Raw genomic sequence first — 72,089 nt, 5'->3', positions numbered from 1 at the left:
ACACCACAGAGAGCTCTTGAACATTATGGCGTGGAACATTGCAGGCATTAAAAATAAGATGTATGAGATCCATTGGCTACAAATGCTGGATGATTTTGGAGTGGTACTATTACAAGAAACCTGGTGCAATGAACCTTTTGTTTATAAATGACTACCAGACAATCTGCACCAATGCCACTCCTTCTAGGATGGGAAGAGCAAAGTGTGGCCTAGCTATATTAATTTATAAACCACAAGGGAAAGGAGGGACCAAGGGGATGTTTAAAGACCCAACACTGCTACAGACCCTTAATTTAACAGTAGACAAACACAGAGTAGCAGAGGGTCATAAACTAACCATCTTGAAAATATATGTGTCTGGAAAACGTAGCACTCACCTAGGGAGACCTAACCTCAGGACTACGTACAAATACGCTATCTGAGTGTGGAGTATCTTTCTTGTGTGGAAAAATACCCATCAGTTGCCGATCCTTGACACCCTGTTCATCATCTGGGTTCTTCCATACCAGGAAGATAGGATTGTTATGACCACTGGGGACAAAACTGTTGTCATTACAGTGGAACCCTGTGAATATCAAATAGTATCAGGGTGTGAATGGACAACTGTAGAGCAGTGCAAGTGAGAAGTGAAAAGAAAGTGAACTGTGAAATGAACAAATAAAATTGGGTAGTAGAAAGGATAAGAACTTTATTAACACCTAAATACTCCCAAATCATTAAAAAGCATGCGATGGTAGTGGTTTTAACAAATAACCACTAGTACTAGTATGTGGTCGACATGTTTCTGCAGACTTAATTGGAGCCTAAAGGTATCCTGCTGCTTTTTTCAGGACCATAATTGCGACTGCTCAAAAAGAGTGTAGAAAAAGGAAAACTATCACCTGGGTATTTTAGTAGATCTTCATTCTCCTCTTAATTTTGATTTTCAGATAGTCATAGCAGGGGGAGGACGTTCGGACAGAGACATAAAAGGGAGACAGACAACCATAACAACAATCAGTCAGTTAGGTTACACTATCCATTAGTGATGTGTATCAGTAATTGGATTTTAAAATCCTAATCTAGTGCCTCTCAATGACACCCCACTTTCATCCCCATAAAGTGGCCACTCCCACTTACCTCATTCAGAAGAGAGTAATGCTCCACCCCACCTGGCCACAGCGCAGGTACATGGAGCCCCGCACTAGTGAGCAAGAAACAAATTAAAAACAGGGGTTACTTCAACATGTCAGTCAAACTGACTTCATACCACCACCTCAATATATAATATTAATATATTAATTGCAGTCACTTCGTCTTTGATTTTAAAGAAAACCTTTATTACATCACAATATTACCAGTTTATATACCTTTATATAAATAGAAATCAGGCAATTGTTGTAATAAACTTCTATAATAATCTATTTGATAATACAAAGAGTAATGTAATTAGCCTATTAGAAAAGGATTTGGCCCTCTTCTTAAAGGGAGTGGTAGGGGATTATGTTTTAGTTTGGGCGAGGGATTTTAACTGTGTTAAATGTGACTATGAGGAAGGTGAACCCTGTGGATACATTGATCATCATGGTGATAAGATTCCACATTTTTCGCATGACTTGTATGGGGAAGCTATTAACAAGGCAAATTAGCACTTCAACAAAAACCTAGAGATCCTCACAGGATAAGCACCGCAAGGAAAGAGTATAAAAAACCTTGGAAAAACAAAAAAGGGAAATCCGTGAGGAGGCTTGGGAGAAATTAAACAACCGTATTTTAAAGATTATAATGAAGTAAAGATCGATACCGTAGTCCCACCGGAACATTGGGTGTTATATTTCGAGAATATGTAACCCCGAATGTATAAAAATAATATACCGTAATAGGGAAAAGTTTAAAAAAGTAGAATCAGTAAACGCACTACCAATAACAATAGGAGAAATCAAATTAGCTCTAGAAAAAAGTGCAAATGGAAAAGCCGCAGGACCTGAAGGGGTGCCTATACATGTTTTTAAGTGTAATATGGATTTCTGGATACCTATTTTATGGAATGTTTTTAATGCTGCTCTGGGAGGCGCGCTTCCGTCCACTTAGGTTGAAAGTATTATCGTACCCATTTTTAAAAAGGGGGACAGAGGAAAGGCAAATTGTTACCGCCCAATATCCCTTCTTGATTCCTCATCGAAGTTGATGGGTCGAATCATGCTAGAAAGACTAGAAGACTGGGCTAGCAAGAACAAAATATTGACAGAAGCCCAGTATGGTTTCAGAAGAGGCATTGAGATAGTAGAGCAATGTTTAAATTTAGAATTATTAATAGGGAAGTATACATTAGCCAAGGAGGGGGCACTTCACCTATGTTTTGTAGACCTCATTAGCGCCTTCGATTTAGTTAACCATCAAAAACTTTGGCAAATACTGAAGGAGCTTGGGGCTCCTACTGATGTAATTTCATTCCTTTCACAAATGTATGCCTTTTTTAACTACTAGGGTGCGATATGGCAAGATAGGGGAATGTGCACCTGATTTTATGGTAAAGCGTGGTATTAGACAGGGATGCGTTTTATCTCCACTTTTATTTTCATTATATATAAATAATGTGGATTTGTTTTTACAAACATTTGTTGCAGATGCCCCAAAAGTAGGAAAACGCCCCACACCTGTTTTATTATATGCAGATGATGCTGTATTAATGTCTTAATGTCAAGGACTGCAAATGGCCTACAATGTTGTCTTATGCATGTCGGATATTGATTTACAGTTAAATTTAAAGAAAACTTTTGTAACGACCTGTGGGGCAAAAGGCCAAAGTCCAGACAACATCATGTGGATGGGGTTATTGTTAATAGAGAATCTACTTTTTCATATTTAGGGAAGCTATTTAGTAGAAATGGTACCTGGAATAAGCACATTGACTCTTGTAGGATGACATTTTTAAGAACTACTGAGGGCATTTTTAGATTCGCAGCAAAATTCGGAAATAAACCCATACGAGAAATGTTATCATTATATAGGATCAAGTGTGTCTCCGGGGTTTGTTATGGTGCAGCAATATGGGGGAGAGCAAATACGGGTGCACTACAAATCAAGGAAAATAAGTTTTTAAAAAGACTGTTGGCTGTCCCTAGCGCTACTCCAAATATCATTGTACACAAGGAATTATCTGTATTATATTTAGGCGATATAATAAACATAGCAGGTCTTACACTGTGGCAAGGGCTATGGGCAAAGTAAGAAACCAAATTTACAAAAGATCTAATAAAGGATTGCCTAGCCCTTGACCACAGTTTTAAAATACCATGACTGGAGTACATTTTTAAACCTTTAATGAAATGTGAAGTAAATATTGATAAAAACAATCCTATTTCCATACAGGATTATAGTAAAATTGATTTGAAATTAAGATACTTAACCGCAATGGAGCAGGAACGGAAAGGGTTTCCAGTCAAAAACAGAGTATAGCTAGTTATTGTGAGCGCCCGCTAATGAGGGGCACTTAGTTATACTTGACATTGGTAAGGAATATACAACATAGATTTTATCTGACAAGGCTTAGGATTGGCACCTTACATTATTTAATAGCCTTTCCAAAAACTGAAAAATGGTGCCACACATTAAATCCTTGCCCATGTGACGGTAAAACCTTACAATCAGCTTTGCACTTCATACTTTTTTGTCCTTTTTATATGGGTATCCGGAAATCAGTTTTAGAACCCCTTTTTTTAAGAAACAGACTTTTTAATTATAAAAATGCTTTAAATTTTGTATGCGGTTTGGATAATGTGAAAATTATGAGCTCTGTCATTCATTTTGTACAACTCTCTATTAGGAAGAGAAAAGAATACGCACATTTTGATGTACTGTTTTACGAAAGACAAGACTAACAACTGTAATTTCTTCACAAATGTTTCCATATAATTTTATGCATTTATTAGCACTAGCACCTTATTGTCTATACAGCGGCAACTGTATTTCTGTTCCATGATATATTCATGTATTAATACCCTATTGATTTTATACTGAGTTAATTCCCATGAAAAGCTAAATGTGTAAATCTGATTTTACCTTTGATTATGGATTATGATGTAATATGTGAATGTTTTCTTTTTAATGTATTAGCATGCTTTTATGGTGTTTGTTTTATTTACACCGAATAAAGCTATTTTGATTTGACATCCACTCTCCCAAAAGTCAACTATGCACATTTACAAAAATACATCCCCATCAGAGAATGCGGACCTCTTACACCAACCCTCCACCTAAAACTCTTAAACCAAGTCTTCCCACCCATACCAACCACAACAGCATACCCGTTCATCTAACAGCCACTGATGCAACAAATAAACTGAGTCGGCTTTTCATGCCTGCACTATGGAAACTCTCAACTTGGGGAGTCCAATATGTCACCAATCGACTACAGGAGACACAGAATGCAGTGACCTTGATTCTTTATAAAATTCCTAGCCAAAAATCAGCAGCACCAGCTTTGTCAGCTTTGCACTGGCTGCTGATACAAAGAAGAATCTAGTTCAAAACCCTTTGTCTCGTTCATCGTGCCATTAACAAAAAAGATCCACAACTCATATAGGGCCTATTGGCCTCATATAGGCCAAAACAATCATTATGGTCAGAGGGTCACAATCTACTGCTTATTCCTAGCATTAAAAGAATGAGAAGTGGGGGGAGCACTTTTGCATACTTGGCACCTAGGTTGTGGAACGCCCTTCCAACACATCTGAGACTGGATAAAACAGAATAAAAAAAAATAAAAAAAACTTGAAAACCCACTTATTCTAAAGTCATGTACGGTGGCAGAGCTGAGTTTGTTACCAGCACTGGGAGGCACTTTGTGTAGCCATGTGCTATATAAATCTCGGTGGATAGAATAAAATAAATAAAAACACACAAGCCCTTAAGTTACAAAGGTTTTTAAACTGTCTTTTGAGTTGCTCCCTATATCAAAAGGTGATAAGTAAGCTGTTATCCTTTTTTCTTTGTTCATGGTCTTGAGGAGTGACTCTACAGTGACTATAACGAGGAGGTGGCTCCAGCCCTATCTGCAGTAGTGAGGGCTGTTGTCACTTGCCGGCTGGTGGTGTTTGGTCAGGAAGCTGGTTGGAAGTGCTGCAGCAGCTGGTTTCATCTTTTTCTACAGCTAGTTAATTTCTACTAGCTGACATAAGGATGCTGCAATGGCTTTCCTCCTTTATCCAAGAGCAGCCGTGTGATTATCTCCCATGGTGCAATGTATTACTGTTTCGGCCACTTGACCCTCCAAAGCAGCAGTCTGTGATATTCAATAATGAAGCAAAAAGACAGTTGTTAATAGTTCCAACTGCAATTAATGTATTTTCCAACCAATAGCCCAACAAATATTTTTCTTGTGTTGGTGGTTGGTTTCACCATAGGGCTTATATACGGGTTTAAGTAAAGGATGGTGTAAGGGAACATGTGGTAAATATGGTTATAGTAAGGGTTTGTGCAGGTTAGGCTTGGTTAGGGATTTGTTAGGGTAATGAAGGTGGAAGTGATAGAGTAAGGAATGGTGTATGAACCTTAGGAAAAATGTGTGAGAGAAGGCTGGTAATACTGTGTAAAGGCAATAAGGATCATGGACCGGACATAGGTCAAGGAGGGAATAACTAGGGTTATGGTTAACAAATATCAGCTTTCATCATCAATGTACAAGCCTGTAATGTTGTGACTACAAACTATGTAACATTGTTTACCCATACATGACTATATTTTCCTTATTAACACTAAAAGGTATCCTATTTCTACAGCGTTTTAATCTTTATCCTCACAAATCCACAATCTTTGTTGTTTATTATGTAGCCCCTTATAACGGGAGGATGTATCCTATATTTTTCCTCTCTTCCCTTAGGTAGCATTTAACTAACCCGGTCTCTCTGCTATTTGTGGTAGAATATGTTTTCCATAGACACACATATCAAAACTTCATACAAATACTTTATGGAAATCATTTTTATTCTAAAGGTATTCTTAGAATCATCCACCCTATCATCTCTGGATTATGCATGTAATGGAAGGGGAACCAGAAGCCTGTCTGGTCCTTTCATGTCCTACTCCTCAATCTACCAATATTAGACCCTCAATATACTGTTCTCTCTATAATCATGTTTGGAAACTGTTTACTTCTATTGTGCATGATGTGCAAACAAAATAGATGGAACATTAACATAACTATTGCCTGAAGTCCTACAGCTGTTGCGGAACATACATTGTTGTCGACCTAATTGATAACTGCAGTATTTTTGCTGCTTATTTTCAAATATATCTTAACTTCATGAGCTCCACACCTATGTGTGTCTAATGATAGCTTCACAATCAACTTCAAAAGCAGAGATGTGCTGTAAAAAAGAATAAAAACAAGATACAGGTGACTAATATTAGTAAATCAAGAAACACTAAGTATGACTTACTGTTACGGTCTCAGGAAAGTCCTGCAAAGTTTAATTAGCCCTTGTTTAGTAATTTCATTTAAGACTTGCACATCTGCCAGATGTTGCTATGTTTAAAGTGGCAATGATTAGTAGTAACAACTGTATAAAACTCATCTAAGAAAAACAGAAGCAGTTAATTCTGCTGGTTCAGTCACCCGCACACATCATGTGTGTGAGTACTTCTGACAAATAGGTCTGGAAGGTAGAATCATGAGTACAGAAATTTCGAGACCACTCACAGGTTCCAATTAAAATAGCAGTTTGCGTGCATCACTTGACATGACAAGGACCTCATGGGAATGTTGTACATGAATCAACACCGCCATACTTTTGTCTCATCACTGACATGGAATTGGAAAGGTATGCACATTAAAATATACAAAAAAGCAGAAAGAAAAATCTGGATGCATGGTGAAAACCATCACAATACTCCAAAGTTCATTTGAGGCCAAGTTACACAATTTAATTTGAATTATGCATATTTTCCATGGGAAAAAAAAGAATTTGTTTGCACTGTTGCCAACTGTGTAATATGAACAACTGGATCTCCTGCAACATATTTGCTCCCCAATTGCTTCATTTCCCTAAAGCTTGAAATGCTTGAGTAGGGCTGGAGCTCAAAGTAAACCAGTGTTAAGATAAGATGTATGTTTTAACAATTATTTTTCTGTACTTTCTCTTTGCAACATTGTGCCTTTTCAGAAAGCAGGCTAGTCGGTTTCTCTCCTATCTCTGCTCCTGGTTCTTAATGACTTAGTCAGAACCAGTAGTGGATGGACTTGCTGGTGACTCTAAAGAAAGGGGGTCGCCTTAAACTTCGATTGACTAGCCTACTTTTTAGCTACCCTAGTATAGGGTACAAGAGGCCCCTGCTGGATGAACAAGCACCCTACAAGTGACTAAAGGCTTAGTCCTTGGTAGTGGGTATGGCTTCTGAATATTGTAGGCAAAACAGTGTGACAACAAAAATGATGAGGGTAAACATATCGAGGGTAAGTATATTTTTTAATAACGATAACAATTGAATAATATCAAATTTTAAAACATTGTATACTACAATATTATGAAATACAATATTGGTTTAATGTATTATGTTATGTTTACATGTTTATTTTAATTGTATGTAGAAATATAAATTACTGTATTGTTTTAAAATATGTTGTTAGATATGTTATTTTCCTCAGATTGTGGTGTTTATTGGAAGAGTGGGTATAGAGTGTTCTTTTAAATATTTTAATTCAATTATTTGTTTACATATGAATTGTTTTATTTCTTATTCTCTTCATATGTTCATTTATGGTTTCATTTTGAAGTCAATGTATTGTATTTTCTTTTGGATTGTGGGGTTTATTGTGGATTCCGATTTGTAAGTGTAGTATTTTATTTATTATATATATTAATATTTAAATAATATTTTAAAAACGTTATTATGTTACATTTGATTTATTTAGTGAATTCAAATAAGTTCCAAAAAGTATCTTTGTCCACTTAATTAGGAAGGTTAATCTGCTTATTCATTGGAAGGTTCTAGTAAATTGTTTTAAAAATATAAAATTAAATCTAAAAAATGGAAATAACTTTTAGTAAATATGTAGATTTTGAAAAATGAAAGTAAAATATATTGGCTACACTTTTTAATTGTTCACATTATATATAAATATATGTCATGTGGCGGCTTTCCGCCGTTCCGGGCGCCACAGGACACATGCAGGCGTCGGGAATAATCACTTCCGCCCGGAAGTGGTGTCCCGGTCTAGTCCTCCGCCTCACTAGCACTTCCTGGGGACTACGCTTAAATGCGTGAAGCACCGCCGGATCGGTGCTTCTGATTCCGAAGTATTGTTCGGAGCCCAGCAGACGTCGGAGGACTGTTCTTCTATTCCTTAAGCCTCCTGGAGGTTCCGCTGCACTACGAGTCACGGTAACGCCTTCCCTGTGCCAGTACGCGTTACGTGACTTTTCCTTGCCGTTTTGTTTCGTCCTCAACATCGTGTGGTGCGCTGGCCATTTCTCTCCTGAGCCTCTACTGCTCAGACAGCCATGCGGGAGCACTACTACTTGCACCAATTTGCCGAGCGCTGAGAGTGATGTGATACTTTCGTTTGAGACCAGGATTAACCCTTCCTTGGCAGCCGCGCAGGAACGCTGCTGCATTTCTTCCTTGTGTTGCCTTTGTTTGGCAGTGGCGCAGGCGCGCTGCTGCATTTTCTGTCAGTAAGCGCAGGAGCGCTGTGACATTCTGTAGTGTAGTTCCTATTATCCAAATAGGTTCTGCGCATTGGAATAATACCTTCAATAGTAAAGGCCTAGACCAGACGTTAACTAGGTCTACTACTGACGATATTAGACTTAAAGTTTTGGGTTTGCCAGCTAGCTCAGAGTTCACTAGAAACTTTCTCGAATGTTTAGGAAGGAATTAACTTCCCTGATTAGACAAGAAGGGATTTAGTTTCTGACAACCATAGAACATGACAACTTTGCTCTCCCCTAATCAAGAGTGTATCTCGAGAGTCGTGTGAACAAAAGGCAATTTATTTTACTCAGTCAGTACGTGCATTCTTAGTCTCATCAGAATGTAGAGAAAAGGAAGAGACGGGCGTGTTCAATAAAAAGGTGTTATTTATTGATCAGTCTCTTTTCTCATACAAGAGAAATGGATCGATATTATTGCAATACTTATAGCTAAGTAAAGTGCATACATTAAAAGCAATAGTATGAAATAATACTGTAAAAACATTGATATGGTTTCTAAGCCATAAGATGTTTTAAAATGAATAAAATATATTACATACACATATACATTTGACTAAACGTACTCAACTGGTGTTTCTAAATACGCCTACCCCGTGTACCTGACCTAAGCCTAATACGTGGGCGGGAATAGAAAGTTACAGTTTAAGTCAAGTTTGTTTTTGCCAAGTGAATAACTAAAGAATTCTCTGCGAGGGGTTATTCAGTTCTGTACCTGGAATCTAGGTTGAATGAGGGATGGTATCTCTCTCTCTGGTCTCGATATTCCAGGCTGCCTGCGAGGGCTACCCGGAAGCGCCGGTGCTGGATTTCTCGGCAGGAGAAAGCAGCGCGTCTCATTCTCAGCGCGTCAGGAAGGCGGGGCTGTGCCAGCGGGGTCTGCTCTGCTCTTCGCTTCGGCAAGTATGGCTGCTCCGTCTCGTCACCACCGCGTGTGTTTGCATAGGGCAATATCGGTAATATTTATACCTTTAAGGTGCCGAGATTGACGTAAGGATGGACATAGATACGTCAATAAGGATGTCATACGACTTGCTCGTTAGCACATTCTTTTGCTGAAGTTCTCGGTGAAATCAAAACAATGGCCGCAGGGTTTTGCCCAGGTTGTCATAGGTTTGATTTGTTATGAGAACTCCGTATGCCTTATCAGGGGCTGGAGGAATATCGCTTGTCTAATTAGATCGCAAGCGTTATGACCTTATCAGATAACACGTTCCTGTGCCGTAGTGTGACTGCGTCAGATAACGGTATCTGCATCATGGGGGTTTTCTGCCTCATGGGCTGACTGCTAGTTAACTTGTTGGTTTGTTTAACCAGAATAGGGTCAGGAATAGGGGGATCGATTCAGAACCTATAGGAATACATCACAATTCTTTGCTTGTGTTGCTTTTGTTTTGGCAGTTGCGCAGGAGCGCTACTGCTAGTTACCTGGCGCGTGTAGTGTAGGAGCACTGTGGAACTCTTGCATGTGGCGCAGGAGCGTTGAACAAACATGCACTGGGCCGCGCTATAGCGCTTACCCTGGAGTCCTGGTATCGTACCCTTACGCACAGGAGCGCCTTCTTATTGTTTGTTTTGTACTTTGGTGGTTCTTACACGCAGGAACGCTTTATTTCATTTCCTCACCAAGGCACCTGGACGCTAAGTGCTGACCTCTTCCTTGGTTCTGCACGAACTGTGTGTCTTGGTAAGTACCGGAGCCAGGGGCTCCCTCCTACATGTGTTTTGTGGGGTGTTATGCTGTAGGAGTAGTACCACGTCCTAATCGAGTCTTTTCTTGTTCTCTCAGCTGTGCCAAGACCCTACCCTACGTCCCTTCCACCAAGGCCACTCCTCTTGCTTATTTGGCCCCCATCCCTGGATCCATCTAATCCGTATCGAGTGTTACTTCCCGCGGGGGTTGGTTGGAAACAAGGGCGGTGGCTCCTGTCGTCTCTGCAGAATCGCTTCACAAGCCCAGGTGAGTCTTGTGGGGCACCTGACAATATATTTCTGTGGCTTTGGTGGAAGGATATATATATGAAAAAGGTCTCTTGTGGCCCGAAACGCGCTGTGCGTTGGTTGTTCTGAAAAAATAAAACATCCTTCCTGAAGTCCTGTGGGGTCCAAGTCTCCTTCTTCGCCGCCGCAGTGTGGGGTTGGAAGTAGCGGGAGCTGAACGTTGTAGATATATATACAGATGTAACTCGTCTGAATATAAATAAACTGAGTGTCTTTTAAACCCTACCTTGGAGTGCCGGATGATTGTCTACTCTGCTTTTGGATAATCCCATAATCGATATATATATATATATATATATATATATAGATATATATATATATATATATATATATATATATATATATATATATATATACACAAATCTACAGCATGCCACTCCAACAAAGAAGAGGTGAAGGCCACTCGGGGGAAGCGTCGGGGAGATCTTTAATAAAACAGCTCACGCATAATGCATTTTGGCCTTTGAGGCCTTCCTCAGATGCAGCTGTGTGCAAGGTATGACTCCACCCCCACCTTTCACTGACCACAGTCTCTCCCATTGGTGGAAGTCCACTGACCTGTGGTCACATGTTCGCAACTCCGCTGCAGTTCGACTACAGCTCCCAGAATGCTGTATTGCTGGTTGAATGTTGCCTGGGAGGGACTGAAAATTAAACCTCTGTGGGTGAAGGTGATTGTTTGAAAGGTGCGAGTGTCAAAAAAAATGTAAAGAGTCCTTGTGAAAGTTGTTCGCACATCTCCCTCGGGTCCCCTTTAAACGTTCCAGCCTAGTTGTGCGTGTGCCAGCCGGGTCGTGAGTCAGGATTGCAGTGAACCTGACTCGCTGTTAATAACAGCCTGTATTCCGCAGCAGCCCATGGCATGGTTGGCACTTCCTGGCGGGCCGGGGTCATGTCAATCCCTTGACGGAGAAGAAAACTGCAGCAGCAGCAGGTGCCAGCGTTACTCCGGCCTCTTGGGGGAACGGGGCCTCCAAAGCGCCCCTGGCAGGTGCGAAAATATCCAGAGCATGCCACTCCAACAAAGAAGAGGTGGAGACCACTCGGGGGAAGCGTCGGGGAGATCTTTAATGAAACAGCTCACAAATATATATACATATATATATATATTCACTGAAAAAACCATAGGTTATAGACCATATATAGTTAGGAATTAGCATTTAAAAAACCTTATTTTACTCACACAAAACCATTGAAATTCCATATATAGTTAGTTGTACTAACTATATATCGCGCACCCGCAATCCACTGCTGATGATGTCACATATTACATCATTCATGACATGGTCAGTGACATCACTGATGACATCACTGATGACATCTCAAATGACATCACTGATGACATCACTGATGACATCTCAAATGACATCACTGATGACATCACTGATGACGTCATCCAGTGACTGTATAATTCTGTAAAGTTAAAATATGTCTTACATATTTAAGAATGAGTGGATGTATAAATGTCTGGATGAAGGATTTAGTAGGTGCATGACGGACTGTATGAGTGAGTGGTTAAATGTGTCTCACTGAGTGCATGGGTTAGTGACTAAACTGTCTCAATTTGTGCATCATTATGTCTGTTGTTCTATAAACTGCTGCATGTGTTGATCATTAGCTATATGATTAACTATATGCGTTATTGATTGGTTGCCTACGTATTTGTATGGGAGACTGAGAGTGTGTATGGGTGGCTGGGAGGTGTATGACTCTGTGCATAGATGTGTGAGCAGTTGATTCACTAGATGTATGGGTTCAAAAGTGCATGTGGAAACAGCTGTATGGGCGGTTGACTGTGTGCATGAGTGTATTGCTGAGTGAATGGATATCTCAGTGCTACATGTAAAAGTAAGTACATATGTAAAACACAGTACATGTGAGAGTTGACATATATAAATAACTGTGCATAAGAGCCAGTGAATGTGTGAGTGGCTGTATGGATCATTGTGAACTTGTATCAGGGATTGTATAAGAGAGTAAATATGTGTTAGTATATCTTTGAATAAGTAAGGTGTGTATAACTGTATAGTTGAGAAAATGGATGTGTGATTGATTCTTTGCATGACTGACTAGGTGTGTGTGTAACTCTATGGATGAGTGACAGTCTGTGAGTGTCTGTTTACACTTACTGTATCTAAGGTTATATTAGAGTCTGAAGAGCTTCATCGTATTATCACATGAATGATGTCATCAGTGATGTCATCAGTAATGTCAAATGAGATGTCATCAGTGATGTCATCAGTGATGTCATCAGTGATGTCATCAGTGATGTCATCAGTGATGTCATTTGAGATGTCATCAGTGATGTCATCAGTGATGTCACTGACCATGTCATGAATGATGTAATATGTGACATCATCAGCAGTGGATTGCGGGTGCGCGATATATAGTTAGTACAACTAACTATATATGGAATTTCAATGGTTTTGTGTGAGTAAAATAAGGTTTTTTAAATGCTAATTCCTAACTATATATGGTCTATAACCTATGGTTTTTTCAGTGAATTTTCAAGGTTTTGTAAATGCTAATTCCTAACTATATATGGTCTATAACCTATGGTTTTTTCAGTGAATTTCATTGGTTTTTTAAAAGCTAATATCTACAGCTGTAAAATGTATTCTTCTTTAAATCCAAAAATATATTTTATATGTTTATTAATAAATTTTTTAAAATATTTTTTTTGTTTCGCTCCCGGTCCGCTAACCGGGAAGCTTCCCGTTAGCTCAATTCGATTCCGCGATCCGGTCCGCGAACCGGTAACAAATCAACATAGTGACGGTATCGCGTTGCCGCGTAATGCGTCTTATGACGTACTGCGTTAGCGCACCCGGAAGTGCCCCGGGGCGCGGACCGAGGCGCAAAACGCAACTCCCCGGAAGCGATCCACGGCGCGAAAGCGCGACGTATCGCGTTGCCGCGAAATGCGTCTTGTGACGTATCGCGTTAGCGCACCCGGAAGTGTCCCGGGGCGCGGACCGAGGCGCGAAGCGCAGCGAACCGGAAGCTAACCGGGGAGCGTTCCGCAGCGCGTAACATGAGCGTTAGAGGTCATGTGACTTGTTAATAAAGCTTTTCATTGGTTCATTTCACTTTTAGTTTCATAATTATGGAAGGCTAGGTCAGGTGACCTAAAAATAACACTTTTCATTGGTTGAGAAGTATTGTTTTTTCCAAATGATGAAAACCACTCCTTCTTTCCTCACTCTGACTTTCATTATTGTGAGAGGAAGACCTATTTTGCTTCTTGGAAGACCTATTTTGATTGTATGAAAATGGCTTCACTGATTGCTTCAGCTGGTGCACCCCCACCACCACCTCCACCTCCTCATGGGAAGAGAGGACCACCTCCCCAGGTGGTTACCAACACTGAGGAGGAAGATGAAGAGATGGATGAGGAGGGAGAACAACCACAATTCCTGGAAGAGTTGCCCCGGGTTTCAAGAAAGAAACCCAGTTTCATCTGGCAGTTTTTTTCCATCCCTCGTGGCCAAAAAAAGGTCAATGCCAGGTACGCAACATGCCTCATATGCAAGGAACAATTGTCCAGAGGGACGGACAAAAAATACAGCTATGGTAATCATACCATGCATAGGCACATGACGAGGAAACATCCCCTAAATTACAGCCGGGCGGAATTAAGGGATATGATGGACAATCCTCGACCAACTCCTGTGGCGAGACCAACAACATCGGTTTCTTTATCACCAGAGGAGGCACGGGAAACTGTGCCAAATATCCAACCAAATTTTGGGCACATGATTCACTTATGTATGTACTGTCGTGCATTATTAGCTTGTGGCAACATGAGCATCAATGCACTGAACCTGGCGTATGAACACCATGATTGCCCTAACCGCCCCCAGTAATTTTTTTTTGCTCCTGTTGAGCCCTTTTCAACGCCTATTTTTTGTTGTTTCCCCCCCCCAAAAAAACCCAAAAAAATATAAAATCGTTCAAAAAATACAAAAAAAACAAAAAATGTTCAAAAAATACAAAAAAAATATAAAACAACAAAAATATTAAAAAAAAAGTTCTTTTCAGAACTACCTTCCCTTTCCAAAAAAATTGCTACAATGTTTAGCACTCTGGCAAGCTCTCTTTCTTTTGGTTCGCTCCCGGGTTAGCTTCCCGGTACGCGGACCGGGAGCTAACCAAAAAAAAACTTTTTTTTAAAAAAAAGTGTAAGTATAAGGAAAGTAAACAGAGAGTGATGTTTCAAGAAAGACAGCTATAGGGAGTAAAGAAGAGATACTGTTTAATAGATCTATTTACCAAAGAACAGACAGAAGAGGGTATAATTGTGAAAAACAAAATAGATAACGAAGTGAAAGAAAAACAAGCATTGGCATAGCCAATAGGTATCGACTTTGGGACCTTCTAAGTATTTAGTTATGCAGCATAATATCCTTGGTGCAGCAACATCAACTGTTGCATGGCTAAACACGTATAAGGTCCCAAAGGCGAGACCTATTGTCTATGCCAATGCTTGTTTCTTAAGTAGAATTGCAATACGTCTGGCTCTTCCATGTGAAAAGATCTTATCTTGTGCTCTAAAGATTGCTAAAGTCTCGACAGAGAACAGGCTAGATTGTAAGTAGGGTAAATTGCGCTTGGTGATCTGTTTGAGGGAGCGTCTGCTTTGCCTGGTGTCTTTGGAGAGCAATTTTGATTGTTATACTGGACAATATAGCCCTAATGTAAATAACATAGGGGCATATTATCAACATAGGCAATAAAAGTTTTGCAGCTTTTATCGGCAGAAATGTGTCGCTAAAGCTGCTTTTGCGGCAGAAAACTGCCGCTAAAGCCGCTTTTGCACCAGTTTTCTGCCAATAAAAAGAGCAATAATTTTATTGGCTGCATTCATGATATGCCCCTTAGTGTGCTTCAACTACACAGAGAAAGCATTATGAACAAATAGTGATACAGTGATCAGTCAAAGACACTAAGAGTAATAGAGACGGAGTGAGTGAACAAGAGTGAGGAACTATGAGAAGAGAGGGACTGAGAAAAAGAGTGGAAGGAGTTGAGTAAGTAGGTAATAGAGAAAGGAATGAGGGAAGTAGCAAAGGCAGGAAACTGAGGATTAAAGAAATGAAGCAGTGGAACTAATAGTAGTTCAATGTGATAGAAATGTAACGAAAAGAGTACAAAATATTTACCTTATAATTGTCGTTAAATTCCTCATTTTTTATTTTTATACTTTCAATCTGTGAAAGAGAGAACAAACATTTGAAAAATATAAAAACATGTATTAAAAAATTACAAAAGACAAGGGCAAAGATTGAAGGACAAACAGTTTTTCAATAACTTTGACACTTACAGAAGCTACACAGTCCTAAAGATATACATTTTAAACTAACACTATCTTGATGCAGATGAAGTGAGGCCTATCTTAAAACATGGTGCATCTTTTGCATTGCTGTTGTCTCAGAAAAGTGTCGCAAGACACTAAAATTTAAAATAATTGCTTCAGGATGCCAATAAGATGTCTACTATCCAGAGTTTTGTTTCAGGTGAGGCCTACTCAGGGTTGCAGATGAAATTTCGAGTTGTTGAAGAGAATAGAGGACATAATACATGTGAAGGTCTACCAATGAAGTGAGTCATGTCCACTGCAATCTTCAACAAAGTCCAAACCTCCTATGTTTCCCTGGACAGACCTAAACTTGATCTGCACAATGTGATTCGTAATGATAGGAAACACAGGTGATGTAATTGAAATACATGCAATTTATTTTGCTCATTTCACAATCACATCACTTGTGTTTCCTTTGCTTAGGTATCTCATTGTGCAGATGTAGTCTAGCATATGAAAGAATACGCAGAAGTGCAGCACTGCATGCAACAACTTTGACACTTACAGAAGCCTCACCTTCTCCATGCCTCCTACACAGTTCTACATATACATCATAAATGCAAACAGTACAGAATTAATTATACATGTTAAATGGTTTATTTTTGCTGTTCTCAGAATGTATCAAAATTCACTAAAAACAGTGACTTGAAGGTATTCATCATGTAACAGCGGGGAAAAAAAAACACAATCAAAATGATTGTGTTTAAAAAACCCATACAACATCAGAAATCAAAAATCAGAACTCCTTAAAGTTAACTTACTTTCCATGACGTCCAAGGATGTCCTATGAATAGCTTACACTCTTTTGTGCTGTTATTACTTTCAGCCCGCCACTTTCTGAAAGAAAATCTCCATTGTTTTTAAAAACATGTTACATACAATAAATTACTTCTTGCTCTCTACCACAAGATTCCACAAGGCCAAATCTTGTCAGAGCCATGTATAACTCTTGGATTTCTTGTTAGCCAATCCCATCATTTGGCATTTCCGCAACTTTCAGAATTAAAATGTTGAAGATCATTTTCACAATCCTGGAATAGTAATATCTTCCCCTTCTTGCTCAGTCATGTTCTACATTTCCTATGACACTGATACTGCTTAATATGAAGCAGACTTACACTACCTCTATGACTACAACAATTATTTAATTCTCTACATCACTTTTAATCACAAAGCAATGTAAAACAGTAGACAGCATTGCAGACTTACATTCCCTCTACTCCATGTTTTGATTGGCTGCTTCAATTAGCTTATAAAAAGAAACAGTTTTTCTGAACTCATTCAAAGTGCACATATATCTCCATGATGTCCAGTCCTATGATTAGAAGTTATGTCTCTGGACTACACTTATCCTCAAGGCCAAATTGTGTAGGAGCCATTAGAACTTCTTGAAATTCCACAGAGCACATCCCGAGATTATTTCCCTAAAATTTTGGTTTTAAAAACACCAGGTAAGAGTTTTTAAGGTCATACGGCAATTTTTTTTTGAAAATTAAAACAGAATCATTGCAGAATGACCAGCCATTTCTAGACTTTAAATAAGCTGTGTAATGTCCTGATGATATTGAAGGGCCGTCATGATATATAATTGCTGTAGTTACAAAAGTCCTTCCTGATATTGACAACTGCGAAGCTACAAAATTTTTTATTAAAGTTGTCAATTTTGTTCCATCAGGCCTACATCGTTGGAACATTAAAATGACGTACTGGCCATATGTTCGTATAAATAATGTGGACATCATTTCAGATTTACATTGGCTACACTCCATGTTGTGATTAGCAGCTTTTACTAGCTTATTAAAGGAGACTGATTTACTGTCTGGCAAAGTTAAATATATAAATCTTTCTGAGTCTACACTAGTAGTACTTGATATCATACAGTTCTCGCAGTCATGCTGCCATTGATAAGAAAGCCCAAACAGCTGATCTACATCTACACCTTCAGCATGTAATACATCAAGCATATACATTAAAAACTCCTGACAATCTTGCTGAATATTTTGAGAGAATTGTGTTTGGCCTGAACATCTGTCTAACAGATTTCGAATTTCAGACACACTTTCTATGTTTCTTCTATCAGTGGTACATTTCTCTAACACAGAATTTACCAAACCGCAAAATCTTTGATCAGAATTGACCACAATCTCTTCTTTTACATTTTTTAGAGAAAACAAAACATTAATTACTACATTAGCATAGCAGTTGACACCAGAACTGTTTTCAAACTGAAAACCAACAACATCTTCAACAGAATCCTTTTTGTTTCTGCTTGTAATTTTAGGTTCATTCACTTTTTGTCTTTTTGCTATAACCTCCCCAGGATTGTTCTCATTTCTTCGTTTCCGGCCTACCAGACGTTTCTCAAACAAAGGAAACTGAGGCAAATGTGGCGCATACTCTCTTCTTAACCTATTGTATTCCTTAACACAATCTAGATCTGCACAAATGTTTGTGACATCACACTCAATCAAGTACAATCCCGATAAAGTTCTAACTCGCGACAATGCCACATATGCCATACCCTCCTTGAACACAGAACTGCCAATATTCACCAATGCACTGTCTACACTTAAACCTTGCGATTTATGGATTGTCACCGCATATGCCAAGCAAACAGGAAACTGCTTACGGCGAACATATAAGTCTTTTACAAGCAAAAATCTAGCAGAACAACGAGCAATTAGCTGTACTTCCTCAATGCCTTCAAATTTAATTTTTAAAAATTCAATTCCATCTCTATTTCTGTATTTCACAAAATCAACAACATTACCCATTGATCCATTTACCAGACCTCTTTCAACATGTAAATTCCTTCTTAAAATTATACGGCAGTTCAAGCACACATTCAGAGTCTTTTCAAAACCTGCAGTTTTAGATATACTCTTCTCTAATGAATCCAATTTTGTTTTCAGATTCTCAGACAAAATAATTGTTGATCCCATATGCTCTACTCTATCAATAGCTTCCAGTTTCACAATCTCTTGCTTTTCTAAATGCAACATTTTGTTGTTAAATTTGGCACATTCTGCAAGAGTTGGCATCAAACATATTCCAGATTTCTTTTCAGTAATTTTCTGAAAAATATTCTCAGGCACAACATCTTGTTCTGGATATAAATTTGACAGTAATCGTGCATGTAAAGCTTCTTTCCCATGCTCGGTCACTTTTCCAATTCTAACATCTTGTAGAATAGTCTTGTAAACTTCATCCTTCGCCTGACGCATATTTTCATGCAGTTCAGCATAATTGAAGTTTAACCATATATTGACGTTGCCAATGCTGCCTAGGCACTTCCTGGTATCTTCATGCGTGAGCATTTTGAACACAGGTTGCCCTTTCACTGGTGTCAGCTGCAAAAGATCTCCGAAAACAATGATGTGTTTGCCACCAAATAACACATCATACTCTGTTTTGAGAACTTCTTGCATCCTCAAATGCACAAAGGCAAGCATGACATTGGAAACCATGCTTACTTCGTCAATGATAAGAAGTTTCATTTTCCTCAAGATTCTTGAAACTTCAAAACAAGCATCTCCAGATAGCTTGTGATATTCTAATTTGTTGTCATGCTCCACTGGCAGCATCAGTAAACGATGTAAAGTAATCCCTTTAATATTATGTGCTGCCAGTCCAGTTGGAGCAGTGACAACACAAGACAGCGATGACTCTGTCTTTTCCTGCAAATAGCATGAAATTGCTTTAATGAGGAAACTTTTTCCAGTTCCCGCTTCTCCACTCACGTACAGTCGGACAGGCTTCAACGACGTACATGAGCACTCTTTCTTATCATGACTTAATCCATGATCAATTTGCATGGTAACTTCGTCATATATTTTCCTCTGCTCAACGTTGAGTTGCCTTTCCAACTCTTCTAAGTTAACCGCATCCTCTTGAGCATGTGCCATGGCTCTTTCCACTTCATTCATAGCAGTGGCAGCTTCATTTTCGATAACAGGTCCTCCTAGTGGATCCTGACTCAATGAAGCAGAACTCTGACTGTCCTGAGAACTGTCTCTGGCAATCTCGGCTGCAATTGTTGCTTCCTGCTCAATTTCCGCATTCAACATTTCTACATATTTGGGAAAAGCAGGACATTCTATGGTCTCCTTGGCGGCATTGAAAGAGTCTTCGTAACAGAGAAAATCTCCAAGCAGTTCCTCTTCTGCACGCCAAGGCTTGAAAAGTTGCAAAAGTGCTAAATAGAAAAACTCCTTTTTTTCAGGAGATTCGCCACTCAATTTTCGATGGTTTACCAAGTGGCATTTTCTTTGCTTGACCAGACATCCCTCACTTCCTATTACAGCATACACTCCTTTCTCAGTATCTTCTTTGATGTTCCTCTTGAATATGTAATTTTGCAGAACCTCATACAGACAAACATTCTCGAGGTGACTGCTTCGATTTGGATAATATGTATCCAACATGTTGGTCTTCAAAATGTCGGTACTGTTTGGCTCCTTTTCCGCCAAATACTCAATTTCCCGCACAGGTTTGAGAACTCGATTACGCGTTGCAGCAAGACCAAGACTCGCCCAAACGATACTCCTGGACTTGGCATAGAGACTTGCTGAAGACAACCGGTCAGAACATTCGTACGCTCCGATTTCTCGATGCGACAACATCTTCAGACTGAAACTGTACAACTTCTTGCTGAGGCTCTTTTCATGGGAAATGTCCTCCCACATATCCTTCAATTCTGTCTTCTCTTTTTTGGTGATGTAAGACGTCACATACCGCGCCACAGCCATACAGTTATCAGCCACAAACTGTATATCCATGTTAGCATTCCACATGGACAAAATCACCGGGTTGTAGTCGTTGATGTACTTGGACTCTTCGTTCCTCTTCAAATTGTAAGTGTTTTTAGGTGATTTCTTCATGACATTGTGTCGCAACGAAGACATCAAACTGTTTACTCTTCCTTTAGAAATCACCGGTCGTGGAAAGCCGAAACGACATTTAGTGTAGAACTTGTCTTTGTTTCGGAATTTACGACGGCAGTACTTTCCACATCGATGGCTTTGGAAACGCAGAACTTTTTCTCTTAGGCTTTTCTTCTCCTTTGCGTTTGGAACAGCACACGTAGAATACTGTTGGATGAAACTCATCACTGAGTCTTCTGGATCCGTTCCAAATTTAGGTGCATCCTTGATCCACAGCAACATATGTATATGAGGAGCACCTCTTGCTTGGTACTCCTTTCTCCAGAAGAAATCCAACACCTCTCCAAGAGGTGGATTCTTCTTATTCATGATGAAAGACATCATAGCTTCAAATCTATGATTGAAGTACCTACATACATTGACTGGATCCAAAGAGCACAGTTCTCCGGGTGTCTTGAATTTGATGTTATCTACGTTAGCATTTGCCTCTCGTAGAAATTCAAGTAAGTCTTCCCAGCCATACTCGGCACAGCTCAGAGTGAGGAACCATGTGGGAGTACCTAAGTTCCTCAGCATACATTTTAAATCACCATGACGACGGTACCAGTACTCATTAGTACCACGCTGACACGCCATGAGATTAATCAGGTGAGAATCCAAAATACTATCTTGGACATTGACTTTATCCATAAAGTCACTTGCCGAGATGTTTTGCATGTGTATACCACTTTTCAAGATGTGGTTCACTGCATATGACAGTCCAGACAGATCGCTTTCAAACAGGAGATGAAACAAATAAGGAATGCATTGTCGAAACCTAGCATCTCCTGCATACAATCGCAAAGTCCGGTATTCAGAAGCAGGAATTTGATGAGGTCGCTCATCATATCTTCCTCCCTGACCTGTTGGAAAAAGCTGTGGGAAACACCGAGCTTCCAAACTTTCCTCCCAAACACTAATGGGACTCCCTTTGGCTTGTTTCATTTGAAACAACTCAATAGCATTCCCCATGACTTCCTTGGAATGCAAAGGATGAACACTATAATGTTCATATATTTCTTCACTAGTAGAGGGTTCTACTTTCTCAATTTGACCAGCACACAAATCGCTATCCTCTTCCTCACTTACTTCCTCTTCTGCAACATATACATTCTTGTAGTATTTATTATTTTTTTTCAAATACAATGTTGCCTTTTTGACTTTCCTAACATCTACTAAATCTTGCCATATTTTCTTATTCTTTGTCGGAACCCCATTAACTAAGATAACCAGAGGTTCCTCTTCCACTTTTTCTACTCCAATTGTGTTAATGTTTTTTTTTAAATCTAGAGGCAAATAAACAACTCTTCCCTTTAATCCTCTCTGTAAATCTGATGGAGGCAATTTCCCTGTCTTTGGCTCCATTCTTACAATAGCCTGAAAGGGATGGATACTTTGAATCAAAATAGATTCATAAGTATTTAAGTCCTTCAATTCAGAAGGAATCTCAACCAATTCCAGATTATTATGAACTGCTCTAGCAGGCATCTGGTTTTGTTTTAATTTGTTACAACAATAAGTACACACACGTTGATCCAATCCCAAATCAAAACAATTTTCTACCATCAAGTATGTTGCAAAATCCTTCCATTCACTATTATTTTCCCTTTCACTTTTTGCATATAAATCCACTAACTTAGTCTGATTCTTATAATAAGTGCGTCGACAACACACACAAGTGAAATTAGGCCTCTCACTTGATTTCACCTCAAACGTCGCAATTTCCCTCTGGAAATTATCTGTACTGGAAACCTGTACACTATCTTCCACATGACCCTCTACTTCTTGCTCAATTTCAACATTCTCCTCTTTACTTCCAAAGTAACAAAACTCAATTTCTTCACATATATTCTTCACATCTATTTCAGAACCATGCAAAAGAGCAGCGCATAATTGTTTCAGCATAATTGCTGGACTCTTAGCATAATACAACATTCTAACTAATTTCCTCACTTTGTTATGATGCACTGCTAGCATCCTGAAATGATGAAAAACACTCTGACATACTCTCCTGGAAAGACAAGCCAGTGAATGACCATGCAAACCTGTCACTTCTCTTACTCTGCAAGGATCTAATTCTTGCAACAACATCATTTTCTGCTTCAAACTTTTTTTGTTAAATGACCGTACAAAATCACAAAGCAAATTGATGGAATCCTGTCGCACACTGCAAATACTACTACACTTCCAGGTGTACACAGGACCCTTAGCACGTCTTCCTAAAACCTCATTACCTAACACCTCTTCTGCCTCTGTTGTCACAAGTTTTTCTTTTTCAACTGGACAACCATCTTTCACTTCATAAGCACGACCACTGGTGTCAACTGCATGCACCAAATCATTATCCTGGAAATAACTCTCCTCATTAAAAAATGCCTCACAGCTTGAACTATGCATCCATTCTCCAGAAAAAACTTCACAAAAATTACTACGATTAACTATTCTCTTCCATCTACTATTTCTTTTGAAATCAAAAATTGCCTTGTTTAGCTTCCTAATTCTATTGATTATCAAAATAAATAACTTACGTTTAATTTCAAATGCCTGATCAATAACTTTCTCAACTTTTTTTTTTCTCTTATAAAAAACTAGTTTCTGTTGACCTTTCTTAATATTTTTTAACAAATTGCCAATTATCCTGTTGCGGAACATTCGTTTACGAATCTCCCTAAACTGTTGTTTCCTTCTACTATCATGCACAGATTTATCTCTTGCTCTAGCAGTAACATTTTTCATTGTCCTTTTCTTTCCATTTGATTTCCTTCTCGTGTTATGGACTGAAACATTTTCTGTAGTAATATTTTTTTTATTACAAATATTTCTTATGAAATATTTAGAGCTCTTACCCGGTGCTTTCTTCGTGGCTTGAGAAATCTTTTTGTTAGAGGACTGCTGGGTTTTTGTTTTCACCTGCTGTCTTTGACGTTTTGCAGCCTTTATCTGTCTTTGTATTGTAGGCATGGTGAAATCTTGAAATGATCTGCAGTTGAATCTGAGGAAAAATATAATAAAAAATGTTAATAAACATTATTACCAAACAGTAAATCAGTAACAGTGATCAAAAACTTAACACACTACTTGACATTTTAATTTGAAGATTTTTTAGTCATTGGCAATCTTACAATACAAAAATACCAGAAAAGAAATGACATTTATATTTATGTTACCTATGCTATTTTATATGTGAATCTGATCTAATTTTATGAACATATTTTAATATTTTATTGAAGACACTACACATAACCTGTTTTTGAAGGTGTCTTTATTTTTAAATTAAACGGTTTACCTTTTTACTTTTTATTAATTATAAAATTTAAAAATAAATGTTTATATTTCCAAAGGCTCAAGCAGGTCAGCTTCCCATCCTATATCATATAGTTCGGACAAATCTGCATCCTCATCACGCTCTTCTTCATCCTCAGGATTTAAATCATCCAAAGGATCAACATCCACTGATGTTTCAATTACAAGTTCAATGATGAGGTCAAAATCAACTGATTGCAGATTGTCGCTCATGTTGAGGTTGTCTTTATCTTTAAAGAAAGATAACAACAATGAGATGTTGCAGAGTAAGAGACAAATCTCAGAGATTATAATAGTAAAATTGTTTAACAAGATTAACATTTAGCAGCTATTATTTAGCCATGTCCAGCAATGCTGAGCAGGTGAAGCCTATGTCTAATTATTCACTGAACAGGACTCATCTCTTCTTAACCTTGGATAAGCCTCACCGACTCTGTGTCCCCTGCACATACTTAAATGTAAAGGGGCAGATTTATATTAAATGGCACATCCCCAGGCATGCACCAGTTAACGTGCACCACTGCTCTGCCACCCATGGTGTGCCGCATTTACAATCAGATAGGAGAAAGCTGCGTCAAAACCCCGCGCCTGCTTGAAGCTGGCATAGGTCTTGACGCAGCATTGTGGAGATGCGGCACCCCTGAGCCTTGCTGGAGCTGCATCGCACTTGCGATACAACTCCAGCAATGCGCCACCTTTACGGCACATATGCGTCACGCATCTGTGCCATTTTTGCCCCATGCTGCGCCGCATTGTAAATGCAGCACACCATGGGTGGCGGAACAGCGGCGCAGGATGACTGTCACATCCCTGGTGATGCGCCAGTCATCATAAATGTATCCCTAAGCTTCTTATCTTGTTAGAGATGAACTGCCATATGTATCATCAAAATATTTTACATTTCCTAAATAGCGAATTTTAAGGAATAAATAGCGATTCTTTACCATTCCTAATTTGCGATGAGCAAATTGCTAATTGCAAGTTACCCATTCATTTCCATGGGCTAGGAGGCTCATAGGAATGAAGGTTTAATTTGCGATTACCAATTTGCTCATCACAAATTAGGAATTTTTCCAAGGGTGCAGGGGTGTCTCAAGAACACCCTGCTGCACCCCTGAAAAAGAAATTTGGGGGCATATGGCACACATACATGCCCTAAGGGCATGTGTTGGCGTCATATGGCACCTTTTGTTTTTTTGAAAAAAAGCTTTTTGAAAAGAATTCACAAATTACCACCAATTTACCACAATAGTTTCCAAATCCTTAATGTCATTTTTTACATAGTTTTTGTTTGATACATTGCATTCACGTAGTCACAAAATTTGCAAATCCTTCAGTGCAATTGCAAAATAAGGAATAGCAAATTTTGCTACTCCTTATTTTGCATCAAACTTGTTTGATACATACCATTTGTCTAATTAACATTCACAAAGGCCGAAATTCGTAGAATTTTGATCTTTGCAAATGCTAATTACCTTCATACATATGGCCCCAAGTGAGGCCTGTCTTGCGGCATGGTGCATCTTTTGCATCACTGCTGCTTGGGTTTTATGTGGTACGTTTTTTTTACACCATGACATATCTGCCTAAATGCATCAATTTGTAATGTTGTCGCCTCATAGCAAATCTTTTGCACCACCGCTGCATCATAAAAGTGACGCACAGTGGCACAAAAGAGGCATACACCTATCATAAATCTGTCCCTACCATTTTAAATGATTAATCCAGGATGACAATAAAGTGTGTCCTATCCAGAGGTTTGTTTAAGGTGAGGCCTACTCAGGATTGCAGATTAAAGTTACGCTTGATGAAGAATACAGAGGAGATAATACATGTAAAGGCCTACCAATGAAGTAAGTAATGTGCACTTTATTGCGCTAGTCATCATAAATGTATCCCTAAGCTTCTTATCTTGTTACAGATGAACCACCATATGTACCATCAAACTATTTTGCATTTCCTAAATACCAAATTTTAAGGAATAAATAGCAATTCTTTACTATTCCTAATTTGCAATGAGCAAATTGCTAATTGCAAATTAACCATTCATTTCCATGGGCTAGGAGGCTCATAGGAATGAAGGTTGCAATTTGTGATTAGCAATTAGCTCATCACAAAATAGGATTTTTTTCAAGCGTGCAGGGGTATCTCAAGAACACCCTGCTGCACCCCTGAAAAAGAAATTTGGGGGCATATGGCGCACATAAATTTTAACAACATTCCTTTACCTCAACAACGATTTTCAAATCATAACTTCAAAACACTACACATGGGAAAATTACTTAAATTGTCCTTAAGACACATAAAAGCGTTTTTTGATTGGCTTTCCTGCATGGTAGGGTCACTTTTAACATGGCTATGTAACACAAACATTCAAAATCTAAATTTTCCATGCACATGTGGGAGCATATTTACAAGCAATTTGCGCCACAGAGAAAGGTCTTACACTAAAATGAGAAAAATAACATCAGGGACAGTCAATTGCCTTATAAAGAAGCATACACCATTATGTCCTTGTCATGATTTTAAAAACAATTCCTTTTCCCCAAAAACGATTTTCAAATCATAATTTCTAAACACTGCACATGGGAAAATGACTTAAAATGTCATTAGAAGCGTGGCTCAGTGGTTAGAGGCGGCAGACCCGGAAGCTGAGATCGACTGTGGACCAGGGTTCGATTCCCCGCCTCGGCGGGTCTCGGGCTCAAAAATTCCACGGACTCGACAATTCTCGCTCTGGTGCCTACTCAACTCACGGGGTCACACTCTGCGACTCTGGGCAATAGCTTGCTTAATCTCCACTACGGCCCCTCGCGGCGGGATGCCTGGCTTTCACCTTGTGGACACCCTGCCAGGGTTTCTCACAGGGGAATACCAGGACGGGTTCCCTAAGCAAGCGACGGGACGCTTACGGGCAGCCGTGCGCTTTACAAGTCCAATACATTTACATTTACATTTACATTAAAACACATGAAAGCGTTTTTTGATTGCCTTTCGAGCATGGTTGGGTCACTTTTAACATGGCTATGTAACACAAACATTCAAAATCAAAATTTTCCATGCACACGTGGAAGCATATTTACAAGCAATTTGCGCCACAGAGAAAGGTCTTACACTAAAATGAGAAAAATAACATCAGGGACAGTCAATTGCCTTATAAAGAAGCATACACCATTATGTCCTTGTCATGATTTTAAAAACAATTCCTTTTCCCCAAAAACGATTTTCAAATCATAATTTCTAAAAACTGCACATGGGAAAATGACTTAAAATGTCCTTAAGACACATAAATGCGTTTTTTGATTGGCTTCCCTGCATGGTAGGGTCACTTTTAACATGGCTATGTAACACAAACATTCAAACTCTAAATTTTCCATGCACATGTGGGAGCATATTTACAAGCAATTTGCGCCACAGAGAAAGGTCTTACACTAAAATGAGAAAAATAACATCAGGGACAGTCAATAGCCTTATAAAGAAGTATACACCATTATCTCCTTGTCATGATTTTAAAAACAATTCCTTTTCCCCAAAAACGATTTTCAAATCATAATTTCTAAACACTGCACATGGGAAAATGACTTAAAATGTCAATAAAACACATGAAAGCATTTTTTGATTGCCTTTCCAGCATGGTTGGGTCACTTTTAACATGGCTATGTAACACAAACATTCAAAATCAAAATTTTCCATACACATGTGAGAGCATATTTACAAGCAATTTGCGCCACATAAATCATAATTTTCTCCTTAAAGCACACTATTCTCTATCTAAAGTAAAGAAATATTTTCTCACCTTAGCAAATACTTTGAGTTTGAAAACAGTCTCAGAAACACACCAATTTGTCTGCAGCAGAGCAAAAGGTATGCACTCCAGAGTCTGCAGCTATGAAAAGCACAGAAATGCTGTAATTCTTCACACATATCTCTCATGTCACCCAATCAAAAGTCTTCCCTCACTTTTTTCAAATGAAAACCCATCCCCCCTCTGCCCTTTCTGCCTTATCTGCATGGCAACCACCTCCTGGAAGACCTCTGTTGTTTGCAAGTTCACACAACAATGTTGCAATTGAACTCTGAACTCTCAGTGCACCTGCATATCCAGTGCATTCTTTCATTTAATGATTTTTTATTGACCACTCAAAATACATCTTTCAAAGAACACATCCGTGCACCCTAACTTTTTGTTTTCAGCAATCAAAATCCACCAATCACTGTTACTGCTTCATGAACACAGAAACTCCACAGTTTTTTTCATTTCAAACTCTCATTTTTTCAACTGCCATTTCATTGCCACACTTCATCTGACTGCAGGAGAACCTTCTCTCACCATGTTTTCTGTCTGGATTGTTGGACATAGTTATATTCACTGGGCTCAAAGGTACGTTGAAAACAGGAAATTACCTAACCTCAATTTACAAGATGTGGAAATTAAGTGGTTTGGCCACAGAGGATTAAAATGTCACCAATTGATACCATTGGTGAAAACCTTTATGCATTTGCCCAAACCTGACCTGTTAATTGTGCACTGTGGAGGTAATGACTTGGGCACTTTGACTGGTGTAGGTCTGGAAATGCTTTTAAAGGACACCTTTGAGCAATTAATGGCACTTTTTCCTCAGACTGCCTTGGTATATTCAAATATATGCCAAAGACAGAAATGGAGGTGGTCAAACCAATTTTGTCCACAAATTGAGAAGTCGAGGAAGCATGTAAACAAATCTGTTTCAGCTTACATGAGAGACCATGGAATGGGCTCCCTGTACAACAATAACTTGCGTTACTACATGCAAGATATCTACAGAGGAGATGGAGTTCACTTCTCAGATGAGGGCAACAGAATTTTCACTCTGAATTTAAGAATGTGCATTGGTACCTACTTATAAGTACCTAAATGTACCATAAACCCAAAAGCTCTTCTCAGAGCTACCCTACATCTGATCACTCACAATTATTATTTAACTCTAACATTTTTCACTAATTTTCAACAAAATACGCTACCGGGGCCGCTACCCGGTACGCGAACCGGGAGCTAACCTCGCGAAATTTTTTTTAAAAATGTTTTTTTTTCGCACATATAAGCCTCCTCAGCCACCCTCAGAAAACCTAGGGGGTCAAGATAACTCTACCGTGCCCCCTTCTACCCATTCTGAACATTATTTGCCCTCCATCTTGTATCTTAATTCGACCGAAACACAAAATGGTGGACTCCCGGAACGCTTAAGGTTCGCGAACCGGGGCGCTCAACAGTTCGCGTACCGGGTCGCTCCCTGGGAAGCGCACCATCAAAAAAGGTGGGAAAGTAGTTCACACAAAAGCCACTTGAGACAATTTCACCAAATATAGATTAGCTCATACTACATACCAATCCCTACCATTTTCACAAATTTGATTGGAATTCCATTTAGCCATTTAGCCTGTAGACCTCTCTAAATACCGTGAGGTAAATTACTTCACAAAACACATCTGAAGTGTTGGAATTGACAACCAATTAAAATGTTACTTTCATTTTCTACTTTTTTTACCTGACATTTGATTGGTTATGTACCCGAATATATATAAAGGAAGAGAAGGAAACACAGCCATTTTGACTACTACTTCCTGGTGTACATTTCAATAGGATTTTCATTAATAACTTCAACTTCTTTTTAAAGGTAAGTTGTTATTTTTAAAACTGAAGTATATTGTGCACTTTAAGTTAATATGGCAAACTTTTTCTGTTAGTTATATACTATCCCTCTGTAGTACTTATAAATTTAGATACACTTTTTTATATTCCTACTTCCACTCTGATACTATACACTGCCCAAAGATAAATTCACTGTTAAAAACTGCCTATCTAAAATTAATCCCAACAGTGCCCTACCTCTACTAATATATATTTTTTTTATGCAAATTTCAGGGAAAATGGAAAGTGAACAAAAAATTTCATTTGAAATTGTCCTTCCAGAGTCCAACACAGAAATCATTGATCCAAATGAGATTGAATTTATGGATGAAACTTGGGACCAAGAACTACTGCAATGTGTACAAGCAGTAGATAACCTCCTTGCAAATGAGGACATTTTACAACCTCAGAGACTACAATGTATATTCCATGATAATTATGAAATTTCTGACAATGAAATGTTAGAAAGTTTAATAAATTATGAAACACAATAAAAAATGCTTAAAAAATAAAAAAAATATAAAATAATCAACAAAACCAACAATCAATTAACATACAGCATTTGAAAAGTCTATCATTCATTTTTCATTGCAGTACGCTGCCCAGAACGCTTCCCGGTTCGCGGACCGAGCGCTACCCACGCAAAAAAACAAAAAAAACAAATTTTTTTTTTTTGCCCCGCGGGGCCCTTTTAAAGCCTCCACATTAAACCTAAGGGGTCAGGGAGGATCTACTATGCCCCCTTATGGTTATTTCCACCTTTGTTTTGGCCTCCTTTTGTCTCTCAATCCTACCGAGAGACAAGATGGCGGCCGCTCCGGACTGTTTGGAATGTTTACAGACGCCGGATAACCAATCAGCTTCGCTACGCGAAGTTTTGGTACGCGCCCCGGTCCGCGAACCGGGAGCTGCCCAGTCCGCTGTTACAGATATATATCTTTTTTTAAATGTTAATTTCTCAAAATCCACTGGAGCACATATATTGAGACCTACAAAAGGCACATCGGGCTACCAGTCTCTATAATTTTGCCAAGTTTCGTGCAAATCCATTCAGCCGTTCGGGCTAAAAGTGCGACAGACCGCCCTATGGAAAACTCAATGTTAAAAACACGTTTTGGGACCCCCCTTTTTTCTCGGCCCCCCCTTGACGAACCCCCCCAAATTTCCAGGGGCTGCTCAGAAACAAAATGTTCCATTTTCCAGAAAATTTCAGCCAATTCCGTCCACAAACGCCAAAGTTATTAGACATAGAATTTTCAAAAATCCCATAGGGAAAAAATCCTAACTATATATACCTACTGGCGACCGCCAGTAGGTAATATATATATATATATATATATATATATATATATATTCACTGAAAAAACCATAGGTTATAGACCATATATAGTTAGGAATTAGCATTTACAAAACCTTGAAAATTCACTGAAAAAACCATAGGTTATAGACCATATATAGTTAGGAATTAGCATTTAAAAAACCTTATTTTACTCACACAAAACCATTGAAATTCCATATATAGTTAGTTGCACTAACTATATATCGCGCACCCGCAATCCACTGCTGATGATGTCACATATTACATCATTCATGACATGGTCAGTGACATCACTGATGATATCACTGATGACATCTCAAATGACATCACTGATGACATCACTGATGACATCATCCAGTGACTGTGTGTTTCTGTAAAGTTTAAATATGTTTTACATATTGAAGAATGAGTAGATGTATAAGTGTCTGGACGAAGGATTTAGTAGGTGCATGACTGAATGTATGAGTGAGTGATTAAATGTGTCTCACTGAGTGCATGGGTTAGTGACTAAACTGTCTTAATTTGTGCATCATTATGTCTGTTGTTCTGTAAACTGCTGCATGTGTTGATCAGTAGCTATATGATTAACTATATGGGTTATTGATTGATTGTCCAAGTATTTGTATGGGAGACTGAGTGTGTGTGTGGCTGGCTGGGAGGTGTGTGACTCTGTGCAGATCAATGTGTACTTGTATCAATGATTGTATAAGAAAGTAAGTATGTGTTAGTATATGTTTGAAAATGTAAGGTGCTCTATGTTTAACTGTATAGACAAGAAAATGGAAGTGTGATTGATTCTTTACAGGACTGACTAGGTGTGTGAGTAACTCCATGGATGAGTGGCAGAGTGTGAGTGTCTGTATAGGTGTATGAGTGCATATGATAGTGTTGTAAACATGAGTGATTGTATGTATGAATGATTGTATGGGTGAATGAGTGAATGTGTGTGTAGACGTAGGAATCAGTGAGTGCGTATGTAGTAACTAGTATTGGTGTGTCAATGGTTTCAAAAATTATACTCTGTATTTAACACTGGGTGAAACAGAGGTTATATTAAAATGTGAGGAGATGCATTGTATTGTCACATGAATGATATCATCAGTGATGTGGTCATTGATGTCAAATGAGATGTCATCAGTGATGTCATCAGTGATGTCATTTGAGATGTCATCAGTGATGTCACTGACCATGTCATGAATGATGTAATATGTGACATCATCAGCAGTGGATTGCGGGTGCGCGATATATAGTTAGTGCAACTAACTATATATGGAATTTCAATGGTTTTGTGTGAGTAAAATAAGGTTTTTTAAATGCTAATTCCTAACTATATATGGTCTATAACCTATGGTTTTTTCAGTGAATTTTCAAGGTTTTGTAAATGCTAATTCCTAACTATATATGGTCTATAACCTATGGTTTTTTCAGTGAATTTCAATGGTTTTTTAATAGCAAATATCATAAGCTGTCGAATGTCAAGTACGTGGTAAGTGAAAACATTTTCGTGTTTATGCACACTGATCTGCTTTGAATGGTGCCCCCCCCCTCATTTCTATTAGGAGTACTCTCTCTTTGCAGATAGTGAAAGGTAGTTAACGCAGGCCTTTACCCCCGTTGTAATACGTCGTGCCTGCTTCTCTCTCCATTTGATTGATTGTTATCCAAGTATTTACTGTTTTAGAATTGGTTCTCTTTGGTCCATTCTCTATTTACAAACAAACACAGAGTCGCAATACTCTGTTTAGTCTTTGCAGATAACGAAAAATCGTGTAAAAAAAAAAGAAAAGGAATCGAGCAAAATCAGTAGGCCACTAATGGGATCTCTTTTTGACCTCGCTAAAATAGAAACATTAGGAACAATCCCATATGACAAATACAAAACTAGTGAGATGAACTGAACTCCACACAATGATGGCTGCAAAACAGCTCGGCTCCGCCACCCACCCCGCCCAAAATAACGATAAAGAGCGGCTGCCATGATTGGTTGCGGAATGGCCACGACGGAGCTACGAAATGGTGCTGCTCTCATGCTAAACCCAGCTTCAGTCTGAAACATCCAGAAACACTGTAGACTACCAATTCGATCAGTTCCGGTAGCGCCCCAATGTAACCCGGTAGAGAAGAACTAGCCCTCCCCTCTTTGACTGATGGTTCTTGTTGCCTGTCCCTTCTGTTGTCATTTAACAGAACTATTTAGCCTGCTGAAAGGGGTTGTGTTCCGACCGCTGGTTGGTGGAGACATTTTGACTATATTCTGGACCTGCGTTGTCGCGTAATGCGTCATATGACGCGCCGCGTTAGCGCATCCGGAAGTCATCCGGGGCGCGCAGCGCGTAACGTAAGCATAACAAGTCATGTGACTTGTTAAAACTTTTCATTGGTTCATTTTACTTTTCTTATTCTAATGATGAAAGGCTTGGTCATATGACCTAAAAATTACGCTTTTTATTACTTCCGAACATTATTTTTTCTTAAATATATGTTATAATGTTCCAGGCTAATGTACTTTCCCGGAAAATTTACAACTGTCCTGCAAGTAAAATATATTCTTTTTTCGAGAAAAAGAGCTTTTCTTCGTCCCATGACGGAGCCGTTGAGCAAAAGAGGGTCGACCTGCTGTCTTAGTCGCCGATACGCCTGAATATGAGATTCTTATCGATCACTTTATGTTGCAGGAGTAGAAAACACAACAGCCCTTGACCATTTATCTTTACTGCGTTCCTTCGTATTATACCTTTTACCCTTCATGTAATTGGTCTGCTTTATTTCACTTGCCTTTTAATGATTCTAAAACAGTGACTATTATTAAAAACTTTACCAATGTATATACTACTACCATGTTTTCTTTTAAAAACCTTTATTGTGAAAATTTCATTATACAAATACGAGCCTATAACCACGTGGGCCGGCCACGGAGCAAACTGTAATCGTATATGATGAGTAGACATTTACACTGTAGAGGAACGTAACGGGCGGGCCATTAGGTTGCAAGAAATAAGGTGTCTAACAGTTACGGAATCGGTGGACGTACATTTTATAATTAAAATACGACAGGGCCAGTTACAATAAAATTATCTAGATATACATTTGCGGGCAAGTACCATGGGTGACGTTAATTCGAACTTTCAATAGTACAGTAATCAATAACACATCAGAACTTAATATCAATAGGGATGTCGAAATATTCAATCAATTCTCGTCCCCGCCCGCCATGTGCTTCAAAACTGCATACGTATCTCGTGATTTCAAGGTTCTGCAACCAGTACACAACAAGGAGTTACGAGTCCCATTTATTCCGGCGCCATTTTGGGCGAGGACGGGCAGGTCCAGGATATAGTCAAAATGTCTCTACCAACCATCGACTATGATGATGTTCATATGCTGTATTTATTAGAGTAACACTCATCTGTCCACATGAAATTAATTTGCCACAATCTAAACATGTCATTTTAATCTTTCCAAAGTTCTTCTAAATATTTGGGACCGTTTCCCTTGCCTCTGATGCTGTCAGTGCCAGTTCTTTGATGAATGTACTAGCAGGTCAGGGGTTCTCCTCCAAATCTCTCTTTTATGCAGCACTATAATTAATTGGTGCCACCTCTCCATATGACGATGCATGGTATAGTTACCATAACTATATTTTTTTTCGGTTCCTCTGGAGAGTTCATCGTGGCAGATGAAGCGTGTAACGTACCGGGCATTTACCTTTTTTTGCATGTACAGGAAAGGAAAAAAAAATCGAGCGTCCGAGTTCTAAGGTGTCCCAGGGCCATTTTAGTGGACCAGGCCCAAATCCAAAGAACAGGCCGCCATTTTGAGAGTCCTGTTGCAGCCGCCTGTCGCTGTAGCATCAAGAGCAGCCGAAACTCAGCTGAATGGCAACTGAAACGGTAAAGGGGCGCCCCACTACAGCAGACGATCCTCCACCTAGGAAGGCCCGTTCACGCCGCCTCCCCCCCCCCCCTTCGGGCACCCCACGCCGTTATTCGGAGCAGTATTGTAGGATGGCCACACCAGTGCGGCAACTTGCTAGACATCACCTCGGTGGTAACCGAATCTCAGCGCCTTGTGGTGTCTTCTATTCAGAAAACATTGTTGTGCTGCCTTCGACCTATTCGCCGCAAGTGCGCACGCAACTCAGCTGCATAGCTTGCTAGACACCACCTCGGTGCTAACCGAATCTCAGCGCCTTGTGGTGTCTTCTATTCCAAAAATATTGATGCGCTGCCTTTGGCCCCATTCGCACATCGGTCCGCTACTGACGCCATCTCACAGGCTAATGGGGCGCCCCACGCCGAGTTTTAGCATTGTAGGATGACCACACCAGTACAGCAACTTGCTAGACATCACCTCGGTGCCATCCGGATCCCGGCGCCCCACTGCAGATGAAGTGCCTCTCAACTATGAAACCACCAAGGTGACATCCGGATCTTGGCACCTTGTGCTGGTTCCGGCCTATTCACACATCGGTCCGCTACTGACGCCACCTCACAGGCCAACGGGGCGCCCCACGCCGAGTTTCAGCATTGTAGGATGGCCACACCAGTACAGCAACTTGCTAGACATCACCTCGGTGCCATCCGGATCTTGGCATCTCAGCGCCTTGTGGTATCTTCCATACAGAAAATATTGTTGCGCTGCCTTTGGCCCCATTCGCACATCGGTCCGCTACTGACACCATCTCACAGGCCAACAGGGCGCCCCACGCCGACTTTTACCATTGTAGGATGGCCACACCAGTGCCACAACTTGCTAGACACCACCTCGGTGCCATCCGGATCTTGGCATCTCAGCGCCTTGTGGTGTCTTCTAGTCAGAAAATATTGTTGCGCTGCCTTTGGCCCCATTCGCACATCGGTCCGCTACTGACGCCATCTCACAGGCCAACGGGGCGCCCCACGCCGACTTTCAACATTGTAGGATGGCCACACCAGTGCGGCAACTTACTAGACACCACCTCGGTGCCATCCGGATCTTGGCGCGTTGTGCTGCCTTCGGCCTATTCGCACATCGGTCCGCTACTGACGCAAACTCACAGGCCAACGGGGCGCCCCGCGCCGACTTTCAGCATTGTAGGATGGCCACACCAGTGCTGCAACTTGCTGGACACCACCTCGGTGCCATCCGGATCTTGGCGCGTTGTGTTGCCTTCGGCCTATTCGCACATCGGTCCGCTACTGACGCCGCCTCACGTGCCAACGTATTTTCTCCGCATTTTATACCCTATGCCGCATAACAGGTCATGTGACTTGTTTATAAAACTTTTCATTGGTTCATTTTACTTTTGGTTTCCTAATGATGGAAGGCTTGATCATATGACCTAAAAACAACACTTTTCATTGGATGAAAACTTTTTTTTTTTCCCAAACGATGAAAGCCCCACCTTGTTTCTGGATGTTTCAGACTGAAGCTGGCGTCAGCATGAGAGCACCACCATCTCGTAGCTCCGTCGTGGTCATTCCGCGAGCAATCATGGCAGCCTCTCCCCACCGGAAACCTGCAGGAGTCGGGGGCCCCCAAGACTTTTGTAGAATCTTCAAGGCGGAGGGGACGCTTTCTAGAATGGGGTCCAAGACCTAGCAGACAAGCGTCCGATTTCCAAGGTGTCCCAGGGCCATTTCAGTGGACCAGGCCCAAAAAGGAAACAGCCTGCCGCCATTTTGAGAGTCCTGTGACAGCCGCCTATCGCTGCACCGCAAGAGTGGGCGCAACTCAGCTGAATTGCGGCTTTTGACACAGTGGACCAAAAGCGGACGGAATGGCAACTGAAACGGTAAAGGGGCGCCCCACTACAACAGACGAGACTCCACCTGGAGAGGCCCGTTCACACCGCCTCCCCCGGGGCGCCCCACGCCGTTATTCGGAGCAGCATTGTAGGATACCAAAACCAGTGCGGCAACTTACTGGACATCACCTTGGTGCCATCGTTCTGCTGCCTTGGAACTATTCGCACAACAGTTTGCTACTGATGACCCACCCCCCGCGACGCCCCACGCCAGAAATCTGGACGTTGTGCTGCGTTGGGACTATTCGCACAGCCGACCGCTACTTCGTTGTTTTTCCCTAAAAATGTTTATATGTTATTACTGTTTTTGTTTTCTTGTATATATTTATAAGTTATTAAAGTTTTATAATCTTACTACTTTGTTGGAGTGCTATATATTTTTAATGTGACACATAATTGTAAAAACTTTGATGTACAAAGAGTCATCCCTGGAATCTTCCGCTTCAGGCTCGGTCCCCTCCCCAATCACAATACAGGATGGTTTTCAGATAATAGGAACGCGTCTGCTGTGACGGATCTCATTGAGTGTGGGCCTTGATCTACTATAACTCCTTTGAAGAGGGGTGATTCTTTACAGCTGGGGCCATAAACTACATCTGCAGGGCTAGCTGATACCCTAGGAGCGGCCTGGACAATCGGACACAGAGGAAAAGGAGTGTCAGAGGGTGCGGAAGTGAATAGGGCGAAAGGGAGGTGTCGGGCGGGCACAGGGTGTGATTCTCAGGGAAGAGCAGCGCAGATGGGGGGTGGTTTATTACCCATGCATAAGACAGAGAGCGGGGGTGACCACTGCCTGGGGGAGATGCTTGCGAGGGTGGGGAGCCATGCTAAGGATCGACAGCGTGCACAGAGTGGGTCTGGTCAAGGCATCTAAAATGACTGCCGTGCACGACAAAAGTGTGGCATTTGAAAAAAGGCAAGATGGTGCAGACAATGTTTTTCAACACTTCCTGATTTCCTTCGAATCGAACGTTAACAGACGTTGGGGCATATTACCAAAGTTAAGCGATATTTATCCCTAACGATGCTTAGCAACGATCTTTTTACCGCTAAGCATCGTCAGAAATTATCGCAGATAAACCTTGCTATTATCAAGGTTTATCGCAAATACGATAAAAAACGACCGCAATGCATTAATATCGCTGAAAACTCAGCGATATTCATGCATTACCGAGCTAATGCTCTTAGCCATGTTATCCACCTCCCATTGGATAACATGGCTAAGAACTGCTCAGGGCAGGTGCTAGCTTTTGGAGATATTCGCGCTTATCGCGAATATTTCCAAAAGTTGATAATAGGAGATAGCGATGTTAGCGACTGTTTCCAGTCGCTAACATCTTGGCATGCCCACTTTGCATGTCATTAGTGATAAATATCACTCACATGCAAAGTGGGGCCCAAGATGGTCGCTATCTCCTACTAGCCGTCGCTAACTGGTGTTACCAACAGCTAGGTAATACAGATATAATTTTATCTCCGCGAAGCGGAGTGCTGTTACAGATATATATCTTCTTTTTGAACGTTAATTTCTCAAAATCCACTGAAGCACATATATTGAGACCTAGCAAAGGCACATCGAGCTACCAGTCCCTACAATTTTGCCAAGTTTCGTGCAAATCCATTCAGCCGTTCGATTATTATTATTATTTTTTTTTTTGCCCCGCGGGGCCCTTTTAAAACCTCCACATCAAACCTAAGAGGTCAAGGAGGATCTACTATGCCCCCTTACGGTCATTTGCCCCTTCGCTTTGGCCTCCTCTTGTCTCTCGATCCTACCGAGAGAAAAGATGGCGGCCGCTACGGACTGTTTGCAATGTTTACAGACGCCGGAGAACCAATCAGCTTCGCAAACCTCCGTTACGCGAAGCGGAGCGCTGTTACAGATATATATCTTTTTTTGAACGTTAATTTCTCAAAATCCACTGGAGCACATATATTGAGACCTAGCAAAGGCACATCGGGCTACCAGTCCCTAATATTTTACCAAGTTTCGTGCAAATCCATTCAGCCGTTCGATTATTATTATTATTCCCCGCGGGGCCCTTTTAAAACCTCCACATCAAACCTAGGGGGTCAGCGAGGATCTACTATGCCCCCTTATGGTCATTTGCCCCTTCGCTTTGGCCTCCTCTTGTCTCTCGATCCTACCGAGAGACAAGATGGCGGCCGCTACGGACTGTTTGGAATGTTCACAGACGCCGGAGAACCAATCAGCTTCGCTTCACAAAGCTCCGTACCGCGAAAAGTCCGCGAACCGGAGCGCTGCCCGGTCCGCTGTTACAGATATATATCTTTTTTTGAACGTTAATTTCTCAAAATCCACTGAAGCACATATATTGAGACCTAGCAAAGGCACATCGGGCTACCAGTCCCTACAATTTTGCCAAGTTTCGTGCAAATCCATTCAGCCGTTCGGGCTAAAAGTGAGGCCAACCGCCCTATGGAAAACTCAATGTTAAAAACACGTTTTGGGACCCCCCTTTTTTCTCGGCCCCCCCTTGACGAACCCCCCCCAAATTTTCAAGGGCTACTCAGAAACAAAATGTGCCATTTTCCTGAAAATTTCAGCCAATTCCGTCCACAAACGCCAAAGTTATTAGACATAGAATTTTCAAAAATCCCATAGAGAAAAAATCCTAACTATATATATATATATATATATATATATATATATATATATATATATATATATATATATATATATATATATATATATATATATATATATATATTCACAGAAAAAACCATAGGTTATAGACCATATATAGTTAGGAATTAGCATTTACAAAACCTTGAAAATTCACTGAAAAATTCATAGGTTATAGACCATATATAGTTAGGAATTACCATTTAAGAAACCTTTTTTTTACTCACACAAAACCATTGAAATTCCATATATAGTTAGTTGTACTAACTATATATCGCGCACCCGCAATCCACTGCTGATCATGTCACATATTACATCATTCATGACATGGTCAGTGACATCACTGATGACATCACTGATGACATCACTGATGACAACATCCAGTGACTGTATGTTTCTGTAAAGTTAAAATATGTCTTACATATTGAAGAATGAGTGGATTTATAAGTGTCTGGATGAAGGATTTATTAGGTGCATGACTGACTGTATGAGTGACTGATTAAATGTGTCTCACTGAGTGCATGGGTTAGTGACTAAACTGTCTTAATTTGTGCATCATTATGTCTGTTGTTCTGTAAACTGCTGCATGTGTTGATCAGTAGCTATATGAGTAACTATATGGGTTATTGGAGTTAGTGGAGAAGTGTGGCTCACTGGTTGGAGGAGGCAGACCTGGAAGCAGAGGTCAGCCCGGGACCAGGGTTCAATTCCCGGCTCGGTGGGGTCTTGAGTCCTAAAATGTCCAAGGACTCGACAATTCTCACTCCGGTGCCTACTTGATTCACAGGTTCACACTCTGCGACTCTGGGCAATAGCTTGCTTAATCTCCACTACGGCCTCTCGCGGCGGGATGCCTGGCTTTCACCTTGCGGATACCCTGCCGGGGTTATCTCACAGGGGAATACCAGGACGGGTTCCCTAAGCAAGCGCTTAGAAACCGGTTGGTGATTTGCGCTATATAAATTCCTGTACATTTACATTTACATTTTATTGGTTGATTACCTAAGTATTTGTATGGGAGACTGAGTGTGTGTGTGGGTGGCTGGGAGGTGCATAACTGTGCACAGATGTGTGGGCAGTTGATTCACTAGATGTATGGGTTCAAAAGTGCATGTGGAAACAGCTGTATGGGCGGTTGACTGTGTGCATGAGTGTATTGGTGAGTGAATGGATATCTAAGTGCTACATGTCAAAGTAAGTACATATGTAAAACACAGTACATGTGAGAGTTGACATATATAAATAACTATGCATAAGAGCCAGTGAATGTGTGAGTGGCTGTATGGATCATTGTGAACTTGTATCAGGGATTGTATAAGAGAGTAAATATGTGTTAGTATATGTTTGAATAAGTAAGGTGTGTATAACTGTATAGTTGAGGAAATGGATGTGAGATTGATTCTTTGCATGACTGACTAGGTGTGTGAGTAACTCCATGGATGAGTGACAGTCTGTGAGTGTCTGTTTACACTGAGTGTATCTAAGTTTTTATTAGAGTCTGAAGAGATTCATCGTATTATCACATGAATAATGTCATCAGTGATGTCACCAGTGATGTCTTTTGAGATGTGATCAGTGATGTCATCAGTGATGTCATCGGTGATGTCATTTGAGATGTCATCAATGATGTCATCAGTGATGTCATCAGTGATATCATCAATGATGTCATTTGAGATGTCATCAGTGATGTCATCAGTGATGTCATTTGAGATGTCATCAGTGATGTCATCAGTGATGTCACTGACCATGTCATGAATGATGTAATATGTGACATGATCAGCAGTGGATTGCGGGTGCGCGATATATAGTTAGTACAACTAACTATATCTGGAATTTCAATGGTTTTGTGTGAGTAAAAAAAAGGTTTCTTAAATGCTAATTCCTAACTATATATGGTCTATAACCTATGGTTTTTTCAGTGAATTTTCAAGGTTTTGTAAATGCTAATTCCTAACTATATATGGTCTATAACCTATGGTTTTTTCTGTGAATTTCAATGGTTTTTTAATAGCAAATATCAAAAGCTTTAAAATGTATTCTTCTTTAAATTAAAAAATATATTTTATATGTTTATTAATAAAAAAAATTATGTATTTTTTTTATTATTTTTTTTTGTTTCGCTCCCGGTCCGCGAACCGGGTCGCTTCCCGTTAGCTCAAAATGGTGCCGCGACCCGGTCCGCGAACCGGTAAACGTTCCGTTTGCGCAACTGCCGCGTTAGAAAACAACATCGTGACGCGTCGCGTCAGCGTGACGTATCGCGTTGTCGCGTGAAACGTCATATGACGCGCCGCGTTAGCGTACCCGGAAGTGAACCGGTACGCGAACGAGGCGCGAAGCGCAGCTTCCCGGAAGCGATCCGGGACGCGGCCCAAAGCGCGTAACGTAAACACAACAGGTCATGTGACTTGTTAATAACACTTTTCATTGGTTCATTTCTCTCTTGGTTTCATAATGATGTAAGACTAGGTCATGTGACCTAAAAGTAACACTTTTCATTGGTTTAGAACTATTGTTTTTCCCAAATGATGAAAACCCCTCCTTCTTTCCTCACTCTGACTTTCATCTTTGTGAGAGGAAGACCTTTTGTGATCACTGAGCAATGGCTTCATTAGTAGCTTCAGCTGGTGCTTCCCCACCACCTCCACCACCTCCAAGGAAGAGAGGACCACCTGCTGAAGTTATCATTCAGCAAGAGGAGGAAGAAGAGGAAGAAGAGGAAGAAGAGGAAGAGCAGGAAGAGAGGCAGTTTTTTTTATTTTTATATTTTTTAAAAAGACTTTATTGTAAGTATGCCAATAATACAAGGTAGTAGTCAGCGAATCAACAGTTACGGTTACACATGCGATATCACCTCTATGAATGTACACAGCTGTTTAGCCGACAACTCTCTGGTCCGGCAGCAAATTCGAACAATGTTGCTAGGCAATACATAAGTAGTCTCGGATCATGCATCGTCTCATTTTTATATAAATCAAACAAAACTTTAGACTCTTACAGATCAAATAGTCATCGTTAGACATTTCGTGGCATCCCTGTCGCCACTTGCCGGTTTAGGTGTTGCAGTATGTGTCCTAATCCCCTCCTGAGCTCTAGGCCGGGCGTTCCCCATGTCATACGGTCGCTATCTTCCCTTCTGCCCCTGTCCCACCTCCCAATGTTCATTCATCCAGTTCCCCTTCATCTCCCGAACTGTCTTCCACTTCCTCAGAAAGGGGTTCACACAGTCCCCCTCTATATCTATTCCATGCTTTCCAGATCTCGTTCCATTTGCGAGGGTTGGCTCTCAGTTCGTACACTGCCCGTTCAGTTAACATGAGTTTATCCATCGTTCTGCACCACAGTGTCAACGTAGGTATGTCAGGCACTCCCCACCGCTGCGCGATGTCTCGCTTGGCTACCATGAGCCCAATAGTTATCCACTGCCGCTTCCGATGTGTCAAGTCGGTTCCCTCCCACACATTCAGCAGACACACACGCGCATCTGGCGTCAATGAGGTTTCAAGGGTTTGGGAGATAGTGCGCATGATCTGTTGCCAATATGTCAAAATAATGGGACAATCCCAAAGTGTGTGCAGTAATGTCCCCTCCTCCCCACATCCCCTAAGACAATACGGGTGTTCTGCCCTGTGCATTCTATGCAGGGCGGTTCTGGTGTAGTATACCCTGTGAAGTATTTTGAATTGTATCAGTCGGAATCGAGCTGAAACGCCCGCCTCTCGAGGTGATGCTAGTGCGGCGTTCCAGTCTGTCTCATCCATGGCCCCTAATTCAGTTTCCCACTTCTCCCTCAGCTTGAGCAGGGGGTCTGGGAGATTATTCAGCAATTTACGATAGGTGAGTGAGGTGGCAACTGTTTGCATAAAATCTGTGAGCAGTCTGTCTTCCAGAGGCGAGGAGTCCGGGACAGTCGACCCTGGCTCAATCGCTGCCATCAATGCATGCTTTATTTGTAGAGAGAGGCAGTTTTTGCGTGAGGAGCCCAGGAGGTCTCATGTCAAAGAAAATTATATTTGGCAATTTTTTAAATATCCCCGGGGCCCAAAAAAAGTCAATGCCCGGTACGTAACTTGCCTTATATGTAAAGAAAGTCTGTCCAGAGGGACAGATAAAAAATATAGTTACGGGAATTATACAATGCATCGCCATATGCAGAGGTGGCACCCTATCAACTACAGTGCTGCGCAGTTACGTGACCAGCAAGATAATCCCCCTTCTATGGCCAGAAGATCAGTTGTACAGGAAGTGACGGGACCAGAGGCGAGGGAGATGGTCCCAAATATACAGATGAGGTTCGGGGAAGTGAAACAAGTGTGCGTGCGTTGTAACCAATTCATTTGCTACAGAGAAAGTAGCATCACTCTGATCAACAGAGCTATCGACAATCATGATTGTCCGAACCGCCCCAGAGAATAAATTCTTTTTTTTTTGTTGCTCCTGTTGAGCCCTTTATAATGAATCGTTTTCATTTCCCCCACCCAAAAAAAACCCCCCAAAAATATAAAACCGTTCAAAAAATACAAAAAAAAGTAAAAAAATGTTCAGAAAAATAATAAAAAAAATATAAAACAACAAAAACAATTTAAAAAAAAGTTCTTATCAGAACTACCTCCCCTTTATAAAAAAATTGGTAGAATATTTAGCACTCTGCCAACCTCTATTTCTTTTGGTTCACTTCCCGGTTCGCTCGCCGGTACGCGAACCGGAAGCGAACCAAAATTTTTTTTTTTTTAAAAAGAAGAGTAAGTATAAGGGAAGGAAACAGAGAGTAATGTTAAAAGAAAGACAGCTATAGGGACTAAACCAAAGATACTGTTTAATAGATCTATTTACCGAAGAAAAAATGGAAGAGGGTATAATTGAGAAAAACAAAATAGATAAGGAAGTGAAAGAAAAAAAGGAGAGTAGAGAATGTGACTGAATGATTAAATTAAGATTAAAACATTGGAATAACAGAGAGAAAAAACACAATGCAGAAAAGAAGAAGTAACAGAAAAGGAATGATTGAAACAGCAAAGAAATGTAAATAACATAGGGGCATATTATCAACATAGGCGATAAAAGTTTTGCTGCTTTTATCGGCAGAAATCTGACGCTAAAGACGCTTTTGCAGCAGTTTTCTGCCGATAATGACTGCTTTTATCGGCAGAAAACTGGTGCTAAAGCCGCTTTTGCGGAAGAAAACTGCCGCTAAAGCTACTTTTGCGGCAGTTTTCTGCTGATAAAAGCAGCGATAATTTTATTGCCTGTGTTGATAATATGCCCCTTAGTGTGCTTGAACTACAGAGAGAAAGCATAATGAACAAGTAGTGAAAGAGTGATCAGTCAGAGACAGTGAGAGTAATAGAGACGGAGTGAGTGAACAAGAGTGAGGAAGTATGAGAAGAGAGGGACTGAGAAAAATAGTGGAAGGAGTAGAGTAAGTAAGTAATAGAGAAAGGAATGAGGAAAGTAGCAAAGGCAGGAAAGTGAGGGTTAAAGAAATGAAGCAGTGAAACTAATAGAAGTTAAATGTGATAGAAATGTAACGAAAAGAGTACAAAACATTTACCTTATAATTGTCGTTAACTTAGTCACTTGTTATTTTTATACTTTCAATCTGTGAAAGAGAGAACAAACATATGAAAAATATTAAAACATGTATTTAAAAATTAGAAAAGACAAGGGAAAAGATTGAAGGACAAACAGTTTTTCAACAACTTTGACACTTACAGAAGCCTCTGCTTCTCCATGTCCCTACACAGTCCTAAAAATATACATTTTAAACTAACAGTATCTTGATGCAGATGAAGTGAGGTCTATCTTGCAACATGGTGCATCTTTTGCACTGCTGCTGTCTCACAAAAGTGATGCAACGGCAGCGCAAAAGAGGTGCACAGCCATCATAAAACTGTCCCTAACATTTTAAATGATTGTTTCAGGATGACAATAAGGTGTGTCCTATCCAGAGGTTTGTTTGAGGTGAGGCCTACTCAGGGTTGCAGATGAAATTTAGGCTTGTTGAAGAGTACAGATGAGATAATACATGTCCATGTCTACCAATGAAGTGAGTCATGTCCACTTCACTCTTGAACAAAGGCCAGACCTCCTCTGTTTCCTTGGACAGGCCTAAACTTGATCTGCACAATGTGATGTGTAATGTTAGGAAACACAGGTGATGTAATTGAAAAACGTGCAATTTCTTTTGCTCATTTCACAATCACATCAATTGTGTTTCCTTTGCTTAGGTATCTCATTGTGCAGATGTAGTCCAGCATATGAAAGAGTACCCAGAAGTGCAGCACTGCATGCAACAACTTTGACACTTACTGAAGCCTCAGCTTCTGCATGCCCCCTACACAGTCCTAATTATATACATTTTAAACTGACGGTATCTTGCTGGTGATGAACTGAGGCCTATCTTGCAACATGGTGCATCTTTTACACTGCTGCTGCGTCACAAAAGTGACGGAACAGCGACGCAAAAGAGGCGTATGGCCATCATAAATCTTTACTTAACATTTTAAATGATTGTTTCTAGATGCTGATAAGGTGTGGCCTATCCAGAGATTTGTTTCAGGTAAGTCCTACTCAGGGTTGCAGATTAAATTTAGGCTTGTTGAAGAGTATAGAGGAGATAATACATGTGCAGGCCTACCAACGGAGTGAGTCATGTCCACTGCACTCTTGAACAAATGTGAGACCTCCTCTGTCTCCTGGAACAGGCCTAAACCTCATCTACACAATGTGATGTGTAATGTTAGGAAACACAGGTAATTTAATTGAAAAACGTGCAATTTTTTTTGCTCATTCCACAGTCACATCACCTGTGTTTCCTTTGCTTAGGTATCTCATTGTTTAGATGTAGTCTATCATATGAAAGACTACGTAGAATGTGAGCACTGTATGCAACAACTTTGACACTTACAGAAGCCTCAGCTTCTCCATGCCTCCTACACAGTTCTAAATGTATATCATAAATACAAAAAGTACAGAATTAATTATACATGTTAAATGGTTTATTTTTGCTGTTCTCAGAATTTATCAAATTTCACTAAAAATAGTGACTTGAAGGTATTCATCATATAACAGCGGGGAAAAAAAAACACAATCAAAATGATTGTGTTTAAAAAACCCATATAACATAACCAATCAGAAATCAGAACTCCTGAAAAGTAACTTACTTTCCATGACGTCGAAGGATATCCTATGAAAGCTTACACTCTGTTGTGCTGCTATTATTTTCAGCCCGCCACTTTCTGAAAGAAAAGCTCCATCGTTTTGAAAAATATGTTACATACAATAAATGACTTCTCGCTCTCTACCGCACGTTTCTACAAGGCCAAATCGTGTAAGAGCCATTTATAACTCTTGGAATTCTTCTAAGCAAATCCCGTCATTTTCTTTTTCCGCAACTTTCAGAAAGAAAACGTTCAAGATCACTTTCACAATCCTGTACTAGTAATATCTCACCCTTCTTGCTCACTCATGTTCCACATTTCCTATGACACTGATACTGCTTACTATGAAGCAGACTTACACTACCTCTATGACTACTACAATTATTTAATTCTCTCCATCACTTTTAATCACAAAGCAATTTAAAACAGTAGATAAAATTATATCAACCCCTAGAATCATTATAGGCCAGTTACCTACCCTAAATTCTCTTTTCTGAAAACAGAAAGTAAGAATATTTTTAAATAAAAAGGCAACATTGTATCGTAGTCAAATAGGAATCATTTACGAAACAGCAGCTTTTTTTACATTTTCAATAAGCTGTGTAATAAGCGGATCTTGTCAAAGGACCATCATGTCATATAATAGCTGCAGTTAAAAATGTTCTTCCTTAAATAAACGACTATGTAGCCACAACATTTGTAATTAAAGTTGAAGACTTACTTTCATCAGGTTTATATAGTTGGAATTTTAAAATGACATTATAACCAAAAGTTTGGTCAAATAATCTAGACAGCATTGCAGACTTACATTACCTCTACTCCATGTTTTTATTGGCTGCTTGAATTAGCTTATAAAAAGAAACAGTTTTTCTGAACTCATTCAAAGTGCAGTTATTTTTCCATGGCGTCAAGTGTTATGGTAAGAACACCGTTTGTTTTGGGAAATACTCTGTTGTCCTTTAACTAATCCGTGCCCACCACTTTCTGTAAGAAAACCTTCTTTTTTTCCAGGAACTATTTAAAACTCAAAAATAACTTTTGACTCTGTACTACACTTATCCTCAAGGCCAAATTGTGTAGGAGCCATTAGAACCTCTTGAATTTCCTCAGAGCACATCCCGAGATTCTTTCCCTAAAATTTTGGTTTTAAAAACACCAGGTAAGAATTTTTAAGGTCATAAGGCAATTTTTTTTTTAAAGTTAAAACAGAATCATTGCAGAATGACCAGCCATTTCTAGACTTTAAATAAGCTGTGTAATGTCCTGATGTTATTGAAGGACCGTCATGATATATAATTGCTGCAGTTATAAAAGTCCTTCCTGATATTGACAACTGTGAAGCCACAAAATTTTTAATCAAAGTTGTCAATTTTGTTCCATCAGGCCTACATCGTTGGAACATTAAAATGACATACTGGCCATATGTTCGTATAAATAATGTTGACAACATTTCAGACTTACATTGGCTACACTCCATGTTGTGATCAGCTGCTTTTACTAGCTTACTAAAGGACACTGATTTACTGTCTGGCAAAGTTAAATATATAAATTTTTCTGAGTCTACACTAGTAGTACTTGATACCATACAGTTCTCGCAGTCATGCTGCCATTGATAAGAAAGCCCAAACAGGTGATCTACATCTACACCTTCATCATGCAATACATCAAGCATATACATTAAAAACTCCTGACAATCTTGCTGAATATTTTAAGAGAATTGTGTTTGACCTGAACATCTGTCTAACAGATTTCGAATTTCAGACACACTTTCTATTTTTGTTCTATCAGTGCTACATTTCTCTAACACAGAATTCAACAAACTGCAAAATCTCTGATCCGAATTGACCACCATCTCTTGTTTTAAAGTTTCTAGAGAAAACAAAACATTAACCACTACATTAGCATAGCAGTTGACACCAGAACTGTTTTCAAATTGAAAACCAACAACATCTTCAACAAAATCCTTATAATTTCTGGTTCATCGACTTTTCGTCTTTTTGCTACAACCTCCCTACTATTGGTCACATTTCTTCGTTTCCGGCCTACCACACGTTTCTCAAACAAAGGATATAGAGGCAAATGTGGCGCATACTCTCTTCTGAACCTATTGTATTCCTTAACACAGTCTAGATCCGCACAAATGTTTGTGACATCACACTCAATCAAGTACAATCCCGATAAAGTTCTGACTCGTGACAATGCCACATATGCAATACCCTCCTTGAACACAGAACTGCCAATATTCACCAATGCACTGTCTATACTCAAACCTTGCGATTTATGGATTGTCACCGCATATGCCAAGCAAACAGGAAACTGCTTACGGCGAACATATAAGTCTTTCACAAGCAAAAACCTAGCAGAGCAACAACCAATTAGCTGTACTTCCTCAATGCCATCAAATTTAATTTTTAAAAATTCAATTTCATCCCTATTTCTGTATTTCACAAAATCAACAACATTACCCATTGATCCATTTACCAGACCTCTTTCAACATGTAAATTCCTTCTTAAAATTATACGGCAATTTAAGCACACATTCAGAGTCTTTTCAAAACCCGCAGTTTTAGATATACTCTTTTCTAATGAATCCAATTTTGATTTCAAATTCTCAGACAAAATAATTGTTGATCCCATATGCTCTACTCTGTCAATAGCTTCCAGTTTCACAATATCTTGGTTTTCTAAATACAACATTTTGTTGTTGAAGATGGCACATTCTGCAAGAGTTGGCATCAAACATATTCCAGATTTTTTCTCAGTAATTTTCTGAAAAATATTCTCAGGCACAACGTCTTGTTCTGGATACAAATTTGACAGTAATCGTGCATGTAAAGCTTCTTTCCCATGCTCGGTCACTTTTCCGATTCTAACATCTTGTAGAATATTCTTGTAATCTTCATCCTTCGCCTGACGCATATTTTCATGCAGTTCAGCATAATTGAAGTTTAACCATATATTAACGTTGCCAATGCTCCCTAGGCACTTCCTGGTATCTTCATGCGTAAGCATTTTGAACACAGGTTGTCCTTTCACTGGTGTCAGCTGCAGAAGATCACCGAAAACAATGATGTGTTTGCCACCAAATAACACATCATACTCTGTTTTGAGAACTTCTTGCATTCTCAAATGCACAAAGGCAAGCATGACATTGGAAACCATGCTTACTTCGTCAATGATAAGAAGTTTCATTTTCTTCAAGACTCTTGAAACTTCACAACAAGCATCTCCAGATAACTTGTGGTATTGTAATTTGTTATCATGCTCCACTGGCAGCATCAGTAGACGATGCAAAGTAATACCTTTAATGTTATGAGCTGCCAGTCCAGTTGGAGCGGTGACAACACAAGACAGCGATGACTCAGTCCTTTTCTGCAAATAACATGAAATTGCTTTAATGAGGAAACTTTTTCCAGTTCCCGCTTCTCCACTCACGTACAGTCGGACAGGTTTCAACGACGTACATGAGCACTCCTTCTCATGACTTAATCCATGATCAATTTGGTTGGTAACTTCGTCATATATTTTCCTCTGCTCAACGTTAAGTTGTCTTTCCAAGTCTTCTAAGTTAACCGCATCCTCCTGAGCATGTGCCATGTCTCTTTCCACTTCAATCATGGCAGTGGCAGCTTCATTTTCGATAACTGGTCCTCCTAGTGGATCCTGACTCAATGAAACAGAACTCTGACTGTCCTGAGAACTGTCTCTAGCAATCTCGGCTGCAATCGTTGCTTCCTGCTCAATTTCCGCATTCAACATTTCTAGATATTTGAGAAAAACAGGACATTCTATGGTCTCCTTGGCGGCATTGAAAGAGTCTTCGTAACAGAGGAAATCTCCAAGCAGTTCCTCTTCTGCACGCCAAGGCTTGAAAAGTTGCAAAAGTGCTAAATAGAGAAACTCTTTTTTTTCAGGGGATTCGCCACTCAATTTTCGATGGTTTACCAAGTGGCATTTTCTTTGCTTGACGAGACATCCCTCACTTCCAATTACAGCATACACTCCTTTATCAATATCTTCTTTGATGTTCCTCTTGAATATGTAATTTTGTAGAACCTCATACAGACAAACATTCTCGAGGTGTCTGCTTCTATTTGGATAATATGTATCCAACATGTTGGTCTTCAAAATATCAGTACTGTTTGGCTCCTTTTCCGCCAAATACTCAATTTCCCGCACAGGTTTCAGAACTCGATTACGCGTTGCAGCAAGACCAAGACTCGCCCAAACGATACTCCTGGATTTGGCATAGAGACTTGCTGAAGACAACCGGTCAGAACATTCGTAAGCTCCGATTTCTCGATGTGACAACATCTTCAGACTGAAACTGTACAACTTCTTACTGAGGCTCTTTTCATGGGAAATGTCCTCCCACATATCCTTCAATTCTGTCTTTTCTTTTTTGGTGATGTAAGATGTCACATACCGAGCCACAGCCATACAGTTATCAGCCACAAACTGTATATCCATGTTAGCATTCCACATGGACAAAATCACTGGGTTGTAGTCGTTGATATACTTGGACTCTTCGTTCCTTTTCAAATTGTATGTGTTTTTAGGTGATTTCTTCATCACATTATGTCGCAGCGAAGACATCAAACTGTTCACTCTTCCTTTAGAAATCACCGGTCGTGGAAAGGCGAAACGACATTTGGTGTAGAACTTGTCCTTGTTTCTGAATTTACGACGACAGTACTTTCCGCAACGATGGCTTTGGAAGCGTAGAACTTGTTCTCTTAGGCTTTTGTCCTCCTTTGCGTTTGGAACAGCACATGTAGAATACTGTTCTATGAAACTCATCACTAAGTCTTCTGGATCTGTTCCAAATTTAGGTGCATCCTTGATCCACAGCAGCATATGTATATGAGGAGCACCTCTTGCTTGGTACTCCTTTCTCCAGAAGAAATCCAACACCTCTCCAAGAGGTGGATTTCTCTTGTTCATGATGAAAGACATCATAGCTTCAAATCTATGATTGAAGTACCTGCATACATTCACTGGATCCAAAGAGCACAGTTCTCCGGGTGTCTTGAATTCGATATTTTCAATGTTTCCATTTGCCTCTCGTAGAAATTCAAGTAAGTCTTCCCAGCCATACTCGGCACAGCTGAGAGTGAGGAACCATGTGGAAGTTCCTAAGTTCCTCAGCATACATTTTAAATCACCATGACGACGGTACCAGTACTCATTAGTACCACGCTGACACGCCATGAGATTAATCAGGTGAGAATCCAAAATACTGTCTTGCACATTGACTTTATCCATAAAGTCACTTGCCGAGATGTTTTGCATCTGTATACCACTTTTCAAGATGTGGTTCACTGCATATGACAGTCCAGACAGATCGCTTTCAAACAGGAGATGAAACAAATAGGGAATGCATTGTCGAAACCTAGGATCTTCTGCATACAATCGTAAAGTCCGGTATTCAGAAGCAGGAATTTGATGAGGTCGCTCATCATATCTTCCTCCTTGACCTGTTGGAAATAGCTGTGGGAAACACCGAGCTTCCAAACTTTCCTCCCAAACACTAATGGGACTCCCTTTGGCTTGTTTCATTTGAAACAACTCAATAGCATTCCCCATGACTTCCTTGGAATGCAAAGGATGAACACTATAATGTTCATATATTTCTTCACTTTTAGAGGGTTCTACTTTCTCAATTTGACCAGCACACAAATCGCTATCCTCTTCTTCACTTACTTCCTCTTCTGCAACATATACATTCTTATAGTACTTATTGTTTTTTTCCAAATACAATATTGCCTTTTTGACTTTCCTAACATCCACTAAATCTTGCCATATTTTCTTACTCTTTGTCGGAACCCCATTAACTAAGATAACCAGAGGTTCCTCTTCCACTTTTTCTACTCCAATTGTATTAATGTTTTTCTTCAAATCTAGAGGCAAATAAACAACTCTTCCCTTTAATCCTCTCTGTAAATCTGATGGAGGCAATTTCCCTGTCTTTGGCTCCAATCTTACAATAGCCTGAAAGGGATGGATACTTTGAATCAAAATAGATTCATAAGTATTTAAATCCTTCAATTCAGAAGGAATCTCAACCAATTCCAGATTATTATGAACCGCTCTAGCAGGCATCTGGTTTTGATTTAATTTGTTACAACAATAAGTACACACACGTTGATCCAATCCCAAATCAAAACAATTTTCTACCATCAAGTATGTTGCAAAATCCTTCCATTCACTATTATTTTCCCTTTCACTTTTTGCATATAAATCCACTAACTTAGTCTGATTCTTATAATAAGTGCGTCGACAACACACACAAGTGAAATTAGGCCTCTCACTTGATTTCACCTGAAACGTGGCAATTTCCTTCTGAAAATTATCTGTACTGGAAACCTGTACACCATCTTCCACATTACCCTCTTCTTCTGGGTCAATTTCAACATTCTCCTCTTTACTTCCAAAGTAACAAAACTCAATTTCTTCACAAATATTCTTCACATCTATTTCAGAACCATGCAAAAGAGCAGTGCATAATTGTTTAAGCATAACTGCTGGACTCTTAGCATAATACAACATTCTAACTAATTTCCTCACTTTATTATGATGCACTGCTAGCATCCTGAAATGATGAAAAACACTCTGGCATACTCTCCTGGAAAGACAAGCCAGTGAATGACCATGCAAACCTGTCACTTCTCTCACTCTGCAAGGATCTAATTCTTGCAACAACTTCATTTTCTGCTTCAAACTTTTCTTATTAAATGTCCGTGCAAAATCACAAAGCAAATTGATGGAATCCTGTCGCACACTGCAAATACTACTACACTTCCAGGTGTACACAGGTCCCTTAGGACGTCTTCCTAAAACCTCATTACCTAACACCTCTTCTGCCTCTGTTGTCACAAGTTTTTCTTTTTCAACTGGACAACCATCTTTCACCTCATAAGCTCGATCACTGATGTCAACTGCATGCACCAAATCATTATCCTGGAAATAACTCTCCTCATTAAAAAATGCCTCACAACTTGAACTATGCATCCATTCTCCTGAAAAAACTTCACAAAAATTACTACGATTAACTGTTCTCTTCCATCTACTATTTCTTTTGAAATCATAAATTGCCTTGTTTAGCTTCCTAATTCTATTGATTATCAAAATAAATAACTTTCGCCTAATTTCAAATGCCTGATCAATAACTTTCTCAAATTTTTTTTTTCTTCTATAAAAAACCACTTTCTGCTGACCTTTCTTAATATTTTTTAACAAATTGCCAATTATCCTGTTGCGGAACATTCATCTACGAATGTCCCTAAACTGGTTTTTCCTTCTACTACCATGCACAGAGTTATCTCCTGCTCTAGCAGTAACATTTTTGATTGGCCTTCCCTTTCCGTTTAAATTGCTTCTCTTTTTCTGGACTAAAACATTTTCTGTAGTGCTACTTTTTTTTCTACAAATATTTCTTATGAATGATTTCTTTATCTTACCCGGACCTTTCTTGGTGACTTGACAAGTTTTTATTGTAGAGGTCTGCTGCAATATTTTTTGGAGCTGCTGTCTTTGATGTTTGGTAGCCTTTCGCCTTCTGTCCTTCGAAGGCATTCTTTAATTTTGAAATGATCTGCAGTTGAATCTGTGGTAAAATATAATAAAAAATGTTATTAACCACTATTAGCAAACAGTAAATCAATAACAGTCATCAAAAATTTAACACACTACTTGTTATTTTTACATAGAATAATTTTTAGTGCATTGGCAAATTTAGAAATCACAAATAGTAGCAAAGAAATGGAATGCTTCTACATTTTACCTGTGCTGTTTTATATGTGAATCTGATCTAATTTTATGAGCATATTTTACTATTTCATTAAAGACACTACACATAACCTGTTTTTGAAGTTGTGTTTAATTTTAAATGAAACGGTTTACATTTTTACTTTTCATTTCAAGTACATTTTAAAAATAAATGTTTATAGTTCCATAGGCTCAAGCAGGTCAGCTTCCCACCCTATGTCATACAATTCTGACAAATCGGCATCCTCATCATGTTCTTCATTATCCTCAGGATTTAAATCATCCAAGGGATCTACTTCCACTGACGTTTCAATTACAAGTTCAATGATAAGGTCGAAATCAACTGATTGCTCATTATCACTCATGGTTGATGTTGTCGTTATCTTTAAAGAAAGAGAACAACAATGAGATGTTGCAGAGTAAGAGACAAATCTCAGAGATTATAATAGTGAAATTGTTTAACAAGAGTAACATTTTGCAGCTATTATTTAGCCATATCCAGCGATGCTGAGGAGGTGAGGCCTATGTCCAAGTTTTCAGTGAACAGGACTCATCTCTTCTTGACCTTGGATAAGCCTCACCGACTCTGTGTCCCCTGCTCATACTTAAATGTAAAGGGGCAGATTTATGTTAACTGGCGCATCCCCACGGATGCACCAGTTAATGTGCACCGCTGCTCTGCCACCCATGGTGTGCCGCATTTACAATGTGGAGCACCATTGAGCAAAAACAGCACAGATGCGTCACGCATCTGTGCTGCAAAAGCAGCACATTGCAGGAATCACGTCGTAAGCGCGACATGTCTACTGCAATGCACAGGAGGAAGCCTCACATTGCATGGTGCATCACTCCTTATGCCTGTTTCAAACAGACGTAAGGATTTGATTCAGCAATGCTATAAAGCTGACTCAGTGAAATCTTCTAAATTTCACTGTGTTAGTTTTACAGGGCTTTCATGCAAATAAATGCATACCCTGCAACAAAACACCTATATGAAATCTGACGCAGGTTTCATGTGGCACAGGACTTTACAGCAGGACACATCTGCCTAGATGCATCAAGTTGTAAATATGTCACCACATAGCAAATCTTTTGCACCGCCGCTGCGTCACAAAAGTGACGCACAGCGGCGCAAAAGAGGCACACACCTATCATAAATCTGTCCCTAACATTTTAAATGATTGATTCAGGATGACGATAAGGTGTGGCCTATCCAGAGGTTTGTTTGAGGTGAGGCCTACTCAGGGTTGCAGATGAAATTTAGGTTTGTTGAAGAATACAGAGGAGATAATACATGTCCAGGCCTACCAATGAAGTGAGTCATGTCCACTTCACTCTTGAACAAAGGCCAGACCTCTTCTGTGTCCGTGGACAGGCCTAAAGCTCATCTGCACAATGTCATTCGTAAAGTTAGAAAACACAGGTGATGTAATTGAAAAATGTGGAGTTTCTTTTCCTCATTTCACAATCACATCACCTGTGTTTCCTTTGGTTAGGTATCTCATAGTGCAGATGGAGTGTAGCATATGAAAGAGTACACAGAAGTTCAGCAGTGTATACAACAATTTTGACATTTACAGAAGATTCAGCTTCTTATCTTGTTGGAGATGAAGTGAGGCCTGTCTTGCAACATGGTGCATCTTTTGCATCACTGCTGCATCGGTTTCATGTGGCACGGGACTTTACAGCATGACACATCTGCCTAGATGCATCAAGTTGTAAATATGTCACCACATAGCAAATCTTTTGCACCGCCGCTGCGTCACAAAAGTGACGCACAGTGACGCAAAAGAGGCATACACCTATCATAAATCTGTCCCTAACATTTTAAATGATTGATTCAGGATGACGATAAGGTGTGGCCTATCCAGAGGTTTGTTTAAGGTGAGCCCTACTCAGGGTTGCAGATGAAATTTACGCTTGTTGAAGAGTACAGAGGAGATAATACATGTGAAGGCCTACCAATGAAGTAAGTCATGTCCACTTCACTCTTGAACAAAGGCCAGACCTCTTCTGTGTCCGTGGACAGGCCTAAAGCTCATCTGCACAATGTCATTCGTAAAGTTAGAAAACACAGGTGATGTAATTGAAAAATGTGGAGTTTCTTTTCCTCATTTCACAATCACATCACCTGTGTTTCCTTTGGTTAGGTATCTCATAGTGCACATGGAGTCTAGCATATGAAAGAGTACACAGAAGTTCAGCAGTGTATACAACAATTTTGACATTTACAGAAGATTCAGCTTCTTATCTTGTTGGAGATGAAGTGAGGCCTGTCTTGCAACATGGTGCATCTTTTGCATCACTGCTGCATCGGTTTCATGTGGCACGGGACTTTACAGCATGACACATCTGCCTAGATGCATCAAGTTGTAAATATGTCGCCACATAGCAAATCTTTTGCACCGCCGCTACGTCACAAAAGTGACGCACAGTGACGCAAAAGAGGCATACACCTATCATAAATCTGTCCCTAACATTTTAAATGATTGATTCAGGATGACGATAAGGTGTGGCCTATCCAGAGATTTGTTTAAGGTGAGGCCTACTCAGGGTTGCAGATGAAATTTACGCTTGTTGAAGAGTACAGAGGAGATAATATACGTGAACGCCTACCAATGAAGTAAGTCATGTCCACTTCACTCTTGAACAAAGGCCAGACCTCTTCTGTGTCCGTGGACAGGCCTAAACCTCATCTGCACAATGTCATTCGTAAACTTAGGAAACACAGGTGATGTAATTGAAAAATGTGGAGTTTCTTTTCCTCATTTCACAATCACATCACCTGTGTTTCCTTTGCTTAGGTATCTCATAGTGCAGATGGAGTCTAGCATATCAAAGAGTACACAGAAGTTCAGCAGTGTATACAACAATTTTGACATTTACAGAAGATTCAGCTTCTTATCTTGTTGGAGATGAAGTGAGGCCTGTCTTACAACATGGTGCATCTTTTGCATCACTGCTGCAACGGTTTCATGTGGCACGGAACTTTACAGCATGACACATCTGCCTAGATGCATCAAGTTGTAAATATGTCGCCACATAGCAAATCTTTTGCACCGCCGCTGCGTCACAAAAGTGATGCACAGTGACGCAAAAGAGGCATTCATCTATCATAAATCTGTCCCTAACATTTTAAATGATTGATTCAGGATGACGATAAGGTGTGGCCTATCCAGAGGTTTGTTTAAGGTGAGGCCTACTCAGGGTTGCAGATGAAATTTACGCTTGTTGAAGAGTACAGAGGAGATAATACATGTGAAGGCCTACCAATGAAGTAAGTAATGTCCACTTCACTCTTGAACAAAGGCCAGACCTCTTCTGTGTCCGTGGGCAGGCCTAAACCTCATCTGCACAATGTCATTCGTAAACTTAGGAAACACAGGTGATGTAATTGAAAAATGTGGAGATTCTTTTCCTCATTTCACAATCACATCACCTGTGTTTCCTTTGCTTAGGTATCTCATAGTGCAGATGGAGTCTAGCATATGTAAGACTACGCAGAAGGTGAGAACTGTATGGAACATGGCTATATAAGTCAAATAATCAAAATCTAAATTTGCCAAGCACACATGGGGGTGTATTTACAAGGACCTTCCACCACGGGGAAATGTCTTTAATTAAAATGGGAAAAATAACATCAAAGGGACTCAAATGCCTTTTAAATATACCCCAAGCAACCTATGAAACTCTAGCACTACATATCAAGAAACCTAAATGATTTCAAAAATCGTTTTTAAACACATCATCTAAATCAATTATATACCTACATTCAAGGGGAAATTACTTAAAATGGCCTAAGGCACATGAAAGCGTTTTTTAAGGCCCTTGCACCATTTTTGGGTCGCTTTTAACATGGCTATGTTAGTCAAAGAATTACAATCTAAATTTGCCAAGCACAGATGGGGGCATATTTACAAGGAACTTGCACCACGGGGAAAGGTCTTAAATTAAAATGGGAAAAACAACATCAGAGAGACTCAAATGCCTTATAAATATGCCCCAAGCAACCTATGAAACTTTAGCACTACATATCCAGAAACCTAATTGATGTCAAAAAACGTTTTAAAACACATCATCTAAATCAATTATATACCTACATTCATCGGGAAGTGACTTAAAATGCCCTAAGACACATGAAAGCATTTTTTTAAGCCCTTGCTCCATTTTTGGATCACTTTTAACATGGCTATGTAAGTCAAATAATCAAGATCTAAATTTGCCAAGCGCAGATGGGGGCGTATTTACAAGGACCTTGCACCACAGGGAAAGGTCTTAAATTAAAATGGGAAAAATAACATCAGAGAGACTCAAAGGCCTTATAAATATGCCCCAAGCAACCTATGAAGCTCTAGCAGTACATATCAAGAAACCTAATTGTTTTCAAAAATCATTTTTAAACACATCATCTAAATCAATTATATACCTACATTCAAGAGGAAATGACTTAAAATGGCCTAAGACACATGAAAGCGTTTTTTTAAGGCCCTTGCAACATTTTTGGGTCACTTTTAACATGGCTATGTTAGTCAAAGAATTTAAATCTAAATTTGCCAAGCACAGATGGGGGCATATTTACAAGGACCTTGCACCACGGGGAAAGGTCTTAAATTAAAATGGGAAAAATTACATCAAAGGAACTCAAAAGCCTTGAAAATATGCCCCAAGCAACCTATGAAACTCTAGCAGTACATATCAAGAAACCTAATTGATTTAAAAAACGTTTTTAAACACATCTTGTAAAGCAATTATATTCATACATTCATGGGGAAGTGAGTTAAAATACCCTAAGACACATGAAAGCATTTTTGTAAGACCCTTGCACTTTTTTTGCGTCACTTTTAACATGGCTATGTAACACAAAGAAACAAAATCTATTTGTAAAACACTTGACACAAAGCAACATTTTAAATACACAACTTTCTTCATAATTTTCTCCCTAAACCATACTATTCTCTATCTAAATTAAATGAATCTTTTCTCACCTTAGCAAATACTTTATGAGTTTCAAAACAGTCTCAGAAACACACCAAATTGTCTTTAGCAGAGCAAAAGGTATGCACTCCAGAGTCTGCAGCTATAAAAAGCACAGAAAAGCTGTAATTCATCACACATATCTCTCATGTCACCCAATCAAAACTCTTCCCTCACTTTTTTCAAATCAACACCCTTCCCCCCTCTGCCCTTTCTGCCTTTTTTGCATAGCAACCACCTCCTGAAAGACCTCTCATGTTTGCAAGTTCACACAACAATGTTTCAATTGAACTCTGAACTCTCAGTACACCTGCATATCCAGTGCAATCTTTCATAAAATGATTTTTTTGACCATTCAAATTACATCTTTCAAAGAACTCATCCATGCACCCTAACTTTCTGTTTTCAGCAATCAAAATCCACCAATCACTGCTACTGCTTCATTAACACAGAAACTCCACAGTTTTTTTCATTTTAAACTCTTATTTTTTCAACTCCCATTTCATTGCCACACTTCATCTGACTGCAGCAGAACCTCCTCTCACCATGTTTTCTGTCTGGATTGTTGGACATAGTTATATCCACTGGGCTCAAAGGTTTGCTGATAACAGAAATTTACCTAACCTCAATTTACAAAATGTGGAAATCAAGTGGATTGCCCACAGAGGATTAAAATGTCACCAATTGATACCATTGGTGAAAACCTTTTTGCATTTGCCAAAACCTGACCTGTTAATTGTGCACTGTGGAGGTAATGACTTGGGCACTTTGACTGGGGTAGGTCTGGAAATGCTTTTAAAGGACACCTTTGAGCAATTGATGGCACTTTTTCCTCAAACTGCCTTGGTATATTCAAATATATGCCAAAGACAGAAATGGAGGTGGTCAAACCAATTTTGTCCACAAATTGAGAAATCGAGGAAGCATGTAAATAAGTCTGTTTCAGCTTACATGAGAGACCATGGAATGGGCTCCATCTACAACAATAACTTGCGTTACTACATGCAAGATATCTACAGAGGAGATGGAGTTCACTTCTCAGATGAGGGGAACAGAATTTTCATCCTCAATTTAAGACTGTGCATTGGTACCTACTTGTAGGTACCTACATCAGCCACAGGACCCAAAAGCTCTTTTCAGAGCTACCCTACATCTGATCACTCACAATTATTATTTTACTCTAACTTTTTTTCACTAATTTTCACCAAAGTACGCTCCCCGGAGCGCTACCCGGTACGCGCACCGGACGCTAACCGCGCGAAATTTTTTAAAGAAATTTTTTTTTTTCCGCACATATGGGCCTCCTCAGCCACCCTCAGAAAACCTAGGGGGTCAAGATACGTCTACCGTGCCCCCTTCTAACCATTCTGAACATTATTTGCCCTCCATCTTGTATCTCAATTCTACCGAAACACAAAATGGTGGACTCCCGTAACGCTGCCGGTTCGCGTACCGGGGCGCTCACCGGGAAGCGCTCCATTAAAAAAGGTGGGAAAGTAATTTACAGAAGAAACCCTGGAGACAATGTCACCAAATATAGATTAACTCATACTACATACCAATCCCTACCATTTTCACAAATTTGGTTGGAATTCCATTTAGCCATTTAGCCTGTAGACCTCTCTAAATACCCTGAGGTAAATTACTTCACAAAACACATCTGAAGTGTTGGAATTGACAACCAATTAAAATGTTACTTTCATTTTCTACTTTTTTTACCTGACATTTGATTGGTTATGTACCTGAATATATATAAAAAAAGAAAGAAAAACACAGCCATTTTGACTACTACTTCCTGAACTACATTGCAAGATCATTTTCACTCACAACTTAAACTTGTTTTTAAAAGGTAAGATGTTATTTTATAAATTTGAAAACATTTTCAGATAGTTATATACTATCCCTCTGTAACAGTTAGACATTGAGAAAGGCTTGTTTATTATAATTATGGATTGATTTGGGTTTCTGCGGTATAAATATGAATTTACATAGGTTTTTTCACAGGCACTTTTTAATAGTACTACTTCATGCCTCAAAAGTACCTGTCTGAACTTAAACTCAACAGTGCCCTATCTCTACTGATATATTTATTTTTTATTCAAATTTCAGCACAAAAATGCAAGGCGAACAGAACGTTTCCTTTGAAATTGTCCTAGACATGAACAATGAGGAAATAATTGAACCCATTGACTTGGAATTCATGGATGAATCACAAGACCATGAACTTCTACAATGTGTAGAATCTGTGGATTGTTTACTTCATTATGATGACGGTCAAATGTGGGAAGTTATGTTCACTCAACAAGAGGACATATCGGACAGTCAAATGTTAGACGTTCTATTACATTTTGAAAAACAATCCGAAAAATAAAATAATATTTAATATTAAAAAATTGTTTGAGTCTTTAATCATTTTTATATGTAATTCATAAACTAGTACCAAATTGATTATAATGTAAATTCATACTTATAGTATACTGTTCACAATTCCAAAAATACATTTATATTTAATAATCATTAATACTGCTACTTCAATAAAAAAAAATAAAAAAAAGAACAATCAATAAACATACAATATTTCAAAATATCATAGTCTATCATTCTTTTTTCCTTATAGTACGCTCCCCGGACCGCTTCCCGGTGCGCGTACCGGGCGCTCCCCACGCAAAAAAAAAGATTTTTTTTTTTGCCCCGCGGGGCCCTTTTAAAGCCTCACATCAAACCTAGGGGGTCAGGGAGGATCTACTATGCCCCCTTATGGTCATTTCCCCCTTTGTTTTGGCCTCCTCTTGTCTCTCAATCATACCGAGAGACAAGATGGCGGCCGCTCCGGACTGTTTAGAATGTTGATAGACACCGGAGAGCCAATCAGCTTCGCTTCGCAAAGTTCCGTTACGCGTCAGGTACGCGAACCGGGGCGCTGCCCGGAGCGCGCTTACAGATATATATGTTTTTTGAACGTTAATTTCTCAAAATCCACTGGAGCACATATATTGAGACCTAGCAAAGGCACATCGGGCTACCAGTCCCTACAATTTTGCCAAGTTTCGTGCAAATCCATTCAGCCGTTCGAGCTAAAAGTGAGACCAACCGCCCTATGGAAATTAACATGGGAAAAACGCGTTTTGGGACCCCCCTTTTTTCTCGGCCCCCCTTTGACGACCCCCCCAAAATTTCAGTGGCTGCTCAGAAACAAAATGTTCCATTTTCCTGAAAATTTCAGCCAATTCCGTCCACAAACGCCAAAGTTATTAGACATAGAATTTTCAAAAATCCCATAGAGAAAAAATCCTAACTATATATACCTACTGGAGACCGCCAGTAGGTAATATATATATATATATATATATATAAATATATATATATATATATATATATGTGCGCTTACATGTAAGGACACGGTCACACTCGCGGGGAGAAACTTGAACTCGCCTTTCTTGCCACAGCGTGCTTGAATAGCTGAGGAGCTCAAGAGAAAGTGATTCAATCCCATTTCGCCGTGGAATTCCTGACGCGTTTCGAAGGCTCCCGCCTTCTCTTCAGAGGATTTGGCGAACTGATGATGGGAATGCAGGTACCAGCCCTGATACTGATCATGGCACACCCCTGATGGGCAGTCCAAATGTCCCAGTGCCTGCTGGGACTGGTAGTCCTGTTTAGTCTTGGCGCCCCATGTGTGGATCGAGGCGGACGAGTGGTCTCCCCTCGCCAACCAAGCGACCTCACGATATCGGAGTAGCAGACGGATGTATGCCCGTCAAACTAGCAAGCTGGATGCTTGCCCTAGTCGGCTCCTACCTTGAGGCCGCTTGGCGGTGCTCAGCGTGTATGCAGGGGCTCTGCTCGCTCGTTACCATCATGGCGCTGCTGCACTCTTCTGGCGGGTGCGGTAAAAGGATGGTGATGGTTCCATCCACATATGTGCGCTCACGTGTAAGGACACGGTCACACTCGCGGGGAGAAACTTGAACTCGCCTTTCTTGCCACAGCGTGCTTGAATAGCTGAGGAGCTCAAGAGAAAGTGATTCAATCCCATTTCGCCGTGGAATTCCTGACGCGTTTCGAAGGCTCCCGCCTTCTCTTCAGAGGATTTGGCGAACTGATGATGGGAATGCAGGTACCAGCCCTGATACTGATCATGGCACGCCCCTGATGGCCAGTCCAAATGTCCCAGTGCCTGCTGGGACTGGTAGTCCTGTTTAGTCTTGGCGCCCCATGTGTGGATCGAGGCGGACGAGTGGTCTCCCCTCGCCAACCAAGCGACCTCACGATATCGGAGTAGCAGACGGATGTAGCCAGTAGCCAGTAGATAGTTATAGTTAGGACCTATTTTCCATAGGAAATCCGCAACATTCTATTTGGAATTTTCAAAACTTACGGTCAGCTCTGGTCCACACCTATTCACAGTGAATCGTAAAGCGGTGGCCGAGAAAAAAGGGGGGTCCCAAAACACGTTTTCCCCATGCAATTTCCCATAGGACCTTTAGCCGCATCTACAGCCCTAACTGCTGAACGGAACTACACCAAATATGGCAAAGAGGTAGTCTTTAGTTCAGACGTGTGCCTTTTGCTTAAATAGTATAAATCCGTTCAGTAGTTCCTGAGAAAATGACATTTAAACGTATATATATCTATGGCCTCAGAGGAACCGCGTACCTTAAGCGCAGCTTAAGCGCACCCTGCCGTGCACGAGCTGTATTCTAATTGGCTGTCAACGCTCCAAATCAGGAAGTGTTGGCAGCCATCTTGTGCCTCGCTAGAACCGAGGTACAAGAAACCTATAAAACAAACGTGCAAAACGCGAAAAGGGGGCAGGGTAGAAACACCCTGAGCCCCTAGGCCTGCTCAGGGGGTCCCACAAAACCCCCCAAGGCCACAAAATGTAAAAAAAAAAAAAAATTCATCGGCAAAGTCTTGCCGATAAAAAAAAAAACGAAGCGTGGGCTCCCATGCTTTTTTGGGCCACCCCTGGGGCTTTATCTAATTACGAGAGGGGGCTCTCAAGCCACCCCAGCCCCGGGGACCGCCACCCCCTGGGCTTCTACTTCCTTGTTGGGGGGGCTCTCAGGCCCCCCGAGGCTTAAAAAAATGAATGGCTCACGGCCCTGGGCACCACCACCCCGGGGCTTTTTTTTTTATTAAAAAAACCTTTGTGGGGTGGCTGGAGCCCCCCCACATTCCCCCGGGGACCGGCACCTCCCCGGGGCACTACGTTTTTAATTTGGGGGTATGTTATGGACCCCCAAGCCCTGGGGACCACCACCCCCTGGGGTTTTCTCCTGGAGCCCATTATGGCCCTGGGGACCGCCACCGCCCAGGGCCAGCTCCTGCAGTGTCCCGGGGTGCCCACCCCGGGGACACTGCCGTTTGCAATGACAGGGCGGGAGCCTCGCGGCTCCCACCCTGTCATTGCAAACTGCTTTGCTATTTGGAAGAGAGCAGGAAACCTACTCTCTCTTCCAAATAGCAAAGCAGATTGCTTTTCCACATGGGGAGCAGCATGTTAGCTGCTCCCCATGTGGAAAAGCAATGCCGGTTCCCGCAGGATGCGGGGAGCCGGCTGGGACCGTGGGGGTATTGGGGATCCCCACATGGTCCCCAATGGAGTGGGCCAGCCCCGGGGGATGGGGTCCCCGGGGCTATTAGTGGCCCGGGGTTGGGGCCACGCGGCCCCCTCCCCAAAATTAAATCTTAAAAATAAATAAATAAATAAAAAAGGGTCGGCCCCGGGGGATGGGGTCACCAGGGCCATAAGTGGCCACAGGAGGGGGGCAAGGCAGCCCCCCTCCAAATAAAAACTACAAATTAATAAAAGGGGCAAGCCCTGGGGAATTGGGTCCCTGGGGCAGATGATGGCCTCAGGAGGGGGGCCACGCGGCCCACTTCCCAATGTTTTAATTATAAAAAAAATTATTGGGGGCAGGCCCTGGGGGATGGGGTCCTTAGTGCCAACAAATTAGAAAAAGAAAGGGGGCTACACAGCACCCTTCTTAAAAAAAATATTTAAAAAACGGGATCACGGCCAGAGGCCACGCCCCGTTATTGCACCACTCTGCAAAAGGGCCCCCTAGCGCGTTTGCAGAGGGGGAACAACTTCCCCTTGAATACTGGGGGTCCCTGGGGGCCAACTAGCCCACCAGATACCACCAGTATGCGCCAGGGAGCTGCGTCGCAGAGAGGTGTTCTGAGGCCATGCCCCTTTATACACCTCTCTGCAACGCAGCTCTGTGGTGCTTACTGGAGGTAGCTGGTGGGCTAGTTGCACCCCAGGGACCCTCAGTATTCAAAGGGAGTTAATCCCCCAACTTAAAACACGCCACGGGGCACATTTGCACAGTGGTGAAGAGAGCAGGCGGGGCTGGAGTTCACATGTGTGCAAATACGCCCTGTGGAACGGTTTAAGTTGGGGAATTAATTCCTTGTCAATACTGAGGTGTCACTGACCATGTCATGAATGATGTAATATGTGAAATCATCAGCAATGGATTGCGGGCGCGCAAGTTATAGTTAGTACAACTTACTATAACGGAGGGATTTCAATGGTTTTGTACGAGTGAATTGCCCAGCTAACTATGACACTCCTAAAACCTATGTTTTTTTTCAGTGAATATATATATATATATATATATATATATATGTATATTACCTACTGGCGGTCGCCAGTAGGTAGTTATAGTTAGAAACTAGTTTCCGTAGGAAAACCTTTTTTTAATTTGCTAATAACTTTGGCGTCGTTTGACAAATCTTCCTGAAATACTCCAATAAAAGCCTATTCAGGTCAGCTCCTATCCTGAAAGTTTGGAGGGCGATTCGTCAAGCGGGGGCTGAGAAAAAAGGGGGTCCCAAAACTTGTTTTCTCCATGTTAATTTCCATAGGAAATTTTGCAATGAGCTACAGCTCGTACTGCTGAATGGAATTACTCCAAATTGGGCAGAAAGGTAGAACTTTTTTTAAATGGTGTAAAACTGTTCAGTAGTTTTTGAGAAATCCAAAAAATAAGAGTAAAAACATCAATTTCCTATAGGAAACTTTGTGCAAGGCTACAGCCGAGAATGGAATTACTCCAAATTTGGCAGATATGTAGTGCTTGGGTCAGAAAGAGACCCTTTTAAAAATTGTGTCAATCCTTTCAGTATTTGCTGAGAAATTAGAAAAATAAAAGTTTCAATATCTGGGGGGAGCCTAAGTTGCGTGCACGAGCTTCACTGTGATTGACTGCTAGCACTCCAAACCAGGAAGTGTTGGCAGCCATCTTGTGGCTCGGTAGAAGCGAGTCACCCAAAAATGGAGAAACAAAGGTATAAAGCAAGAGAAGAGGCAGGGTAGAAAAACCCTGATGCACTAGGTCCAAAAAATCATTTTGGAAAAAAAAAAATATTAATCGGCAAAAATCAGCGCTGGGGTCGGAGGTTCTCGCGTTTTATTTGAATGAGGCCCCTGGGGGTATTTCTTAAAAAATAAAAGCAGGGGCTCGCAGGTGTTGCAGGGGTCCGCGCAGTCCAGGGCTTCATTCATGTTGAGAGGGGGATTGCGCGCCCCCCCTCCTGGAGTCTTCTACGTTGTTGTAACTTTAGCGTAGTTTGACCAATCTTTATGAAATTATCCAAAAAGCTTCTCTTTTTTTGATTAGCTCCTATATTGAAAGTGTGGGGGTGAATGGTGTAGGAGGGGCTTAGAAAAAAAGAGGGTCCTAAAACGTGTTTTCTCCATGCAATTTCCATACAAAACTTTACAGAAGACTACAGGTGAAACTACTGAACAGAATTACGCCAAATTTGGCAGGGAGAAAGGTGATGGTCCAGAAAGCACGCTTTTGTTTAAATGGTGTAAATCCGCTCAGTAGCTTTTGAGAAATATCAAATTTTACAGATATCGATATTTGAGAATTCTGACATGTGATTGGCTGAGGGGTTACAAGCACCAGCTTGTGGCTTATTGGCTGTGAATGGTTGAAACCAGGAAGTGTTGGCAGCCATTTTGTGATTTACTCCGTCACCGCGCATCTCTCCATGTAGAAGCCATCGGGTCCGCAGTTTTACCTGTGCAAGGCAACACTGGCATCTGTGTCTGTGTGAGATATGCCTTTCACGCTGCCTCTCCTTATATCACCAGGTCGGGGGTATGCCTTTAGAAGCTCGTCCTTTGGCTCGGAGCTCTGCGAGTCAGTCTGTCGGAACGATCCCTTACACTACCCAAAGACTACCCAAACACCACTGCACTGTCGTAAACTCCAAAACACTACCCCAGCACGATCCCCTACACTACCCAAACACCACTGCACTACCCTAAACCCTAAATCTACCCCAGCACGACCCCCTACCCAAACACCACTGCACTACCCTAAACCCTAAAATACTACCACCAGCACAACTCCCTACACTACCCAAACACCACTGCATTGTCGTAAACACTAAAACACTACCCCTGGCAGGACCCCCTACACTACGCAAACACCACTGCAGTACCCTAAATCCTAAAACACTATCCCCAGCACAACCCGTAAAGTACGGAAACACCACTGCACTACCCTAAACTTTAAAACACGATCCCAAGCACCACCCCGTACACTACACAAACACCACTGCACTAACCTAAACCTTGAAACCCTACTGTCAGCACAACCCCCCTACACTACCCAAACACCACTGTTCTACCCTAAACGACTACCTCAGCACAACCCCCTACAGTACACAAACACCAATGCATTTTCGTAAACTCTAAAACACTACCTCAGCACGATTTTTACACTACCAACACTGCACTACCTTAAACACTAAAACACTACCCCAAGCATGAACCCCCAAACAGTACACAAACACCACTGCGCTACTCTAAATCCTAAAAAATTACTCGCTGCATGACTTCCCACACTACACAAACACCACTCTGCTACCTTAAATCCTAAAACACTACCCCCAGCATGACCCCTTACACTACCCAAACACTACTGCACTGCGGTAAACCCTTAACACTACTCCCAGCATGACCCCCTACACTACACTGCACTAGCCTAAACCCCAAAACAGTACTCCCAAAATGACCCCTTACACTACCCAAACATTAGTGCATTGTTGTAAACTCTAACACACTACCTCCAGCACAATTCTTACATTGCCCAAACACCACTGCAATACCTTAAACCCTAAAACGCAACATTCAGCACAAATCCCCTACAGTACACAAACACTACTGTACTACCCTAAAGCATAAAACAGTACTAGTCCGTCCACTTGCAGCTGTGCGTCTGCGAGTCGTCGTGTCCCTAGCTGTACATGTGTGAGTCAGTCCTTCAGGTGATAGGTGTGTTTCTGATGGCAGGGCCGTTGGCCCGCTGGTGTCCCTTTGCAAGTTAGACCCGAGCTCTCCCTCTGCGAGCCAGCAAACTGGTGTGCGTTTGCGAGCCGACGGCCGGTAGCTCACACTGTGCGAGCCGAGCCGACGGACCGCAGGTCTCCCTCTGCTAGCCTGATTGCAGCTGTCACTCTGCGAACCGATAGTGGGACCATAAGGCGGCTCTAAAAAGAGCCCTTGTGTTTATTAGTTGGAGCTGCATATAAGTGCGGATGCACAGCTTCAGGTTATTCAGAAAAACTCAATTTCCCTGATCTGTGAAGTGTACTCGATCACTTCTGTAGATATCAGCCATATCAAAACATATGTTGTTGTAGATCGAACCCATTCTATGGTCTCTGAGGTATGCAGACACAGCTTTGTAGACATTCTTCCTGGATTTTTCAATCTGAGGACAAAATTGGTTTGACCATTTCCACTTCTGTCTTTGGCATATATTGGAATATACAAATCAGTTTGAGGCAAAAGCAACACAGTGCACAATCATGAGGTCAGGGTGTTGAAGATGCAAACAGGTTTTAACCAAAGGCAACAATTGGTGCCACTTCAATCCTCTCTGTCCAAACCATTTAATGTCCACATTTTGTAAACCTAAGTCTAAGTCAATACATCTCTGTTCTGCATACTTTCTGCACCAGAAAACATAGCTATGTCCTACGATCCACACTAGCATTTTGAAGGTATGGCTGGGAGGTATGGATAGATGTCTGTAGCTTCATGCAGTCCGTTCATAGCATAAGAGATATGTTTAAAGATGGGGAACAACTGTTTTTTACCCATACAAAATATCTGATTGGGAGATGAAAAGCATTGTTTTTTAAAAGTAGGGTGCACATTCGTTTTCTGGAACACCATCTTTGTGATTGGTTAAGAAAAAGCAGTTTAAACGTCGAGTACATATCATAGGATAAAATTTGCTCAACTCAACCGCACCTGCTACTTGCATTTGGAAGGCACTGTTCGAACTTAAAACAATCGTGAACTTTTAACCTGCACTTGTTGTAGAATGTTCTACAAAGTGTGTTGATAGAATATGTTGCACTTCTGACTTCTATGTGCCCTTGAATATTAAAAAAACTGTTTATATGGATTTTTTTTTTAAAAACAATAGAGAGAAGTTTTGCAATCTAAAAGAATCAAGGAACTAATCTAATTTGTTCTTTACATGTATTTATGTGTGGAGCGACAAAATTACAGACACAGCAGCACCAGGAAGAGGAACAAGCAGGGAGTGGGGGGAGATGGGCACAATGGAACACATGCACAATTAAGTACAGCACAAATATAGGCAAACCATGGCCAAAATGAAACACACCAACAAGGAGCACAAGTCACACAACCCGCCAGCATCACACCACTGAACAAGCATAGAAGTGAAAACCACACTGCCTGAAAGGGAGAAGGGTGAACAAAAACTCACATGAAGGGACATCTCACACACAATGCAGTACACACACAGGAAGCAGAGTACACCAACATCCAACACAATGTTGTTCAAACACAAACATTCGCACAATCGAACACAGGACACAAATGTACTCGCCTGTGGCAGATAAATGTTCAAAAGAATCAATACGAAACATGCATATGAGAACGCATAAGTGCAAACTCACAGTCCGGATGGGGTAGCAATTCACATATGGCAGGCAGCCAGAGAGTCCGTGACACACACATTGGCATACAAATGAAGACACAAGACATTTGGAGACAAGTGAAAATGTGGAAACTTTATTAAAAAAAAAGTGCCTGTCGGTACCGCCAAGAGTAGTGCCACGATATGCAGACAAATGCAGCAGCATGCCTGAATAAGGAATGTAGGAAAACATCCATGTTCACCTCAGGGTAGTCCATCACCAACACACCTCAGTGTCAAGCAGCGTTGGTTGTCCGTGCCTCGGACATGAGTTTATGCCAATGCAGCCATGTCCACTGTCGTCTTGGGACATGAGACCAGATGTAGAACGTGCAATGATGCAGCGGACACGTGCAATGTGGCACATCGAGTCATGGTTGCAGGTACCTTGTCACTTGTCCATTAACGTGAGTGCAGCTGCGTAAGCCACTATCTCTAATGAGTGATGGTTGGCCACAATATTTGACATGGAGTCAACGTAATTCATCAGCTGACCAGGACAGATGTGCTGATTCCAACCACTGTACCCAATGTACACCAAAGCAGAATCGGAAAGTGGGTCAATATGCTCACTGCACACTATGACACGTGCAATCTCCCAGGCCCAGTTCCCAACATGCATGCCATAAACGGGCATCACCATGACACTCCTGGTCGTGGGCCAACAGTGGGCGCGCACTCACCCGTCGCAATCCATGTGAGCTACCCACCCATTGGAGAGGCTCACATACATGCATCACTCAGATAGGCACTTGTGACATTGCAATACAGGTTGAACGCAGGTGACGTCCATAATGCCGAAGCTCAGCCAGTAAGGGATCCGCAGTACTGCCAAAGGCAGTGCACCCAGGACATGCAGCAGATGTGCAAGGTATAGGTGGACGTGAGTCGAGTCGACCATGTGTTTGGGATGCCCTGCCATTGCATCTCTGGCTCTGCTTGTAGCTGCACTGGCTTGCCGTGTGCCAGTCTTGTGGATGAAATGGCACATCTTGGTGCGATGAGCCGGGTCTCTGTGCAATGGGTGCAGGGCAGGGGTGTGGTGGGAGTACGTGTGAAGGCCATTTCACACACGTTAACTACGACAAAGGACTTTTGAGTGTGGTATGTGTACTCGTTCTCAAATCGGCCAGTGCGTAGTGTGGGAGACGGATGCAAATATTATCCTACCTGTCAGGGGGGGGCTGGCCACTTGCAAGTTCCTTCTCGGAGCAGCAGATGTACTAGGGCAAGATAGCTCGGACGAAGAACCTTTCATCCCTACAGTAACTTCTCCAGCTGCATTCATACAAGATTTGTACAAAGGCCGGTCGTGGGTGTTGTGGGATGCCTGCGACCCTGGTTATCATGGAGGAGATGCCCAGCATGTGGCACATGAGCGGGTTCACTGTGTTACGTTGCCAAACAGCTGGTCCTCCCTCCCACAAGCCACCACACTTTTGTGCGGTGCGCTGTAGTATCCCGTGCACTCCTACGGCACACCATTGTAATGCCTATTTATTCGTGCATG

This window comes from Lissotriton helveticus, chromosome 12, assembly GCF_964261635.1.
Source record: "Lissotriton helveticus chromosome 12, aLisHel1.1, whole genome shotgun sequence".
In the NCBI taxonomy this organism is placed as follows: Eukaryota; Metazoa; Chordata; class Amphibia; order Caudata; family Salamandridae; genus Lissotriton; species Lissotriton helveticus.
The sequence above is the reverse complement of the archived record's forward strand: the minus strand, read 5'-3'. Positions refer to the sequence as shown.